At 48.6% G+C, this 72,089-nt stretch overlaps 1 protein-coding gene, 1 long non-coding RNA gene and 1 pseudogene across 3 annotated transcripts; 1 reads left to right on the top strand and 2 right to left on the bottom strand.

The window, feature by feature from the left end:
- Positions 1–2,616: 2,616 nt before the first annotated feature.
- LOC138797209 (uncharacterized) lies at positions 2,617–8,190 on the bottom strand. Its single transcript, XR_011363900.1, has 2 exons — positions 7,218–8,190; positions 2,617–4,999 (listed from the first exon to the last, which is right to left on the bottom strand). It is a non-coding gene; the product is annotated as an uncharacterized lncRNA (long non-coding RNA).
- A 14,025-nt stretch (positions 8,191–22,215) lies between these two features.
- LOC138797197 (zinc finger protein 665-like) lies at positions 22,216–61,576 on the bottom strand (annotated as a pseudogene).
- On the top strand, positions 32,256–40,394 carry LOC138797146 (zinc finger protein 271-like). Of its 2 annotated transcripts, none has more exons than XM_069976950.1 (5): positions 32,256–32,387; positions 34,230–34,408; positions 34,492–34,564; positions 36,620–36,799; positions 38,722–40,394. In XM_069976950.1, the coding sequence occupies exons 1-5, from the start codon at positions 32,291–32,293 to the stop codon at positions 40,371–40,373; spliced, it is 2,181 nt and encodes a 726-aa protein (XP_069833051.1). In that variant the 5' UTR covers positions 32,256–32,290; the 3' UTR covers positions 40,374–40,394. The 2 variants fall into 2 exon arrangements, with proteins under 2 accessions (XP_069833051.1, XP_069833050.1); XM_069976949.1 differs by having other exon boundaries at positions 32,256–32,399.
- Positions 61,577–72,089: the final 10,513 nt, after the last annotated feature.

The raw sequence follows: 72,089 nt of genomic DNA, 5'->3' as shown, positions 1-72,089 counted from the left end.
AAATTAAGGGAAATAGAAGTATATGTTATTAATGTACATTAGAAATTTGTCTAACTTTCTATAAGTAATAACATATTAAAAAAATACTTTTGGCCAAACTTCTCCTTTAAGTATGTAATGCTAATTATGATCAGCCTCTTTTGGTGTAACTTGCCGAAAATTATGTTTGTGTATTCTTGGTAAAAGATGTTAGATACATTGTTTATATATATAAATAAAGATATGAATTTTTTTTAAAAAAAGAATGGAAGTTTTTTTTTTTTCAAGTAAATCAGATTTGATTAAACATGAAAGAATTCACACTAGCAAGAAACCACATTCATGTTTAGAATGTGGAAAATGTTTTACAACTAAATCTAATCATGTTACACACGAGATAAGCCATATTCATGTCAGAATGTGGGAAATGGTTTATAAATCATGCTGATTTTGTTAGACATTAAAAAAGTCACACACGAGAAAAACAATTTCCATGTTTCACAGAAAAAAAGTGAAGTTAAACAGGAGAGAAGCCATATTCATGTTCACAATGTGGGAAATGTTTTATAAATTCAAACTAAGGAATCATGAGAGAAGTCACACAGGGGAGAAACCATATTTGTGATCAGAATGTGGGAAGTCTTTTACAAATGAACCAACTCTTGTTACACATCTAAGAATCCACACTGGAGAGAAGCCATATCCTTGTCCAGAATGTGGGAAATGTTTCAATGCTAAATTCAAATTAAGGAATCATCAGAGAATTCACACAGGAGAGAAGCCGTATTCATGTTCATAATGTGGAAAATGTTTTGATACTAAAGTCAGATTAAGGTATAATCAGAGAAGTCACACAGGGGGAAAGCTTTTTTGATGTTCTGTAAGTACATCTGTTTTAGAAGGTAATTCACTTAGAGAAGAAACAATGTTTTTAGCTGGACAGTGAGAAATCCTATAGGAGGAACAATCCGTGGAGGATGTAAGAAGCAGAAGAGTAGTCTTGTTTACTCCCCGAGCTGTCACCATGATTGTTCACCCCCTTCCCTGTAGTGATGAGGTCCCCCGCTCCACAGGAGAATCTGGGGGACATAGCGGAGATTTGAGGATACCGCATGGGGATATATCAGTATTTGATATTGATAAAGTAGAATTAAAAATACATTTTTTTTTGCTTCAGTTCCTGGTAGTACAGCTTTGGGTCGGGCCCGGCAGGCAGTACTATAAGGCCTCATTCACACTTATATATTACATATCAGTATGAGGGGGTCCTAAACGTAGAAGATGCCAATATGTCCCACCCGGTTTTGTCTTACACTTAGTGATACAAGATGGAGGGTGTTATGGGACTGGTCGTCATCGAATGTTCGCAACATCACCTCATGGGAGACCATCACCACAGAGCAAAGCTGCTGAGGGAACAACATCACCTCATGAGAGACCATCACCACAGAGAGAAGCTGCTGAGGGAACAACATCACCTCATGAGAGACCATCACCACAGAGAGAAGCTGCTGAGGGAACAACATCACCTCATGAAAGACCATCACCACAGAGAGAAGCTGCTGAGGGAACATCACCTCATTAGAGACCATCACCACAGAGAGAAGCTGCTGAGGGAACATCATCACCTCATGAGAGGCCATCACCACAGAGAGAAGCTGCTGAGGGAACAACATCACCCCATGAGAGGCCATCACCACAGAGAGAAGCTGCTGAGGGAACATCACCTCATGAGAGACCATCACCACAGAAAGAAGCTGCTGAGGGAACATCACCTCATGAGAGACCATCACCACAGAGCAAAGCTGCTGAGGGAACAACATCACCTCATGAGAGACCATCACCACAGAGAGAAGCTGCTGAGGGAACAACATCACCTCATGAGAGACCATCACCACAGAGCAAAGCTGCTGAGGGAACAACATCACCTCATGAGAGACTATTACCACAGAGAGAAGCTGCTGAGGGAACAACATCACCTCATGAGAGACCATCACCACATAGAGAAGCTGACCACAGAGAAGCTGCTGAGGGAACAACATCACCTCATGAGAGACCATCACCACAGAGAGAAGCTGCTGAGTGGAACATCACCTCATGAGAGACCATCACCACAGAGCAAAGCTGCTGAGGGAACAATATCACCTCAGGAGAGACAATCACCACAGAGAGAAGCTGCTGAGGGAACATCACCTCATTAGAGACCATCACCACAGAGAGAAGCTGCTGAGGAAACAACATCACCTCATGAGAGACCATCACCACAGAGCAAAGCTGCTGAGGGAACAACATCACCTCATGAGAGACCATCACCACAGAGCAAAGCTGCTGAGGGAACATCACCTCATGAGAGACCATCACCACAGAGAGAAGCTGCTGAGGAAACAACATCACCTCATGAGAGACCATCACCACAGAGCAAAGCTGCTGAGGGGAACAACATCACCTTAGGAGAGACCATCACCACAGAGCAAAGCTGCTGAGGGAACAACATCACCTCATGAGAGACCATCACCACAGAGAGAAGCTGCTGAGTGGAACATCACCTCATGAGAGACCATCACCACAGAGCAAAGCTGCTGAGGGAACACGGAAATGCAGCCCCCAATACCCCCCCTGAAATAAGACTAACAAGCATTTGGAATATAAAGGCCGTGGCACTTTAATAAGGGTAAGCAAATACACTGTTAAGCACCAATATCATAAATAATCAAATAATTTAATCAATAAATAAATCAATAAATAAATAACCGAGCCATAGCTTAACAGAAGGACATGCCCGCCCTGAGAGCAGGGCGACAATACCCCCTCTATCAAAGTGCCACGACAAAGTCCTTGAACATAAGGGAGGGCGGGTGGGAGCAGCTTCTTCTGTACAGCTACTCTGACTGACACAGCTGAGAGCCGGCTCCCCTATAAATACCATTCCAAATCTCCCGCTCTCAGCCAGCTGACCAATCCAAACAGAGGGCACCTTTCTATTTTTAGCTCACTGTATTCCCACACAGCTGTAATCACCAATCACAACGCTGGCTGTTGCTAAGCAGAATCTCCAAGACTTGTGGTACCTGTAGGAATAGAAAGAAGGGGGGGGGGGAGAGAACAACTACCACATACATGTAAAACCAAACTTGTACTAAAAAGGGGGGTGGGGGCGCAATCCCGTGTGTCCCCCTTTTATAAAGGGGGGCCCTTTACACGGAAATGCAGCCCCCAATACCCCCCCTGAAATAAGACTAACAAGCATTTGGAATATAAAGGCCGTGGCACTTTAATAAGGGTAAGCAAATACACTGTTAAGCACCAATATCATAAATAATCAAATAATTTAATCAATAAATAAATCAATAAATAAATAACCGAGCCATAGCTTAACAGAAGGACATGCCCGCCCTGAGAGCAGGGCGACAATACCCCACCTGCCTGGTCAGAGAAGCTGACCAGGCCCCACCTCCAACAGTGCCACGGCACCCAATTCTATAATTGACTGAAAATTGGCATTTAGAATGTCTGACCCAATGTCGGATAGGTGCACGAGGTCAGACCAATAAAGGCCGGGTAAATATCCCTCAAGGTCCAGGTGCCTAAATGATAGGCCACCTAGAGAGGGGATAAATTTAGACACTGCAAAGTTAATACGCTTCCTAATTTTTTCGTAGAAGTACAGTCCTTTGCGCATCCAGGAGAGACGAGGAATGATCTCAGAAAAAACTAAAATACACTCAGGAAAAAATACATTTAAACAACGACAGATCCCTCTTGATCTCCACAATAAGTCCAGAGTTTTTAATTTTCCTATGTCATCGCCCCCGGCGTGTATAATTAAAATATCCGGGGGGGGCAGAGCTGAGGCTAGACTATGCAGGATGGCATATATTTCCCTCCACCGGAGACCACTATACCCGAACCACTGCACCTCAAACTGCTCCAAGTCAAAACTCAGGTTTACCCCATAATTATGCCGCTCAGCTCTCTTGGAAGCCCATACCACAAATGAGTGGCCTAGGATCCATACACGCCTACTCTTACCTGAAAGAAAAGAAGATAATTACTAGTGAACTAAACCAGGACTAAATGTATAATCTAAAGCGATCAGAGTCCCATCTGCCCAAACGCTTAATCAACTGCTCGTCCAACCCTGCTGCAGCGGCCTCAGTTGCCGCGCCAATCCTGAAAGAGTGACTGGTAAAACGCAATTCAGAGAGGCCTAGCTCCGCAAAGCAACTTAAGAACCCTGTTAAACTGGTACCTAGTAACAAAAGACAAATCCTGTTGTATAAATAGAATACCATCAATAGCAGGTCTAACAGCAAGAAAAGCCGCCATACACTGTACTGGACAAACTACAGAGCCACTAAATGTATTTAACTTTACAAGCGAACCCCTACCCAGCTGATCAGTTTTAGAATATCTTAACAAAACACATAAAACGCCAAAACTAATAGAAATGTCTGAAAACAACAAGCCCGAGGGAGAGGTTTTACTAAATGATACTAACTCACCCAGGCGAAAAGCGCCAAAGAAAGCTAATGAAAATAATGCTTTAAACAAAACATCCTCAAAACTAGAACAACAAACAATATGTAAAACTTCATGTAACTTTAATAACAGATCAATAGTAATAGGGCCACGCACATCTGGAGAGACACGTCCCTTTTTGTAACCTTTAAGAACCTGTTTAATAAGGAAAAAACTAGAAATACTATGCAGACCCAGAATTTTAAAAAAGAACGAAACACCATACAAAGATTTCACTATAGCAGAGTGAGAAAGCTGTTTAGCAATTAACATATTTACAAAAGCTAATGACAACCACACATCATGTTGTAGATGGTGCTCCTGTAAGGAAAAACAAAAGACTTCCACTGGGACCATGCAACTGCATAGGCAGTCCAAGTACGAGGTGCCACTGACTTCCTAATTAGCTGCGCTGTTAGTCCCAGATCAGCGACCACAAGTGATTTGGGCAAGCAGTGCCCACAGCCACCGCCTCCGGAGCCAGACGCCGGAAATCTGCAAACTGACCACGAGATAAAGAATCAGCTATAGTGTTCTTACTACCCTGTAAATGTACAGCCTTTAGCCAGATCTTATTAGACATACAGTACAATACTAAGTGGCGTAACAATTTTATAACCATGGCTGATTTTGAAGACAGGCAATTCACTGCATAAATGACTCCTTTATTATCAGACCTTAATAACACCGGGAATAATTCTAACAGAACAATATTCTTCCATACACCAGCCTGGACCCATGTATCAGGCCAAGGCTCAGCTGACCACTGTCCAGCAAAATAAGCCCCGTAACCGTGAGCACTCGCCGCATCAGTATATAAAGCAATAGCATCAGACTCTACAAACTCCGGTAAAAAGACAGAATGACCATTCAAAGTAGATACAAACTCCAACCACATGCTCAGATCCTCCTTAACCGGTTTGGTAAGGCGGATGTGAGCACGGGGAGATTTTAAACCAGCAGTAGCTGCATAGAGTCTCTTAGAAAATATACGACCCATAGGAATGACACGCATAATAAAAGCCAACAAACCTAAAACTGATTGCAATTCCTTTAAAGTCACCTTAACTTTCTGTAACATACACTTCAATGCGCATTTTAATCTGGATAACTTTTAAACTGAATTCCATTCTCACTGTATCCAATGTGATACCTAGAAACTCTAAACAGTGACACGGCAATAAACCAATAAACCGAAAATCGTCTAGGTAGTGAACGACGGCACCATCCGGTACCCCATAATTCACCATCCAGTGCAGAAACGTTGCAAAAAAAAAAAAAAAAAAAAACTCAAAGTAATAGCATGAAAGAGTAAAACCCATTGGTAAACAACGATAAAAGTAATAATTATTATCAAAACAAAAGCCAAGTGAACTAAAACCTTCAGGATTAACCGGTAACAAACGGAATGCAGACTTTATATCACATTTAGCTAACAGGGCCCGAACACCAAAAAACACGAATAACTCTTACAGCGTCATTTAATGAAGCATAAGAAACTGATGACAAAGATTTATCTGCATTATCATTCAAGGAAGAGTGCAACGGGTAAGATAAATGATGAATTAACCTGTACTCCCCTGGCTCCTTTTTAGGGACCAATCCTAAGGGGGAGATGCGAAAGTTAGGAAAGGGGGGTGCAGAAAAAGGTCCCGCAACCCTCCCTTCCCGAATTTCCTTCATTATTTTGTCCCTAACCACGGCCTCATGCAAGGACACAGATTTTAAATTGTCCACCACCACGCATCCTAAACCATCCTAAGGCGGAACATCAAAGCCAATTGAGAACCCATGAATAATCAATTCAGCTTTCTGCCTGTCTGGGAACCTGGCGAGATGAGCAACATTCTTTCCAGGTTCAAACATTTCATCATAGTTAAACCAGGCCATACCGCCAAAACTGCGGTATGCCTCTAATATATTATCCATGTGCTGAAATAAGGAGGAACACAGCTCAGGGCGCTTCTCTCCCACTACAGCACAATAGATGGTTTAATAAGCATGTAACCAGTTAAAAATAGAACGAGGTGGTGACTTTTTAACATCATCAGGTTTATCATCTGTACGCTTCACCAACACATCCTTACTAGCAGGTAGCAATGACATCACATCTACAAATTCACCCATCCAGATTTTTTCCTTCACACATAATTGTAAGTGGAAGCCAAGCGGTGACATCTCACAGGCTAGAGCCTCTTTAACACAAATCTCAGGCACATCAGCACCTTCTCAATCACTGGCGTATTACAAGAAGCAGAGCGCTCTGCTCCCAGGCTAGAGCCTCTTTAACACAAATCTCAAGAAGCAGAGCGCTCTGCTCCCAGGCTAGAGCCTCTTTAACACAAATCTCAAGAAGCAGAGCGCTCTGCTCCCAGGCTAGAGCCTCTTTAACACAAATCTCAGGCACACCAGCATACTTCTCAATCACTGGCGTATTACAAGAAGCAGAGCGCTCTGCTCACAGGCTAGAGCCTCTTTAACACAAATCTCAGGCACACCAGCATACTTCTCAATCACTGGCGTATTACAAGAAGCAGAGCGCTCTGAACCTGGAACTGACACATTAGGTACAGCAATCGTACTCTGAGACCACACATTAGCCAGCGATGGACTGCTATTAAACCCTTTAGCTACCAGGGCACAAAACTTTTTCACAGCATCATTGGCAAACAAATCACTCCTGCTCACATCAGGGACAGGACCCACATTGATGTTCTCACCCACAGCTGCTGACTCCTCTCCACGGATCTGCTGCGGTGTAAACTCCTCTGCGGCACTCTGCTGGGATGCGGACACCTGCGGGGCTGCGGTCACCTGCGGGGCTGCGGACACCGGTGGGGGCGCGGTCATCTGTGGGGAGGCTGCACCGCGGCTCCTATGGGAACCTCGGCTATGATGGCGATGTGCCGGGGGTACTGCCAGAAGGGGGCGGCGGGAGGGGAGCTGAATCAGCTCTCTTACTGCTCCTACTCCGCTTATATGGCCGCTCCCCCCGGCTGCTTCTTCCTCTATGCCTCCTGTCTTCCGCAGCACTCGCCTCTTGTAATACCTCCAGGTCTCTAGGGGGCAGTATACGGCACACAATTCTCCTCTTCCTCCATACGCTAGGGAGCAACTTCCTCGGACACCGGCTCTGCTAGACACCGCCTCAGCCATGCTTCACCTCCAGCTCCTTCTGCCCTCCGGATAAGCTCAGTGAGAAGGCTCTCTATACCGACTATGGCAGCTGCTGAAACCTGTTAGCTATGTGACAGGTACTGCTGAAGCTCTTTTACAGGGACACACTAACAGCCTTGCTATGCTTACAAGCACCGCTCTAGCCCAGTGTGCCCTTAGCTCTTTCACAGAAACCAGCAGTACACAGCACAGCAGCTTCTTCTGTACAGCTACTCTGACTGACACAGCTGAGAGCCGGCTCCCCTATAAATACCATTCCAAATCTCCCGCTCTCAGCCAGCTGACCAATCCAAACAGAGGGCACCTTTCTATTTTTAGCTCACTGTATTCCCACACAGCTGTAATCACCAATCACAACGCTGGCTGTTGCTAAGCAGAATCTCCAAGACTTGTGGTACCTGTAGGAATAGAAAGAAGGGGGGGGGGGAGAGAACAACTACCACATACATGTAAAACCAAACTTGTACTAAAAAGGGGGGTGGGGGCGCAATCCCGTGTGTCCCCCTTTTATAAAGGGGGGCCCTTTACAATATCACCTCAGGAGAGACAATCACCACAGAGCAAAGCTGCTGAGGGAACAACATCACCTCAGGAGAGACCATCACCACAGAGCAAAGCTGCTGAGGGAACATCACCTCAGGAGAGACTATTACCACAGAGAAGCTGCTGAGGGAACAATATCACCTCAGGAGAGACCATCACCACAGAGAGAAGCTGCTGAGGGAACATCATCACCTCAGGAGAGACCATCACCACAGAGCAAAGCTGCTGAGGGAACAACATCACCTCAGGAGAGACCATCACCACAGAGAGAAGCTGCTGAGGGAACATCACCTCATAAGAGACCATCACCACAGAGCAAAGCTGCTGAGGGAACAACATCACCTTAGGAGAGACCATCACCACAGAGCAAAGCTGCTGAGGGAACAATATCGCCTCAGGAGAGACCATCACCACAGAGAGAAGCTGCTGAGGGAACATCATCACCTGAGGAGAGACCATCACCACAGAGCAAAGCTGCTGAGGGAACAACATCACCTCATGAGAGACCATCACCACAGAGAGAAGCTGCTGAGGGAACATCACCTCATGAGAGACCATCACCACAGAGCAGGGGCGTAGCTAGGGGTTCAGCCTAGGGGGGGCGAGTGAGGCTGAGTGGGCCCCCAACCAACGTTACCCATAGGGAACCCCAGCAGGTGACAAGGATTTTTTTGAATAATAAAGGGAATATTCTTCTACATTTCTTATAGTGAATAAGGATACAGAGCCGTGTAAGAGGCTTCTACATCTGGAATATAGAACCACAAAAAAAGTAAAAGGGCTTAACATTAGAAAAATATAGCTGCCTTCTTCCACAGACAGCACCACTCTTGTCCTCAGTTTGATTCTCCTGGTGGCTGCAACCTGTGGGTGACAACCATCAGCCCTGAAGTTCCAGCAATACATCTGTCTACAGCGGCAGGTATCGGAGGATTGTACTACTGTACTACAACTCCCAGCATACCCTGAGGGCTGCAGACTGTCAACCTGGAGCCCCCCTTCCTCGACCAAGTGCATGCTACTGGTATATATATATGGTATTACCAATAATACCAGTATACAAGGGGGAAATATCGCCACAACCACTACCATCACCACCATATTGTTACTGACTAAATCCTCTATACTAAATCCAATAAAACACAGTACCAGATTACAAGTAACAAATAACACCACTACTTACTGACTAATACCAGCACATACCGACTAATACCAGCACATACCAACTAATACCACCACATACCGACTAATACCAGCACATACTGACTAACACCACTGCTGCAACTGAATAATCCACTGTACACAGAGCAATATCACCTCTTCAAGTCATTTAGCAGTAGCCCCAGCTCTACACAGGTTCTATACACCATATACATTACAGTGCAGATATATTTAGTGACTCACAGGGGACGTCTTCTCTGATCAGAGTTCTTCCCTTTTCATCTTCTTCTCCATCTGCCCTGGGCCGTTATGAGAACTTCTCCGAGCCACGAATCCACAGAATCTGCCAGACATACATATTAGGCTCCACACTCTGGCACCATCCTCATCTCTCTACACACTGCACATCTGTATTGGCCCCTTTACACCCTTGTTTAGTGGGTAGGCTGACTCTTATAGATGGCTCTCCCCTGTATTGCCCCCTTATAGATGCCCCCCCTGTATTACCCCCTTATAGATGGCTACCCCTGTATCCCCCCCCCTTATAGATGGCTCCCCTCCCCTGTATTCCCCCTTATAGATGGCTTCCCTCCCCTGTATCCCCCCTTATAGATGGCTCCTCCTGTATTCCCCCCTTATAGATGGCTCCTCCTGTATTCCCCCCTTATAGATGGCTCCCCCCCCCCTGTATCCCCCCCTTATAGATGGCTTCCCTCCCCTGTATCCCCCCCTTATAGATGGCTTCCCTCCCCTGTATTCCCCCTTATAGATGGCTCCCCCCTGTATCCCCCCCCTTATAGATGGCTCCTCCCCTGTATCCCCCCCCCTTATAGATGGCTCCCCTCCCCTGTATCCCTCCCTTATAGATGGCTCCCCCCCTGTATCCCCCCTTATAGATGGCTTCCCTCCCCTGTATTCCCCCTTATAGATGGCTCCCCCCCTGTATCCCCCCCTTATAGATGGCTTCCCTCCCCTGTATCCCCCCCCTTATAGATGGCTCCCCCCCTGTATCCCCCCCCTTATAGATGGCTCCTCCCCTGTATCCCCCCCCCCTTATAGATGGCTCCCCTCCCCTGTATCCCTCCCTTATAGATGGCTTCCCTCCCCTGTATCCCCCCTTATAGATGGCTTCCCTCCCCTGTATTCCCCCCTTATAGATGGCTCCCCTCCCCTGTATCCCTCCCTTATAGATGGCTCCCCCCCTGTATCCCCCCTTATAGATGGCTCCCCTCCCCTGTATCCCTCCCTTATAGATGGCTCCCCTTCTGTATCCCCCCTTATAGATGGCTTCCCTCCCCTGTATTCCCCCCTTGTAGATGGCTCCCCCCCTGTATCCCCCCTTATAGTTTGCCCCCTGCACAGCAGATTAAAAAAAACAAACACACAACTCACCTAACAAGCGCTCCCCCGTCGCTGCTGTCCTCTCTTCTGCCCCCAGCTGATGCGTCCCTCCCTGGGGGATTCCCGGGCAGCGCACACATCCGGAAGCTGAGTGTGCGCCCAGGCCGGGACTTCCGGTACAGGAAGTCCCAGCGACGCGCACTAAGGTTCCTGATACGTGCGCTCCCTGGGAATCCCCCAGGGAGCGACGCATCAGACAGGGGCAAGATTGCCTCTTGCGGCCGCAAGCAAGACCGTGCTTGCGGTCGCAAGAGAGGCATAAAGGAGGGGGTGGGCTCGGCGGTTCGGGGGGCGTGTGCGGATGCGGAGCGCAGCCTCTTGTGGCTGGAGGCATAACGCTGCCTCCGGCCACAAGAATGATTGACACAGCCAGGAGCCAATGGCTCCTGATGCTGTGTCAATCACATCCTGGCCCAGTCGGAACTGTATGCGCTCATTAGGAGTGCGAGCGCATACAGTTCCGGCCACTACTGATGTGTTAATGCTGTCTGCAAAAGCAATAGCTTTTGCAGACAGCATTAACTGTCTAAGACCTCAGTGGGCCCCTGTCTGAGTGGGCCCGGGGGCGACCGCCCCCCTTGCCCCCCACCAAATTTCGCTACTGCCACAGAGAGAAGCTGCTGAGTGGAACATCACCTCATGAGAGACCATCACCACGGGGAGAAGATGCTGAGGGAACAACATCACCTCATGAGAGACCATTACCACAGAGCAAAGCTGCTGAGGGGAACAAGAGAGATTACCAACAGAGCAGCCAAAGAAAACAGCTGGAGGTGAGAGGAAAAGAGAGACTTTGAGAGACAGTTTGTCAGGTGCCCCCTCAGGAAAGGGCTAGCACACTTACAGTCAATGGGAATCCTAAAGACAGACACCCTAAGTGGATGGACTTTGCTGTAAAAGGGAGCAGAGTTAACGTAGGCCTCGGCACCCATCTTCCTGAATTCGGGGGGTAAGATTTACTAGGACCCCTGGATACCTCTGGGAGCCGAAAGTTGTGGCCTACGGCCCGGCCCAGTAACCTAAGCAGGAAGCTCCCTGGCAGACTGGGAGGGAACACAGACTCAAGCGTCATTGGGGAAGAGGTCCACAGGATCACAGTGCCCACCAGCGTCCCACACGTACTGACAGAGCAGGATCTGAGGCAGATCATCTCTCCACACACCATCTCTCCACAAGCTCAGTAACCCAGTCAAAGCCGCCAGTATTCACCGCTGTATACCAAAAGACTTTATACCATCTGCACGTCTATCAGTAAAGGAGTTGTTGTTACACTGCCTCCCTCCTTGTCTCCCTGTTGTCCTGGTTATCTGCACCACACCACACCACCATTAAGGGCCATTGTACAGGACAGCAGTATTTGGGGTTGGCCCCGGGGGAACTACAGGTCCTCCCCACTGACCACCTTACACACAGGTGCAGCCCCCCTACAGGAACCGCTGCAGTAGCCACAGAAGAGAGAGAGAACTCAGGGAAGCGCCAGAGAGTCCCCCTGTACCTGCAGAAGCCCTCGTGCCCACCTGTGACCGTGACAAGACCCAGCTATCCTGCAGGTACAGCACACCCTCACTCTGCAGCCCTCAGTGCATCCCCTCACAGAGGAGCTCAGCGCCACACTCAGGAGAGACTACTACTACCATCATCCTCTCCTCACTCCCCTCACTCTCTTCCAATTACCCTGGCTCACTGCAGCTGCATGCAGGATAGACTGGAGAGGAAGATGAGCTTGGCTGATTCATGCAGAATAGACTGGAGAGGAAGAGGAGCCTGGCTGCTGCATGCAGGATAGACTGGAGAGGAAGATGAGCTTGGCTGATGCATACAGGATATACTGGAGAGGAAGAGGAACCTGGATGCTGCATGCTGCATGCAGGATAGACTGGAGAGGAAGAGGAGCCTGGCTGCTGCATGCAGGATAGACTGGAGAGGAAGAGGAGCCTGGCTGCTGCATGCAGGATATACTGGAGAGGAAGATGAGCTTGGCTGATGCATGCAGGATAGACTGGAGAGGAAGAGGGGCCTGGCTGCCACATGCAGGATAGACTGGAGAGGAAGATGAGCTTGGCTGCCACATGCAGGATAGACTGGAGAGGAAGATGAGCCTGGCTGATGCATGCAGGATAGACTGGAGAGGAAGATGAGCTTGGCTGATGCATGCAGGATAGACTGGAGAGGAAGATGAGCTTGGCTGATGCATGCAGAATAGACTGTAGAGGAAAAGGAGCCTGGCTGCTGCATGCAGGATAGACTGGAGAGGAAGATGAGCTTGGCTGATGCATACAGGATAGACTGGAGAGGAAGAGGAGCTTGGCTGATGCATACAGGATAGACTGGAGAGGAAGAGGAACCTGGATGCTGCATGCTGCATGCAGGATAGACTGGAGAGGAAGAGGAGCCTGGCTGCTGCATGCAGGATAGACTGGAGAGGAAGAGGAGCCTGGCTGCTGCATGCAGGATATACTGGAGAGGAAGATGAGCTTGGCTGATGCATGCAGGATAGACTGGAGAGGAAGAGGGGCCTGGCTGCCACATGCAGGATAGACTGGAGAGGAAGATGAGCTTGGCTGCCACATGCAGGATAGACTGGAGAGGAAGATGAGCCTGGCTGATGCATGCAGGATAGACTGGAGAGGAAGATGAGCTTGGCTGATGCATGCAGGATAGACTGGAGAGGAAGATGAGCTTGGCTGATGCATGCAGAATAGACTGTAGAGGAAAAGGAGCCTGGCTGCTGCATGCAGGATAGACTGGAGAGGAAGATGAGCTTGGCTGATGCATACAGGATAGACTGGAGAGGAAGAGGAGCTTGGCTGATGCATACAGGATATACTAGAGAGGAAAAGGAACCTGGATGCTGCATGCAGGATAGAGTGGAGAGAAAGAGGAGCCTGGCTGCTGCATGCAGGATAGACTGGAGAGGAAGAGGAGCCTGGCTGCCCCATGCAGGATAGACTGGAGAGGAAGAGGAGTCTGGCTGCTGCATGCAGGATAGACTGGAGAGGGATAAACAGAAAATAAAAAGAATGGTACTAATAATAATCAGCGCTGCCCAAAGGAACATCCACAAATGCCAACTTGAATAAAAGGTCGGGTTTCTTCATAAAAAGTACTGATATGATGCGTTTTGGAAACAGCTTCCCTTTCTGAAATATAGTGCATGACAATGGTAGTGAGAGTGCATGTGTAATCCTTAAGGACCCATGATGTACCTGTACGCTAGAGGGTCCGGCCACGCTATGAAGTGAGCTAGGAGCTGCTATATACAGCCAGGTCCTCACTGTTAATGACGGTCCTCACTGGTGGCCATTAGGTCCACATACGGGTAACCCCATCTCCATGTGATCTGGAGAAAGATGTTGTGGTTCAGGGACCATTCTCCCGGGACTGGCATGACCCGACTCAGCTGGTCTGCCAAAGTGTTGTGGCACCCTCTGATGTGGGCTGCCGACAACTGGAATAGATTCTGTTCCAACCGAAAGATCCTCCCTGTTTCCAAGAGAAGAGGTATGGACCGAGTGCCTCCCCGGCGATTGATGTAAGAGACTGTCGTCATATTGTCTGACATGATCTTGACCGATCTCCCTTGAATCTCAGGACTGAAGCTCAGTAGGGCATTGCAAACCGCCTTCAATTCCCTTAGGTTGGAGGACAGGATTCTCTCCAAAGGGGACCAATTCCTTTTTTCCCATAAACCTCCTATGTGAGCTCCCCGACCCGTGCTGGAAGCATCGGTAGTTATAACCATCCATTCCGGGGAGTCGAGTTATCTCCCGTTGTGCAGGGAGAGCCACCATGCTAGGGAGGATCTTGTCTCTTGGGAGACAAAAACTTGAAGGTTTAGACTGTCTGGGTCAACAGTATTTCATGCTGAAGGGGTCTCATATACCACTTTGCCCATTGCACGGCATCACTGGCAGAGGTCAATAGACCCAAGACTCTCATTAGCTGATGTAATGATACCAGGCGTGGGTATCTGATCTCGGATACCGCCTGTTTCAGCTTGGTGAGTCTCTCTGGAGGAAGAGACAACATCATGGTCTGAGTGTCTAGTATGTTGCCCAAGAAGTTCTGCTTGAGCTGGACATAAATGAGACTTCTCTTGGTTGATCATCCAACCCAATGACTGAATGAAGTCTGGGGTGGTGGATATGTGACCTGACAAGACCTCTTCTGAATTGGCGATCAACAGCCAATTGTCTCAATACAGCAGTATGACTAAGCCTAATTCTCTTACCTTGGCTGTGATCACAGACACAATCTTGGTGAAGACGACTGGCGCCGAAGTGATCCCGAATGGGAGGACTGCGAACTGAAGATGTCGCCATCTGTTCTGGATAAAAACTCTTGTCCTTAGATATTTGCGGCAATCTTTGCGCATAGGTACATGACGGTATCTTTTAAGTCCAATGTCGCAAAATAATTGCCTTTTCTTATTAGCAGGAAGACCGGATAGATTCCATTCTGCATTTGTTCTGACAGATAAATTTGTTCTAGAACCATCTATGGTCTATGATCATCCTCCATTTGCCTTTTTTTATTTGGGACGAGGAAAACCTGGGAATAAATTCCCAGTCCCTCTTCTTCCAAAGGAACATTTTCCAAGACCTTCATCTGAACACATTCTAGAACCATACTTTCTAGCAGGCGCTGCTTTTCTTTGCCAATAATAGGTGTAGACCGGAATCTGAACTGAGGTTTTTTTTCGCCATTCTATAGCATAACCATGACGGACAACACCATCGGTCTCAGAAGTATCTGCTCCACTGGGAATAGAAGTGAGTCAGTCTTCCCCCCACTGGCAGGGTTCTAGCGTCATAAGGTGGACTTTTGATTGCTGCTGGATTGTCCTCGACCTCACTGACGCTGAGAAGATCCTCTGCCTGATCCTTGACCTCTTCTGGAATAGGATCCTTCTGCTTTTGAGGAATTTGTGCATCTGTTGAAGGAAGGAATAATTCCTTTGCCTCTTATAGGCTTAGGGAACAGTCTTCCCCTTATTTTCAGCCGTATCCTCCATGAGGGAGTCTAATTCTGGCCCAAATAGCCTATCTGGACGGAATTCTATGGAACACAGGGAATTCTTTGAATGCATGTCCGTGTGGTGTCCCACCACGGGTGTTACTCATAGTTACACCCTTCACAAAAGCCTGTACTTATTGTAAGTAAGTGGTGATAAAGTAGTGTTAAAGTTTCGCCACAAGATGCCGCTATTGCAGGTTTATGTACTCAGTGGATGCACAGCTGCAGGACTGTAAGGGTTATTGTTTGTTAATGTGTCACATGGATCTGTAGACCAATGAGCGTGTTCTTTCCTTCTGTCCTATCACTTCTCCCTTTACTTCTTCTTTAAGCATTTTTTACCCATTCACAGCACACCTTACAGGGGGCTGTAGATAGGAAGTCACATGGGTAGAGGAAGTGTAGTGTCTTTTGTCACTGGGCTCTGTAGAGGAAGCACACAAGCCAGAACGCTCCCTGTAGCAGCCTAGTTGGGCCCTGTCCCTCTGCCAGGTCCCTTGTCAGGGGAAGAAGAATCAGTCCAGAAGAGGTCTTTTGTCACTAGACTCCGTAGAGACAAAATGCAGTTAACCTTTCCTCTTTAAGTAACGCTACTCGACACTATGCAGTGTTAGACCCTTTCTTAGGGTCCATTTACACAGAAAGATTATCTGCCAAAGATTTGAAGCCAAAGCCAGAAACAGACTATAAACAGAGATCAGGTCATAAAGGAAAGCCTGAGATTTCTCCTCTTTTCAAATCCATTCCTGGCTTTGGCTTCAAATCTTTGGCAGATAATCTGTCAGATAATCTTTCTGTGTAAATGGACCCTTAGAGAGGACAAGTCAGGAGCATCTCAACCCACGCCGTGGACTAAAGAAGGCACAGTGCAGGACAGTATCCACAAAGCAGAAGGCTAGAAATTGATCCAGATAGAGCAAAGTTGCTAGAAGCCTATGAACTCTATCCCGCAGCGCAGGTGTCAGCAGGGAACCGTCAGTATTCCGCTCATCTCAGGTAACAAGGTCTGGGGCTTGTGTCACCCTCTAGGATGGGTCCCCCGACACTGGTAGGGCAATAGGTGGTTCATTTTCACAAGAGTTGAGGCTTGGGCACAAGTATTCTATCTTAAGTATTCTTCTATTTCTACCTCATCCTCCAACATCCCGGCAGAGCACAGTACTAATTGGGTTGGGACTCTCACAACATCCTCCTCTCTGCTCCTCTGATTCTACACTCTCAGCACACAACTCAGTCCACACGACTGTACTACTTCTCCTCCGCTCACTACAGATCTGGATCCTAACTTATCAAGTGTGTTATCATACACAGTCTCCAAGTAAAGCAAACCCTATTTATGATGAAGAGACTTCTCACCCCGCACCAACACAGTACAGAACATTCCTTGGGTTATCTCCCCTGTCTATGGGTGGCAGTGCCAATAGTCCGGGTGGGTCATCACTCCACTCCGGACCACCGTGACTACAACCCAAGGGACCCCGCAACAACCCGGCAGGTCACTGACCACAGGGGAACAAGGTATAAGGGGGGAGGAAGATATCAGTGTGGTGTATTACAAAACACATATATGAAATGACATGCTATGGTGGGTGTAGGTACAACACCATCATCTGGTGGTCACAATTGTATGGCAACCTAAAAATACCAAAATCAAAAAGTGTGATTAGGTCAGTGCCAAATTTAATGAATAAATAGAGCTCCTGGCTCACAGGCTGTTCCAAACACCCAAGCGTCCACCTGGTGTCCTCGCAGGACAGCAGGTGGACGCTTGGAACAGCCTGTGAGCAAAGTTGTTGTACCCAGTACTAAGAAATAAATTCTATATGGACTAAGAATCAAGTTTGTGGATTCCTTTCTTTTTGGTGATACAGAGGACTACGGCCCTGAAGTACTCAGGTACAGGTGTATTTAACACGGTTTATTTTCAGTCTGACACACTGATCCCTGCTGACATCTCTGGCTGTCTCGGTTTTCTATGAGTCCCCTTTGAAAACCTCTCCTGCTCTGGACAGTTCCTGTCTCGGCCAGAGATGTCAGCAGAGAGCACTGTGTCAGACTGAAAATAAAACAACATTTCCTGTAGGACATACAGCAGCTGATAAGTATGGGAAGACTTGAGATTTTTTAATATAAGTAAATTACAAATCTATATAACTTTCTGAGATCTACATAATCATGCGGATGACATACAGCAGACTGTACTAAACCTGAACAGCTTGCCCCTTCTGTAACACACTGTTGTGCTGAAGTACCTGACATGGACCCACGTACAGTGGCGTAGCTACCATGAAGGCAGGGAAGGCAGTTGCTATGGGGCCCCGCACTGCAGGGGGCCTGCCTGGCCCATCTCCAAGGTAGCTACGGTAGCTGATAGTAAAGCACCTTGTCAGCGGCCGTTGCTCAGATTGACTCTGAATCCAGCGGCCGTTGCTCAGATTGACTCTGAATCCTGCGGCCGTTGCTCAGATTGACTCTGAAGCGGCTGTTGCTTAGAATGACTTTAAATCCTGCGGCTGTTGCTTAGAATGACTGAATCCTGCGGCTATTGCTTAGATTGACTCTGAATCCTGCGGCTGTTGCTTAGAATGACTTTGAATCCTGTGGCTGTTGCTTAAAATGACTCTGAATCCTGCGGCTGTTGCTTAGTATGACTCTGAATCCTGCGGCTGTTGCTTAGATTGACTCGAAATCCTGCGGCTGTTGCTTAGAATGACTGTGAATCCTGTGGCCGTTGCTTAGATAGACTCTGAATCCTGCGGCTGTTGCTCAGATTGACTCTGAATCCTGCGGCTGTTGCTTAGAATGACTCTGAATCCTGCGGCTGTTGCTTAGAATGACTCTGAATCCTGCGGCTGTTGCTTAGAATGACTCTGAATCCTGCGGCTGTTGCTCAGATTGACTCTGAATCCTGCGGCTGTTGCTTAGATTGACTCTGAATCCTGCGGCTGTTGCTCAGATTGACTCTGAATCCTGTGGCCGTTGCTTAGAATGACTCTGAATCCTGCGGCTGTTGCTTAGATTGACTCTGAATCCTGCGGCTGTTGCTTAGAATGACTCTGAATCCTGCGGCTATCACAACATGAATGTTCATAACCATCAGGTAAGGGAGTGTTGCAGTGATTACAAGATAAATGCCTGTGCTTTCTTCCATTCTTTCTACTCAGAGGATCTATCTCCAGAGCCTTGGGACATGAGTAACAATAGGAAAAGAAAAACCATGATAGAAACCAGGGAATAGACAATACACAAAAACTACAGATAAGTCCCTAGCAATAGGAATGGTCTCTGAACAGTAGGGCAAAGCTGCCCCCTGGTGGCTAAAAACGACACAGCCCGGATACCTAGGAGAATCCAGCCATAGGTAGAAGAAAAAACAGAGCAGCAAAGTAACATTCATACTTACTATTCCAGAAGAGGGAGGAAGACAGCGGTGCTGCGGCTCCCCGCCATGGCTGCTAAATGACGAAGCAGCTGGGAGAACAGTTGCCGCCCCCATGCCGCGAAGACATCACAGCGTACACACCCGACACATGTACTGACGCCATCGGCCAATGAAGCAGCAGAGATCGCCCCACAGCCATGACGTCACCATGCATGCGCCCGCAGCCCATGGACGCACGCATAGATGCCATCCATGCCAATGAGGCAGCCGAGACCGCCTCCAGCACGTTCCACAGCCATGACATCACCGCGCATGCGCCCCGTAACCAGTGGTGGTCTTTTGCACCAAGCACCCCAAGCGATCGCTTGGGGCCCCCAACATCCAGGGGGGCCCCCACGCCCTGCTCTTGTGCTCAAGACTGCTGGACAGGGCCGCTGCCCGCTTGCTGCTGACATCTGAACTGTAACTATGAGCACTCGTAATGAGCGCTCATAGTTACATGCAGCAGCACTGACAGGGCGGGAGACATTGGCTCCCTTCCTGTCAGTCACTCTTGTGGCCGCAGGAAGGGTTTTCCCTGCGGTCACAAGCGGCAGCTTTGTCCTTGTGGTGCCGGCGCTCCAGTGACATCACTGGAGCATCTGCGCCAGGACAAGGGGAGCGCGGCCTCTTGTGATCGCGGGGAAAACCCTTCCTCCGGCCACAAGAGTGAAGAGAAGAGGAGACGCCTGGACCCAGGTGAGTATAAGTGTTTGTTTTATTGTGTTATATACTATATGGGAGGGGGAGCACACAGGGGTCTGTTTAACTGGGGGACCGCACATCGGGGGTCTATATAAATGGGGGGAGCACACAGGGGGGCTATATAACAGGGGGAGCACACAGGGGGGCTATAGACTACTGGGGTCTCACAGAGGGGTTTATATACTACTGGGGGCAGCACACAGGGGGTTTATATACTACTTGGGGCAGCAGAATGGGGTCTAAATACAACTTGGAGAGCACACAGGGGGGCTATATCCAAGTGAGGGAGCACACAGGGGGGCTATATACTTCTGGGGGAGCACACAGGGGGTCTATATACTACTGGGGGAACATACAGGGGGTCTATATACTACTTGTGAGGCACACAGGTGGTCTATATCCAAGTGAGGGAGCACACAGGGGGGCTATATACTTCTGGGGGAGCACACAGGGGGTCTATATACTACTGGGGGAACATACAGGGGGTCTATATACTACTTGTGAGGCACACAGGTGGTCTATATATATAACTGGGGGAGCACACAGGGATCTGTATACTACTGGGGCAGCACACAAAGGGTCTATATAATACTGGTGGGGCACACAGGGGGTCTATATACTACTGGGGGAACCACACAGGGGGTTTATATACTACTGGAGGAGATCACAGGGGTCTATATCCAAGTGGGGGAGCACACAGGAGGTCTATATCCAAGTGGGGGAGCACACAGGGGGGCTAAATACCCCTGAGGGAGCACACAGGGGGCCTATATACTAGTGGGGGAGCACACAAGGGGTATATACAACTGGGGGCAGCACACAAGGGGTCTAAATACAACTGGGGCAGCACACAGGAGGTCTATATACTTCTGGGGGAGTACACGGGGGGGGGCTAAATATAACTGGGGGAACACACAGGGGTCTATATACTACTGGGGGAAGCAAACAAGGGGTATATACTACTGGGGGCAGGACACAAGGGGTATATACTATTGGGGGCAGCACACAAGGAGTATATATTACTGGCGGTAGCGCACAAGGGGTATATACTACTCAGGGCAACACACAGCGGTTTATTGTTTTGAAACGTGTGTCGAGGGGGGGCCCCAGACATATCCTCGCTTGGAGCCCCAGAAATGCCAAGACTGCCCCTGCCCGTAACACAGAGCCAGGCGTGCCCGGACTGACGTCATATCGCATGTGTGGTGACCCCTGGTGTGTGGGTACGGCCGGTCACTTGCTAGATAGTAAAGCGTGACGCCAGCTCGATGGTGGTTGGCCGATATATAGCCGGGCCCAGTGATGTTATATAGTGACGCCAGTGCTGGTTGGGCACACAGGAATGGTGGCACACCTGCTTTTATTTTAATGGGCCAGCTATACCTTGTTCCCCTGAGGTCAGTGACCTGCCGGGCTGTTGCGGGGTCCCTTGGGTACTTATCACGGTGGTCCGGAGTGGAGTAGTGACCCTCCCGGACTATCAGCACAGAAAGGGGAGATGACATAAATATAATCTTACTCTGAAGATACTTGAGGTAGGCAGCAAGTCATACAGCTTTGCCTTGATACAATACACTTTACACTTGATAAGATACTTAATACTTTAGGATCCAGATCTGTATTGAGAGTAAAAGGAGTGGTACAGTCGTGCTGACTGAGCTGCGTTATAGGAAGTAGAGAAGAGGATCAAAGGAGTAGAGAGGAGGATGTCGAGAGAGTCCTAACCCAAGTAGTACTGTGCTCTGCCGGAACTTCGGAGGTAGAAATAGAAGAATACTTGAGAAGAGAGAGAATACTTGTGCCTGTGTTTTGATTCTTTGGTCTTTGCACCACCTATTGCCCACCAGTGTCGAGTGACCCGTCCTAGAGGGTGCCACAAGCCCCAGACCTTGTTACCTGGAATGAGCGGAATGCTGATGGTTCCCTGCTTACACCCACACTGCGAAATAGAGTTCGTAGGCTTCTAGCAACTTTGCTCTATTCGGATCAGTTCCTTTACTTTCTTTTATAGATACTGTCCTGCACTGTGTCTCCCCTTGTCCACTGTGTGGGTTAGGATGATCACCTGCTGTGTCCCTGCTCCAGCAGCCAACATGACCTCTGCATAGCATGATCTCGTATATCCTTTCCTGCATGCTTATTGGCTGATTAAAATAGCCAAACATGCAGGGAGGAGACTATCACTTTTTCTTGAGCACCATGCGGTACGCGTTTGAGGATCCTAAAATGACTACTCTACTCGAATAAGCTTGTTCGCTCATCTCTAGTAGTGAAGCATTTCCTAAATGCGACTATCATTTCTTTTCTTTGTGACTTTTCTTATATAAAACAAGACTTTATTTATCTGTATAACATTTCCCACATTGTGAACATGAATGCGGCTTCTGTCCTTTGTGAATTCTCTGATGTGAAACAAGATTTGATTTATCTGTAAAGCATTTCCCACAGTCTGAACATGAATATGGTTTCTCTCCTGTGTGAATTCTCTCATGCATAACACGATTTGATAAATTTGTAAAACAAATCCCACATTCTGAACAAGAATATGGCCTTTCTCCCGTGTGAATTCTCTTATGGATAACAAGACCTGATTTCCTTGTAAAACACTTTCCACATTCTGAACATGAATATGGCTTTTCCCCTGTGTGAATTCGCTCATGTGTTACAAGATTTGATTGATGTGTGAAACAAAGTCCACAGTCTGAACACGAATAGGGCTTTTCTCCTGTGTGTATTCTCTCATGTGTAACAAGATGTGACTTATGTGTAAAACATTTCCCACATTCTGAACATGTATATGGCTTCTCTCCTGTGTGAATTCTTTCATGTGTAACAAGATGTGATTTATATGTAAAACATTTTCCACATTCTGAACATGTAAACAATTTTTCCCCTGTGTGAATTCTTTTGTGTATGGATAGATTTGATTTACTTATAAAACATTTTCCACATTCTGAACATAAATATGGCTTCTCCCCGGTGTGAATTCTTTTGTGCGTAAAAAGATCTGATCTTCTTGTAAACTCTTTACCGCATTCGTCACACCGAATCCTTTTTTTCCATTTCTTATGTGTCCTAGCAGCAGTGTGTGAGCGGTCAGGAGAAGGTCCCTCATGGTCAGGAGGATTATATGATAGATCTGTAGTGTGACGTCCTGGATGTACAGTAAGGGGGAGGAGGGCTTCTCCTGAGGAGTGCTGCTCCGCACCGACAGCTTCTTCCTTATAATTCAGCAGTAACACGATGTTCTCCTCAGAGATATCACCGCCATTTTCTGTTAAAGAGTAAAAATAGATTTTATTAATTTTTTGCTCCAAAGCACAAAGTGCTGAAAGTTCTAATGCTGAGAATGTGAAGGTTGTGCATAAAGCTTTGTCACATGTCAGTCACATGGAACGTGTTACACAGTTTACACATTTTTATCGCATTCGCCTATAAGGTGACGTCTCGCCATTCCGCCTGGGTTATAATTGCATTGGAGAACATGTCAGTACACTCCCGCAAAGATAGAAACCCTTCTGGGGCTCTCCAAATCATAATGATGCGGTACACGGACGCCCAAGGTGGGTTTTTTGGTCTACTGCCGGGTCAGCTGGTACGGTGGTGAGGTAGCTGAGTGGGTCTAGGGTCACTTGGGCACTTGTCACGGTATCCTGGAGTGGTATAGGACCCACCCCGGACAGTCTGGGGCCCCGCCTGCAGAGGAAGGTTTAACCAAATGTAGTTGTGTATAGGTGCAGGTGCGCCAGAGTCCAGCACATTAAAAGTAGAACAGTTTACTGGTAGAAATACAGTACTTAGAAAAACTGCAGTTTAGTGTGACACAACAATGCTTGAGGTTACCCAGGTGCTTGTGGGTGAGGTAGAGATAAGGTGCTTGTGAGAGAAGGTTTTGTAGAGGAGAGAGGGTGCATGAAGGGGCTTGTCCAATTAGAAATGTACACTGCCTGGAACGGTTTGAACTAAAGAAGAAGATATAGAGAGAACACTCGTACTCACGTATAGATTGTGTTTGACCGCCTTTTGCCCTACAGTAGCGGGCTACCCGTCCTGTCAGGGTAGTACGAGCCCCAGGCCTAGTTATCTGGGCTCAGCAGACTTCCAAGACTTTCCGGTCGTCCTGCACTGCACAGTGGAATACCAAGGCTTACAGTAACTTTGTTCCACTGGGGTCAGTTCCTGTGACTGCTGAGGTAACTTCCCTGCACTCTTAGAGAGGTTCCTGATGTGGAGAAGGTGATCCTTCTGTGGCTGCTCCTCCTTGGTACTTTCTAGCACTGCATAGTTGCTGTGGTTTGCATACAGAGAATCTATAACTTGCTTGCTTGTGTCCCCGACAGGGGACCTGGCCAAACCCAGGCCCTGGCGTAACTTCAGCAGAGACTTGGTTCTAGTTGCCTCCTCACACATTAACTTGAACCAACTACACAGACTCCTCCCACCAGGAACCAACTCCTTCCTTCAGGGGTCTAACCAAACCCTCATGGGATTGGTGTTTTTGTCACATGTGACAAAAAGTTAACCCATAAGTCTCCTTCAACTGTCCTTCACATAGAAGATACAATACAAAGCAGACCTACAGCTATGTAGATCTGGTTGTAGTGCAAATGGGCAGCTGTGTAGGTCTGGTAGTACCAGCAGCAGTACAGTATGGAACACAATAGACAGGCAGACAGCAGCATTATTATCATCAGGCCAGTGTCCCTTTGAGGCAGTATAGTCAGGTAGGTGGGTTGAAATCATTACAGATCCACAGCTGATTCATCCCCTAGATGTTGATGGACTAAAAGGATGGTAAAGCAGTAATCAGCCTTCTGCTTGTCTGTAACAATACACTGTCAGCACATAAACCAGGATGATGTGCACCATGCTTACTTCTCCCCATGTTTGTGAGCAGGCCTTTAGGACCCGGCTGATTCTGGCTGCGACCCTTGGTGCTAACCTCTCTTGTAAATGGCAGGAGGATAAACACTGAGCGATTTGCTGTCTGATGCAGAACAGCAGCTGCTATGTCATATGGTGGCATGGCGTCACTTCACCTTGTTAGAACAAAGGATGTAAAGTGTCCATGGAGGAGAGAGTACAAAAGGTGGAATCAGAGCTGCACAACCATGGATGGGGCTTTTGTCATTTCTGTGTGTCACCTTGACCCAGTGAACTGTAAAGAACATGTACTTTCCCTACTCATAAGGGCTTCTCCGGGGGTCGGTGGTGATGTGCACCTTGCTGCCATGAGGGGATGGTACGGTATAGGGTTGTGCTGTGGCGGTGTATGTAGCTGTAAGGTGGAGCCCCCCTTATATCCTTGTGACCCCCCTCACTATACTGCACTATACATATATACACAGGGGGGGGGGGGGGGTGTTACTGTAATGTAGCTGTAAGGTGGAGCCCCCCCTTATATCCCTGCCCCCCCCCCCCCTCACTATACTGCACTATACATATATACACAGGGGGGGTGTTACTGTAATGTAGCTGTAAGGTGGAGCCCCCCCTTATATCCCTGTGCCCCCCCCTCACTATACTGCACTATACATATATACACAGGGGGGGGGGTGTTACTGTAATGTAGCCGTAAGGTGGAGCCCCCCCTTATATCCCTGTGCCCCCCTCACTATACTGCACTATACATATATACACAGGGGGGGGGTGTTACTGTAATGTAGCTGTAAGGTGGAGCCCCCCCTTATATCCCTGTGCCCCCCCTCACTATACATATATACATATATACACAGGGGGGGGGGGTGTTACTGTAATGTAGCTGTAAGGTGGAGCCCCCCCTTATATCCCTGCCCCCCCTCACTATACTGCACTATACATATATACACAGGGGGGGGGGGGGGGTTTACTGTAATGTAGCTGTAAGGTGGAGCCCCCCCTTATATCCCTGTGCCCCCCCTCACTATACATATATACACAGGGGGGGGGGTTACTGTAATGTAGCTGTAAGGTGGAGCCCCCCCTTATATCCCTGCCCCCCCTCACTATACTGCACTATACATATATACACAGGGGGGGGGGGGAGTGTTACTGTAATGTAGCTGTAAGGTGGAGCCCCCCCTTATATCCCCCCCCTCACTATACTGCACTATACATATATACACAGGGGGGGGGTTACTGTAATGTAGCTGTAAGGTGGAGCCCCCCCTTATATCCCTGTGCCCCCCCCCTCACTATACTGCACTATACATATATACACAGCGGGGGGGGGGGGTGTTACTGTAATGTAGCTGTAAGGTGGAGCCCCCCCTTATATCCCCCCCCTCACTATACTGCACTATACATATATACACAGGGGGGGGGGTTACTGTAATGTAGCTGTAAGGTGGAGCCCCCCCTTATATCCCTGTGCCCCCCCTCACTATACTGCACTATACATATATACAGAGGGGGGGTGTTACTGTAATGTAGCTGTAAGGTGGAGCCCCCCCTTATATCCCTGCCCCCCCCCCCCTCACTATACTGCACTATACATATATACACAGGGGGGGGTGTTACTGTAATGTAGCTGTAAGGTGGAGCCCCCCCTTATATCCCTGCCCCCCCCTCACTATACTGCACTATACATATATACACAGGGGGGGGGGGTTACTGTAATGTAGCTGTAAGGTGGAGCCCCCCATTATATCCCTGTGACCCCCCCTCACTATACTGCACTATACATATATACACAGGGGGGAGGGGGGTTACTGTAATGTAGCTGTAAGGTGGAGCCCCCCCTTATATCCCTGTGCCCCCCCCCTCACTATACTGCACTATACATATATACACAGGGGGGGGGGTGTTACTGTAATGTAGCTGTAAGGTGGAGCCCCCCCTTATATCCCTGTGCCCCCCCTCACTATACATATATACACAGGGGGGGTGTTACTGTAATGTAGCTGTAAGGTGGAGCCCCCCTTTATATCCCTGTGCCCCTCCCTCACTATACTGCACTATACATATATACACAGGGGGGGGGGGGGGTTACTGTAATGTAGCTGTAAGGTGGAGCCCCCCCCTTATATCCCTGTGCCCCCTCACTATACTGCACTATACATATATACACAGGGGGGGTTACTGTAATGTAGCTGTAAGGTGGAGCTCCCCTTATATCCCTGTGCCCCTCCCTCACTATACTGCACTATACATATATACACAGGGGGGGGGGGGTTACTGTAATGTAGCTGTAAGGTGGAGCCCCCCCCTTATATCCCTGTGCCCCCTCACTATACTGCACTATACATATATACACAGAGGGGGGGGTGTTACTGTAATGTAGCTGTAAGGTGGAGCCCCCCCTTATATCCCTGCCCCCCCTCACTATACTGCACTATACATATATACACAGGGGGGGGGTGTTACTGTAATGTAGCTGTAAGGTGGAGCCCCCCCTTATATCCCTGCCCCCCCCCTCACTATACTGCACTATACATATACACACAGGGGGGGGGGGTTACTGTAATGTAGCTGTAAGGTGGAGCCCCCCCTTATATCCCTGCCCCCCCCCTCACTATACTGCACTATACATATATACACAGGGGGGGGGTGTTACTGTAATGTAGCTGTAAGGTGGAGCCCCCCCTTATATCCCTGTGCCCCCCCCTCACTATACTGCACTATACATATATACACAGGGGGGGGGGTTACTGTAATGTAGCTGTAAGGTGGAGCCCCCCCTTATATCCCTGCCCCCCCCCCTCACTATACTGCACTATACATATATACACAGGGGGGGGTGTTACTGTAATGTAGCTGTAAGGTGGAGCCCCCCCTTATATCCCTGCCCCCCCCTCACTATACTGCACTATACATATATACACAGGGGGGGAGGGGGGGTTACTGTAATGTAGCTGTAAGGTGGAGCCCCCCTTATATCCCTTCCCCCCCCTCACTATACTGCACTATACATATATACACGGGGGGGGGGGGTTACTGTAATGTAGCTGTAAGGTGGAGCCCCCCCTTATATCCCTGTGACCCCCCCTCACTATACTGCACTATACATATATACACAGGGGGGGGGTGTTACTGTAATGTAGCTGTAAGGTGGAGCCCCCCTTATATCCCTGCCCCCCCCTCACTATACTGCACTATACATATATACACAGGGGGGGGGGGTGTTACTGTAATGTAGCTGTAAGGTGGAGCCCCCCCTTATATCCCTGTGCCCCCCCCCCTCACTATACTGCACTATACATATATACACAGGGGGGGGGGGTGTTACTGTAATGTAGCTGTAAGGTGGAGCCCCCCCTTATATCCCTGCCCCCCCTCACTATACTGCACTATACATATATACACAGGGGGGGGGGGGGGGTTACTGTAATGTAGCTGTAAGGTGGAGCCCCCCCTTATATCCCTGCCCCCCCCTCACTATACTGCACTATACATATATACACAGGGGGGGAGGGGGGGTTACTGTAATGTAGCTGTAAGGTGGAGCCCCCCCTTATATCCCTTCCCCCCCCTCACTATACTGCACTATACATATATACACGGGGGGGGGGGGTTACTGTAATGTAGCTGTAAGGTGGAGCCCCCCCTTATATCCCTGTGACCCCCCCTCACTATACTGCACTATACATATATACACAGGGGGGGGGTGTTACTGTAATGTAGCTGTAAGGTGGAGCCCCCCTTATATCCCTGCCCCCCCTCACTATACTGCACTATACATATATACACAGGGGGGGGGGGGGGTGTTACTGTAATGTAGCTGTAAGGTGGAGCCCCCCCTTATATCCCTGTGCCCCCCCCCTCACTATACTGCACTATACATATATACACAGGGGGGGGGTGTTACTGTAATGTAGCTGTAAGGTGGAGCCCCCCCTTATATCCCTGCCCCCCCTCACTATACTGCACTATACATATATACACAGGGGGGGGGGTTACTGTAATGTAGCTGTAAGGTGGAGCCCCCCCTTATATCCCTGCCCCCCCTCACTATACTGCACTATACATATATACACAGGGGGGGGGGTGTTACTGTAATGTAGCTGTAAGGTGGAGCCCCCCCTTATATCCCTGCCCCCCTCACTATACTGCACTATACATATATACACAGGGGGGGTGTTACTGTAATGTAGCTGTAAGGTGGAGCCCCCCCTTATATCCCTGTATAACTCCATCCTCCCATACCTGGTATAGCATCTCCCGGCGCCTCCTCCTCCTTCACCTCACTCATACACGGGGGATCGCCCCTCATCCTCTCTTCTTCTGCTTCATCCTCCACTTTAATATTAGTCACCTGATCTCCCCCCTGATGGGACATATAGAACAATTCAGTACAATCCAGCAGACAGGAGGGAAAATCTAACACATCAACATAAGAAACCAGCAACATGTATCTATCAGCCTCATCACATCTATGAGTGCAGGAGCAACAACCACCAGCACCGGGGGGCGCTATAGAGATATAGTGCTATAGCATCAGCCTCATCTACCTGCTGATTGTCTGCTGGGACATTTCCCTCTGGACAGTCCTGGGAATACAGAGGACGGGGACACCTCTCTGGTGGATTCCTGTCACTGCCTCCATCTGTAGGGAACACACAGGGAGCCAATCCATTATACACTGCTACATGTCATCAGGAGGAGGAGGATGGGAGGGGGAGGAGGATGGGAAGAGGAGGAGGAGGATGGGAGGAGGAGGAGGAGGATGGGAGGAGGAGGAGGATGGGAGGAGGAGGAGGATGATCTAGGGGCCCCTCCCCCCTGCTCTCTAGCATCAGGAAGGTCTCCTCTTACCTTGTGCTGTGAGGCCGGGCGGCTGATCCTCCACCATGAGCGGCTGCTCCCCCCGGTACAGATCCTTGTGTCCTTCTACATACTCCCACTCCTCCATGGAGAAATAGACGGCCACATCCTGACACCTTATAGGAACCTGACACACACAATGATCACACAGTCATCCCCCCCAGCCTGCTGCCTCCTGGATTACTCTATCATCTCCCAGCATTCCCCAGTGTCACCTCTCCAGTCAGCAGCTCAGTCATCCTGTGGGTGAGTTCTAGGATCTTCTGCTCATGTATCAGTGATGGAGGCTCCGTGATGGGGCCCCGGGCCCTGCTCCGCCCTCCTGACTCCTGGGGGAAGGCCACACCCTCCCCCCATGTCTTCTTCACTATGGTGTAATCCTGGGGATGGAGAGAGACAATGAGGGGACTGAGCCCAGTATTCCTGCCTCCTCCTCACTACAAAGAGGAGATTGTCCCCCTGTATAGAGCTCTAGTGAGGAGGAGGAGACACATCTGGACTACTGGGGTCAGTGCTGGAGACCACCGCACCTACAAAGAGGAGACCAGATCCAGAACATAGAGCGGGGGAGGGAGGGAGGGAGGGGCCAAAGAGCCCAGACAACAATGGTGGAAATCTAGAGAAGTTACCTCTCCGGTCAGCAGGCGGATGATCTCCAAGGTGACGTGTAATATTCTCTTACTGATCTCATTCCTGTCCTTCTCCATCATATAGAAGGGTATAAGGTCCTGGCAGTGCAGTGTGTGGGGAGCCCCGCCCACTCCTGTCACATGATCACAGGTCCTTCACCACAATCTCTTCTCTCCTGCACTGCTGAGCTCCGCCCCCAATGTACTGATCACATGATTGTGACATCATCACAGGTCCTACCCCTCCAGCATCTACCAGATACAGAGCAGCTCCTGGTCGGGCAGTCACTGCTGTTGTGTTGTGTGTGGAGATCTCTGCTCCTCAGTGTGTGACCCCAGCAGTAAGGTAAGCTTACAGGAGGAGGGATGTTACATTGTGTTACTATCAGTGTGTGACCCCAGCAGTAAGGTAAGCTTACAGGAGGAGGGATGTTACATTGTGTTACTATCAGTGTGTGACCCCAGCAGTAAGGTAAGCTTACAGGAGGAGGGGTGTTACATTGTGTTACTATCAGTGTGTGACCCCAGCAGTAAGGTAAGCTTACAGGAGGAGGGATGTTACATTGTGTTACTATCAGTGTGACCCCAGCAGTAAGGTAAGCTTACAGGAGGAGGGATGTTACATTGTGTTACTATCAGTGTGTGACCCCAGCAGTAAGGTAAGCTTACAGGAGGAGGGGTGTTACATTGTGTTACTATCAGTGTGTGACCCCCCAGCAGTAAGGTAAGCTTACAGGAGGAGGGATGTTACATTGTGTTACTATCAGTGTGTGACCCCAGCAGTAAGGTAAGCTTACAGGAGGAGGGGTGTTACATTGTGTTACTATCAGTGTGACCCCAGCAGTAAGGTAAGCTTACAGGAGGAGGGGTGTTACATTGTGTTACTATCAGTGTGACCCCCCAGCAGTAAGGTAAGCTTACAGGAGGAGGGATGTTACATTGTGTTACTATCAGTGTGTGACCCCAGCAGTAAGGTAAGCTTACAGGAGGAGGGGTGTTACATTGTGTTACTATCAGTGTGACCCCCACAGCAGTAAGGTAAGCTTACAGGAGGAGGGATGTTACATTGTGTTACTATCAGTGTGACCCCAGCAGTAAGGTAAGCTTACAGGAGGAGGGATGTTACATTGTGTTACTATCACTGTGTGACCCCAGCAGTAAGGTAAGCTTACAGGAGGAGGGATGTTACATTGTGTTACTATCAGTGTGTGACCCCAGCAGTAAGGTAAGCTTACAGGAGGAGGGATGTTACATTGTGTTACTATCAGTGTGTGACCCCAGCAGTAAAGTAAGCTTACAGGAGGAGGGATGTTACATTGTGTTACTATCAGTGTGTGACCCCCCCCCCCCCCAGCAGTAAGGTAAGCTTACAGGAGGAGGGATGTTACATTGTGTTACTATCAGTGTGACCCCAGCAGTAAGGTAAGCTTACAGGAGGAGGGATGTTACATTGTGTTACTATCAGTGTGTGACCCCAGCAGTAAGGTAAGCTTACAGGAGGAGGGATGTTACATTGTGTTACTATCAGTGTGACCCCAGCAGTAAGGTAAGCTTACAGGAGGAGGGATGTTACATTGTGTTACTATCAGTGTGACCCCCCAGCAGTAAGGTAAGCTTACAGGAGGAGGGGTGTTACATTGTGTTACTATCAGTGTGACCCCAGCAGTAAGGTAAGCTTACAGGTGGAGGGATGTTACATTGTGTTACTATCAGTGTGTGACCCCAGCAGTAAGGTAAGCTTACAGGAGGAGGGATGTTACATTGTGTTACTATCAGTGTGACCCCAGCAGTAAGGTAAGCTTACAGGAGGAGGGATGTTACATTGTGTTACTATCAGTGTGTGACCCCAGCAGTAAGGTAAGCTTACAGGAGGAGGGGTGTTACTCTCTCTGTATTGTGATACTTTTCTGTTTCTCTGACATTCGTGAATACTCTTTGTCTGTATCATTGTGTGTGTCAGGTTCCTATAAGGTGTCAGGATGTGGCCGTCTATTTCTCCATGGAGGAGTGGGAGTATGTAGAAGGACACAAGGATCTGTACCGGGGGGAGCAGCCGCTCATGATGGAGGATCAGCCGCCCCGGCTCACATCACAAGGTAAGAGGAGAGGTGTGTATAGATCTTACTGCTAATACCTCACCACATGGGGGCGCAGTCTTTCCCATATATTACTGACCTGTACTATGGGCCATGTGGAGCATCTGGTGTATAGCTCATGTATCTTGCATCAGGGTGGAGATCTGAAGAACTCCACCTCCATGTGTAGCCTGAGGCAGGTTCTGCAGTTTAGCGGGGCCACAAATGCCTGTTACTGATTATCTCCAGCCATTATTCCATCTATTGATCTGTGGATTATGGAGGAGAGATCCAGAGACAAGTATCCAGACTCTGAGCTCACTATATCCTGGGATGTAATAGAAAACCTCCGATTCCTCATCAGCCCATTTGAGGGTAAAAAGATCACTTACTCCATATGGGGGATAGACAACTGGCATCTAATCCCCCTCCAAGCCTGTCTGTAAACAAGGCACAAGGGCAGAGGATGAACTCAACTCATTTATTCATCCGGCGACGCGTTTCAGTGCTAAGCGACCGCCTCTCTGAAGCCAGCTACATGATTAGCCGTGGGCAGGCAGTCTGACTATATGGATAGGTTATCTACTTCCCATGTATGATGTATTGTATGCTCTAATTCTCTTCTCCCTGTGTGGGTCTCTGAGTTCATGTGGCTGCGGAGCATGTGATATGCGTTCCACATAGCTGCTTCTTACTGCGGTGCATTTTGAATCTGATATGTTACAAGGTGGGATGCAGATGATGTAGATGACTCCTATGCACTCCAGGGTGGAGCATGTGGTGCGTGACACCTTTGTGGAGTGGCAGTGGACCTCATGCGATGCACAATTCCAGAAGCATGGAGGGACGAGCCCCAGTTCCACCGCGTTTCAGGGTACGGGGTGGGGGTGAGCCCCAGTCCTGTTGCAGTTGATGCATGGCACACAGGAGGGGACACTTCATGTTTTTATATAAATACCTGTATGGATGTGGACTTCATGTATCTGGCTTCAGAGAGGTGGTCGCTCACCAGTGAAACGCGTTGGGGAATGAATAAATGAATTGAGTTCATCCTCTACCTCGGACCTGGTGCGTTGTTTACAGGCAGGCTTGGAGGAGGATTAGATGCCTGCTGTCTATCCCCCACATGGAGTTTTTACCCTTATTCTTGCTACAGGGGTCATTTGAGCACTGGATAAATTTTTCTTGGTGTTTTATGCTTCCTCCGTGTAGAGGATAAGATGTGTTATTACATGTTCTTCAGGCCTCTCACCCTCCATATTACATCACTATTAGAGACACATGATACAGTGGAGTAAATGTAAATTGTCAGCCACCCAGTGTGAGGAGGAGAAGAGAAAAGTAATTCTTAGGGTCTTCAGAGAATGAGGGTATGGCCTCCTAGATGGGGCAGGGGCGGCCTCCTGGATGGGGCAGGTGCAGCCTCCTGGATGGGGCAGGTGCGGCCTCCTGGATGGGGCAGGTGCGGCCTCCTGGATATGGGGCAGGTGCGGCCTCCTGGATATGGGGCAGGTGCGGCCTCCTGGATATGGGGCAGGTGCGGCCTCCTGGATATGGGGCAGGTGCGGCCTCCTGGATATGGGGCAGGTGCGGCCTCCTGGATATGGGGCAGGTGCGGCCTCCTGGATATGGGGCAGGTGCGGCCTCCTGGATATGGGGCAGGTGCGGCCTCCTGGATATGGGGCAGGTGCGGCCTCCTGGATATGGGGCAGGTGCGGCCTCCTGGATGGGGCAGGTGCGGGGTTGGAGGTCCCCGAATCTGCAACAGTATCGAAAGTGAAACCATTGGCCAATTTATCAGATTTCCTCATTTCTAGTGAATTGTTAATCTAAATGTATTCAGACCCTGTGTGTTCCCTACAGATGGAGGCAGTGACAGGAATCCACCAGAGAGGTGTCCCCGTCCTCTGTATTCCCAGGACTGTCCAGAGGGAAATGTCCCAGCAGACAATCAGCAGGTAGATGAGGCTGAGGCTATAGCACTATATCTCTATAGCGCCCCCCGCTGGGGGGAGGGAAATGTCCCAGCAGACAGTCAGCAGGTAGGTGGCGCTACAGTCTCCACTATATAGAACCATAAAGTGATAAACAAAGTTGATTTCATGTTTATTCCTTCTCTGTTTAGGATGAAGAACTTATCAATATTAAGGTTGAGGTTAAAGAAGAGGAGGAGGCAGATTTCCTGACCGATCACCAGTGTAAGGATTGGGAGACTCTTATTGGTTGAAAAAGGTTCCACTAGATCAGGGGGGTCAAACTCAAATACACAGGGGGCCAAAATTAAAAAATTGGACAAAGTAACGGGCCAACCATGATAATTATTGAAGCGCTAATTAGGCGATGCTGGCACTGTCAGTGGTGTGCGTCTCCCAGCCCCGTGCACTATGGTAAATGACATGACATCAGTCTCTTATATAGTAGCCAGCCCTCCCCCATAGTCTTATATAGTATCCAGCCCTCCCCCATAGTCTTATATAGTATCCAGCCCTCCCCCATAGTCTCATATATAGTAGCCAGCCCTCCCCCATAGTCTCTTATATAGTAGCCAGCCCTCCCCCATAGTCTTATATAGTATCCAGCCCTCCCCCATAGTCTTATATAGTAGCCAGCCCTCCCCCATAGTCTCTTATATAGTAGCCAGCCCTCCCCCATAGTCTCTTATATAGTAGCCAGCCCTCCCCCATAGTCTCTTATATAGTAGCCAGCCCTCCCCCATAGTCTCTTATATAGTAGCCAGCCCTCCCCCATAGTCTTATATAGTATCCAGCCCTCCCCCATAGTCTTATATAGTAGCCAGCCCTCCCCCATAGTCTCTTATATAGTAGCCAGCCCTCCCCCATAGTCTCTTATATAGTAGCCAGCCCTCCCCCATAGTCTCTTATATAGTAGCCAGCCCTCCCCCATAGTCTCTTATATAGTAGCCAGCCCTCCCCCATAGTCTTATATAGTAGCCAGCCCTCCCCCATAGTCTTATATAGTAGCCAGCCCTCCCCCATAGTCTCTTATATAGTAGCCAGCCCTCCCCCATAGTCTCTTATATAGTAGCCAGCCCTCCCCCATAGTCTTATATAGTAGCCAGCCCTCCCCCATAGTCTCTTATATAGTAGCCAGCCCTCCCCCATAGTCTCTTATATAGTAGCCAGCCCTCCCCCATAGTCTCTTATATAGTAGCCAGCCCTCCCCCATAGTCTCTTATATAGTAGCCAGCCCTCCCCCATAGTCTTATATAGTAGTCAGCCTTCCCCATAGTCTCTTATATAGTAGCCAGCCCTCCCCCATAGTCTTATATAGTAGCCAGCCCTCCCCCATAGTCTCATATAGTAGCCAGCCCTCCCCCATAGTCTCATATAGTAGCCAGCCCTCCCCCATAGTCTTATATAGTAGCCAGCCCTCCCCCATAGTCTCTTATATAGTAGCCAGCCCTCCCCTATAGTCTCTTATATAGTAGCCAGCCCTCCCCCATAGTCTCTTATATAGTAGTCAGCCCTCCCCATAGTCTCTTATATAGTAGCCAGCCCTCCCCCATAGTCTTATATAGTAGCCAGCCCTCCCCCATAGTCTCATATAGTAGCCAGCCCTCCCCCATAGTCTCATATAGTAGCCAGCCCTCCCCCATAGTCTCTTATATAGTAGCCAGCCCTCCCCCATAGTCTCATATAGTAGTCAGCCCTCCCCCATAGTCTCTTATATAGTAGCCAGCCCTCCCCCATAGTCTCTTATATAGTAGCCAGCCCTCCCCCATAGTCTCTTACATAGTAGCCAGCCCTCCCCCATAGTCTCTTATATAGTAGTCAGCCCTCCCCCATAGTCTTATATAGTAGCCAGCCCTCCCCCATAGTCTCTTACATAGTAGCCAGCCTTCCCCATAGTCTTATATAGTAGCCAGCCCTCCCCCATAGTCTCTTACATAGTAGCCAGCCTTCCCCATAGTCTTATATAGTAGCCAGCCCTCCCCCATAGTCTTATATAGTAGCCATGGCCGGCCAGATGTAATTAAAACTCTAAATTGCCTGGCGGGCTAAAAATAATGGCACCACGGGCCAGAGTTTGACATGACTGCCCTAGATCCTCCTCCTCCCCATCCTCATCCTCCTCCTCCTCCTCCCATCCTCCTCCTCCTCCCATCCTCCTCCTCCTCCCATCCTCCTCCTCCTCCCATCCTCCTCCTCCTCCCATCCTCCTCCTCCTCCCATCCTCCTCCTGATGACATGTAGCAGTGTATAATGGATTGGCTCCCTGTGTGTTCCCTACAGATGGAGGCAGTGACAGGAATCCACCAGAGAGATGTCCCTGTCCTCTGTATTCCCAGGACTGTCCAGAGGGAAACCACAATATTAAAGTGAAGGATGAAGCAGAAGAAGAGAGGATGAGGGGCGATCCCCCGTGTATGAGTGAGGTGAAGGAGGAGGAGATGCCGGCAGCTGCTATACCAGGTATGGGGGAGAGAATGGATGGAGCGGGGGTATATTACACACTCCTCATCCCCCTATATCCTCTAGGATCTCAGATTAAACCTTTATTGCTATGTAAGCCCTCAGAAGCCGCCTCCTGGTGCCCCATGGTGTGAGATATAGGGCAGCAGGATCTCCTCTGAGGGTATGCTATAGGGGAGCAGGATCTCCTCTCTTCTGAGGGTATGCTATAGAGCTATAGGGGAGCAGGATCTCCTCTCTTCTGAGGGTGTGCTATAGAGATATAGGGGAGCAGGATCTCCTCTCCTCTGAGGGTATGCTATAGAGATATAGGGGAGCAGGATCTCCTCTCTTCTGAGGGTGTGCTATAGAGATATAGGGGGGCAGGATCTCCTCTCCTGTAAGGGTGTGCTATAGAGATATAGGGGAGCAGGATCTCCTCTCCTGAGGGTGTGCTATAGAGATATAGGGGAGCAGGATCTCCTCTCCTCTGAGGGTGTGCTATAGAGATATAGGGGAGCAGGATCTCCTCTCCTCTGAGGGTATGCTATAGAGATATAGGGGAGCAGGATCTCCTCTCCTCTGAGGGTATGCTATAGAGATATAGGGGAGCAGGATCTCCTCTCCTCTGAGGGTGTGCTATAGAGATATAGGGGAGCAGGATCTCCTCTCTTCTGAGGGTGTGCTATAGAGATATAGGGGAGCAGGATCTCCTCTCCTCTGAGGGTATGCTATAGAGATATAGGGGAGCAGGATCTCCTCTCCTCTGAGGGTGTGCTATAGAGATATAGGGGAGCAGGATCTCCTCTCCTCTGAGGGTGTGCTATAGAGATATAGGGGAGCAGGATCTCCTCTCTTCTGAGGGTGTGCTATAGAGATATAGGGGGGCAGGATCTCCTCTCCTGTAAGGGTGTGCTATAGAGATATAGGGGAGCAGGATCTCCTCTCCTGAGGGTGTGCTATAGAGATATAGGGGAGCAGGATCTCCTCTCCTCTGAGGGTGTGCTATAGAGATATAGGGGGGCAGGATCTCCTCTCTTCCGAGGGTGTGCTATAGAGATATAGGGGAGCAGGATCTCCTCTCCTCTGAGGGTATGCTATAGAGATATAGGGGAGCAGGATCTCCTCTCCTCTGAGGGTGTGCTATAGAGATATAGGGGAGCAGGATCTCCTCTCCTCTGAGGGTATGCTATAGAGATATAGGGGAGCAGGATCTCCTCTCTTCTGAGGGTGTGCTATAGAGATATAGGGGAGCAGGATCTCCTCTCCTCTGAGGGTGTGCTATAGAGATATAGGGGAGCAGGATCTCCTCTCTTCTGAGGGTGTGCTATAGAGATATAGGGGAGCAGGATCTCCTCTCCTCTGAGGGTATGCTATAGAGATATAGGGGAGCAGGATCTCCTCTCCTCTGAGGGTGTGCTATAGAGATATAGGGGAGCAGGATCTCCTCTCCTCTGAGGGTATGCTATAGAGATATAGGGGAGCAGGATCTCCTCTCTTCTGAGGGTGTGCTATAGAGATATAGGGGAGCAGGATCTCCTCTCCTCTGAGGGTGTGCTATAGAGATATAGGGGAGCAGGCTCTCCTCTCCTCTGAGGGTGTGCTATAGAGATATAGGGGAGCAGGATCTCCTCTCCTCTGAGGGTGTGCTATAGAGATATAGGGGAGCAGGATCTCCTCTCCTCTGAGGGTGTGCTATAGAGATATAGGGGAGCAGGATCTCCTCTTCTGCTTTTTACTAATGGAGAAGTAAATATACAGGAAGAAATATTGTGCTCTAATTTGCTCCCAGAAACAGCCTCATGATGACAGAGGAATCCACCTGCTCCGCCCCATTCTCCCCTATAATATACCCCCGTTTCCAGCTAAATATTCATGTTATAATTTTTCTACTTGAGCGGCTTGATGAAAAGTACAAACTATCATTTTTTTTGTCCAAACAGAAAATTCTGGTAATATCTCTGAGGAGAACATTGTGTTACTGCTGAATTATAAGGAAGAAGCTGGCGGTGCGGAGCAGCGCTCCTCAGGAGAAGCCCTCCTCCCCCTTACTGTACATCCAGGACGTCACACTACAGATCTATCATATAATCCTCCTGACCATGAGGAACCTTCTCCTGACCGCTCACACACTGCGACCACAGGGACAGAGCAGGAAGCGGGAACTAGATATCACTGTGGTGAATGTGGAAAACAGTTTTCCGAAAGATCAGATCTTTTAAAACACAAAAATAGACACACAGGAGAGAAACTATATTCATTTTCAGAAAGTAGAAAATGTTTTACAGATGAATCTTATGTTCTTAGACATGAGATGACTCGCACAGGGGAGAAGCTGCATTCTTGTTCAGATTGTGGGAAATGTTTCTCAAATAAATCGGGGCTTATTAGACATAAAAGAATTCATACAGTGGAGAAGCCATATTCATGTTCAGAATGTGGGAAATGTTTTACAACTAAAGCACATCTTGTTTTACATGAGAGAATTCACACAGGAGAGAAACCATATTCATGTTCACAATGTGGGAAATGTTTTATAGATAAATCATATCTTGTTATACATGCACGAATTCACACAGGGGAGAAGCCTTATTCATGTTCAGAATGTGGGAAATCCTTTACAACTAAACCAAGTCTTGTTAGACATGAGAGAATTCACACTGGAGAAAAGCCATACAGATGTTCAGAATGTGGGAAATGTTTTACAAATAAATCTCATCTTGTTATACATGAGAGAATTCACACTGGAGAAAAGCCATACAGATGTTCAGAATGTGGGAAATGCTTTAAAGACAATTCATATCTTGTAACTCATATGAGAAATCACAAAGCAGGCAAGCCTTACTCTTGTTCAGAATGTGGAAAATGTTTTTCAAGCAAATCCCACCTTGTTATACATAAAAGAAGTCACACAGGAGAAAAGCCGTACTCTTGTCCAGAGTGTGATAAATGTTTCTCAGTCAAATCGCATCTTGTTATACATGCAAGAAGTCACACTGGAGAGAATCCTTATTCATGTTTAGAGTGTGGAAAAAGTTTTACAAGTAAAGCACATCTTATTATACATGAAAGGATTCACACAGGAGAGAAGCCATATCCATGTTCGGAATGTGGGAAACGCTTTACAAGTAAAGCAACTCTTGTTCAACATGAAAGGATTCACACAGGAGAGAAACCATATTCATGTTCAGAATGTGGAAAATGTTTTTCATATAAATCAGATCTAGTTAAACATGAGAGACATCACACAGGAAAGAAGCCGTATTCATGCTCAGAATGTGGAAAATGTTTTACGAGAAATTCAATTCTTGTTATACATAAGAGAATTCACACAGGACAAAAACCATATCCATGCTCAGAATGTGGGAAAGGTTTTACAGAAAAATCCAATCTTGTTAGAGATGAAAAAAGCCACACAGAAGAAAAGCATTATTCGTGTTCAGAATGTGGGGAATCTTTTACAAGTCAATCCAGTCTCGCTATGCATGAAAGAAGTCACACAACAGAAAAGCCATATGCATGTTCAGAATGTGGGATATGTTTTATGAACCTATCAAATCTTGTAATACATGAGAAAATTCACACAAGGAATTAGACTTTGTGTTCAGAATGTGGGAAGAAGACTTATTTTTTTTGTAAAGTTCTAAATCTGCAGAACACCCACGGAGTTCTGTGAGCGGGATCCATGGAGAGGTATTGAGGATTGACGGAAAAACCAAAGAATCTTGGTTCCTCTTACAGCCGTGACACTAAAAAAGTCGCCATGAAGATATGGGGAGAATGCAGTGAGGAGAAAGTATTTGTAGTCTGATGGCCTCCTTCTCTGTGACTGGGGACAATGCTCCTTTGTGGCAACTAGAAAAGATGCTTGTTATTTCATTGTATTGCCCCCTCCCCCCATTGTAATAGTTCTTTGACTTATCTGTAATTTCCACTGAAGAATCAGCTGGGCGGGAACTTTGTATAATCAGAAATGAATGTCCAGGGGTGATCAGGAGCCTTATAACAAAACATAAGCTGACAGATTCTGTGTAACATGTAAAAGTGTGACTGTAATCATCATCCATGTAACATAAATGTATAATGCTGCCCGCAGCTCTTACAGTAATACAGCTGACAGATTCCATGTAACATATATGTATAATGCTGCCCGCAGCTCTTACAGTAATACAGCTGACAGATTCCATGTAACATATATGTATAATGCTGCCCGCAGCTCTTACAGTAATACAGCTGACAGATTCCATGTAACATATATGTATAATGCTGCCCGCAGCTCTTACAGTAATACAGCTGACAGATTCCATGTAACATATATGTATAATGCTGCCCGCAGCTCTTACAGTAACACAGCTGACAGATTCCATGTAACATATATGTATAATGCTGCCCGCAGCTCTTACAGTAACACAGCTGACAGATTCCATGTAACATATATGTATAATGCTGCCCGCTGCTCTTACAGTAATACAGCTGACTGATTCCATGTAACATATATGTATAATGCTGCCCGCAGCTCTTACAGTAACACAGCTGACAGATTCCATGTAACATATATGTATAATGCTGCCCGCAGCTCTTACAGTAATACAGCTGACTGATTCCATGTAACATATATGTATAATGCTGCCCGCTGCTCTTACAGTAATACAGCTGACAGATTCCATGTAACATATATGTATAATGCTGCCCGCAGCTCTTACAGTAACACAGCTGACAGATTCCATGTAACATATATGTATAATGCTGCCCGCAGCTCTTACAGTAACACAGCTGACAGATTCCATGTAACATATATGTATAATGCTGCCCGCTGCTCTTACAGTAATACAGCTGACTGATTCCATGTAACATATATGTATAATGCTGCCCGCTGCTCTTACAGTAATACAGCTGACAGATTCCATGTAACATATATGTATAATGCTGCCCGCAGCTCTTACAGTAACACAGCTGACAGATTCCATGTAACATATATGTATAATGCTGCCCGCAGCTCTTACAGTAACACAGCTGACAGATTCCATGTAACATATATGTATAATGCTGCCCGCAGCTCTTACAGTAATACAGCTGACAGATTCCATGTAACATATATGTATAATGCTGCCCGCAGCTCTTACAGTAACACAGCTGACTGATTCCATGTAACATATATGTATAATGCTGCCCGCTGCTCTTACAGTAATACAGCTGACTGATTCCATGTAACATATAAGGATAAGAGTGATGGAAATAAAATCCCTAGAATTGGTGCTTTCCGTCTTTATTTCTATAGCGCCAATAGATTCGGCAGTGCTGTACAATCCTGGGGGGACATAGACACATATCATCCATCCATGAGGAGTGAGGGCCCTGCTCACATACATCAGCTTACACACTATTAGGTCATCTGATTAAGGCGAGGAATCCCCTGTGATCATGCTGCAAAGGGTTAACCCCAATATGAGTTATGGCGGTCACTACTGGGCTGTATTCTAATCCCATTGTCTTTTTATGGCCGGATCAGAATTAGGGCCCTATTAAACGAAGCAATAATTGGCTGATCGTGTCTTTTGGTCCTGACCTAAAATCATCGGCCACTGACCGCACATGGCTATGTGTATCGTGATACATAGTGTAGTAGTGACACATGGCTACGTGTAATAGTGATACTACGTGTAATAGTGATACATGGCTACGTGTAATAGTGATACATGGCTCCGTGTAATAGTGATACATGGCTACGTGTAATAGTGATACATGGCTGCGTGTAATAGTGATACATGGCTACGTGTAATAGTGATACTACGTGTAATAGTGATACATGGCTACGTGTAATAGTGATACATGGCTACGTGTAATAGTGACACACGGCTACGTGTAATAGTGACACACGGCTACGTGTAATAGTGATACATGGCTACGTGTAATAGTGATACATGGCTACGTGTAATAGTGATACATGGCTACGTGTAATAGTGATACATGGCTACGTGTAATAGTGATACATGGCTACGTGTAATAGTGACACATGGCTACGTGTAATAGTGACACACGGCTACGTGTAATAGTGATACTACGTGTAATAGTGATACATGGCTACGTGTAATAGTGATACTACGTGTAACAGTGACACGCGGCTCAGTGTAATAGTGACACACGGCTACGTGTAATAATGATACATGGCTACGTGTAATAGTGACACATGGCTACGTGTAATAGTGATACATGGCTACGTGTAATAGTGATACATGGCTCCGTGTAATAGTGACACACGGCTACGTGTAATAGTGACACATGGCTACGTGTAATAGTGACACACGGCTACGTGTAATAGTGACACATGGCTACGTGTAATAGTGACACACGGCTACGTGTAATAGTGATACTACGTGTAATAGTGATACATGGCTACGTGTAATAGTGATACATGGCTATGTGTAATAGTGATGCTCCGTGTAACAGTGACACGCGGCTCGGTGTACCAGTGACTGACTGATGATTGTGTAAACTGTACACATTAACTTTCCACGCTCCTGGTCTTCTTGTGCCCTTTGCTCGCATCTCAGGGCCACCGTGCTGTAGCTCCTCTGAGCTGACAAGCCGCAGCGGTTCTGGTCAGTGATTGGATGAGATATCACTTGTAAATACAGCAGTGTCCTGAGTGGATAGCCCCTCTAAATTTGGAAAGGTGTGGGACATGTGGTGTAAGTCCCCTCTGACAGTGATCTATGACACAGACTGGCCCAACTCTCGTGTTGGAGAAGCTCCGCGCATTACTTCCCTAAACAATTGGAATCTTTTCTGAACTGTCTTGGAATAATGAATCCCTATTAGATAGAAGTGGAATTGTTTAGTGAAAGCTTCTTGACATTATTATTGTATATGGTATATTGTAATATCTCCTAAAAAACTGAGTTTAAAATTTTTTTTTTTTTTTAAAAAGTCCTTAATTATAGAGTGTGGGCCAAAAAGCAGAGAGCCCTTGTTGTGGTTCAAAAGGAGTGAGCAGACAGGAAACTGTTAGCCAGAGAAGCTTCTATCTTTGAATTCGGGGATAAAAATGGCAGGCTTCTGGTCTATCTAGCCAGGAATGAGCGGCCTCTTACATCTATTCCATTAGTGCTGGACGCCAGTGGCGATGAGATTGCTAACCCTGTAGACGTGAACAATGTTTTCTTCAACTTCTATAAAGACCTATATTCTTCTAAATATACACTAACGCCTCAGGACATTGAAGGGTTTCTTGCAGACCTCCCCTTAACACCCCTCACGGATTCCCAAGCAGGGCTCCTAGATTCCCCCATTACAGTGGAGGAGGTAGTGGAAGCTATTAAGGCAATGCCACAGGGTAAGACCCCTGGGTTGGACGGGCTTGTAGGAGAATGGTACCAGCTCAACGGTGAGCTGCTGGCTCCTCGGCTGCTCTCCCTATTTCAGGGTGCCCTGGACTCTGGTAAACTTTCGGATTCCCTCAGGGAGGCTCTTATTATTTTATTATTGAAAGCGGGTAAGGACGCCAGGTTGCCTGAGGCCATTCCACCCGCTTTGCCACTGAAGCTGTTCTTAGCATATTGATGAAGACCTGGTTGATTTTCTCACAGAGACCATTGCCTTTCGGGTGATAGGCCGTGGTACGAAGCTTTTTGCACTCGTGGTAAGTGCATAGCTCATGGAAGAGTTGAGATTCGAAAGCCGGGCCTCGGTCTGTGAGCAGGGACTCAGGACAGCCGTAGTGTTTCACATATTCTTTGTAGAAAGTGATGGCTGTGGTCCTTGCAGTCAGGTCTCGAACGGGTACCACGACTACCCACTTGGAGTAGTGATCGACCATGGTCAGGGCATAGGTGTATCCACATCTCGTTGGGGCCAACTTCACATGGTCTAAGGTAACAAGCTGATTTGGCCGGTGAGACACAATGGAATGCAAGGGAGCTCGAACCTCTCTTCCTCCTGCCTTGGAGATGTTACAGGCGGGGCATTCAGCACACCAGTTCTCAATGTCAGCCCGCATCCCGATCCAGTAGAACCGTTGACAGATGGTCGCCTCAGTCTTATGGACCCCGAAATGGCCGGAACGGTCGTGGTAGGCATCCAACACCAATTTGGCGTCTCGCCGGGGAAGATCTGATGGCATCGTTCTCCAGAGACGGGGTCCAATGAATTCCTCAGAAGTAGGCCCTTATGGAGGAAGAGCCGATTCTTCTGTCTCCAGAGACATCTCAATTCAACGTCTGGATAGGGCCTCTTGATCCTCATGGGGACTCTCCCAGTAGACAAGTAGTCATAGATTTCCCCCAAGACTCTGGACTCATTCTGGATGGTCTGCCATCGGGACAAATCTTGATAGGGCCCCGGGTCAGGGGACGTCTCGCCCGCTTTGACCGCCGTGGTAGTACTTTGGGTAGCGAATCTCTGATTGAAAGGGGGCATCTCTACATCTTCCCAGTCGTCATCTTCCGGGGCTTCCTCACCTCTAGGCAATCGAGACAGCAGGTCAGCATTCACATTGGCCTTGCCGCTTCGATATTTGATTTCGAAGTTGAAGTTGGCCAACCTAGAGGCCCAACGCTGTTCCAGAGCGCCCAGTCGTGCGGTATTGAGGTGAGCTAGCGGGTTGTTATCTGTATAGACAGTGAACGGTGTAGCCACGAGGTAATCTTTAAATTTTTCCGTAACGGCCCACACCAGCGCAAGCAACTCCAATTTGAACGAGCTGTAGTTACTTGTCAGGATGGTATCTTTGCGGAGCGTTATGCGTCCCTCTGCTCATGCTGTGCGGCCGAGAAGGTGCTGATTTTCTTGCATTCTGTTTGTGTTTTGTTTTGTAGTGTGTGAACACTGGTTATTTGCTCACCTTGAGAGACACACCCGACTTTACCTGCTGAGTTCTGTCTGGCCATGTCAGGGTTAATCTGTGTTTTGGTTCTGCTGTGACTGACAGGTCTTCCTGCCAGTGGATCTGTTTTGTTCTCAGTTGTCTGTGCTTGGAGATCAGGGGGATGGTCCAATGATGTTCTGGATCAGAACCCTGGCCTCCTATATAACTTCCTCAGTCTGGGATATCTTGGCCGGATATTGAGCTTGTCTCTGCCTGGTTCTGTGTTTGCTATTCTTGCTCTGTTTATTCTGACTCTGCTTTGTATTTCTGACCTTTCCTGCTTGCTGCCTGCCCCTGACCATATTGCCTGTTTTCTGATTACGCCTTTGGATTGTGATTTTGTACTTTTGCTGCCCGATTGTTGTGACCCGGACTGTCGACCATTCTTTATTGTGTTTTGTCTGTCTGTCTTGTCTTTGTGTCCCACCAAGCCAGTGCAGGGACTGACGCCCAGTTGCTCGCCGCCATCTTAGGGCGGATTGTGGCAAATAGGTAGAGGACAGTGGGCGGGGCTGAGCTTAGGGCTCACTGTGTTGTCTTGTCCTGCTGTCCGGTTCCTGACAGAATATCCGGCCTAAAAATTTTTTACTCCTTACCTGAGGCTAGTATGGACTCAGCACAGGAGTTGTCTGCCCACTTTGAGGGTTTTGCGGCCCTCGTTTCTGAGCTGGCCAAGCAAGTTCAGTTATTAGCCCAGCAGCTACCAGCTACCACTCCTGCCACCCCAGTGGTCACGCTCAAGGAGCCTGACAAGTGTGCAGGGGACCTGAAAACATATCTGACATTTAAAGAAGCTTGGGTTAGTCACCCCACCCCTAGCTCCTTTGAAGAGGCCATTTCCCTGGCGATTTTTATCAATCGCACGCTAAGGGATCATAATGAAAATAGACCATGCCATGACCACCCCTGTGTCATTGATGTTCCTTCCTCTGTCCCCTCTAAACCTTTGCCTTCTATAACTTGTCCTCTGGTCACCCTGGAGGAACCTCCGGAACTGGGCAAAATTAATAGATCCCTGGCCCGCAAAGAACACAGAAGAAGGAATGGACTCTGTTTTTATTGTGGCGAAAGTGGACACTACATCAGCTTTTGTGCCAAGCGTCCCTCGAGGCCAGATCATCAGCGTCCAGGTGACTACCAGGAGGGTCATCTGGGCGCCCAGGTGGGTGTAGTTAGTGTGTGTCCCGCCGAGGATACCAAGTCTGCTGATTTGTGTAAGGTGGAAATTGGCTCTGTATATCCTGGTGATTGTGCCATATCTGTGTCTTCATGTAATGCTGAAATTGGCTCTGTGTCTGGTACCGATTTGAGCGGTTATGGGAGATCTGTCAGGAGACCAGTTGTCCATCACTTGGAGTCTGATTCTGATGAATGGGAGACGGACGATGAGATCTCTAGCGATGTTGAGACATGTATTGTAAGAGGTCCGTTTCCTCCCAGGTCTGGTTCGTCTGGTGAGGGTCCTGAGGCCCCTCATAAAAGGGGGGGTACTGTCAGGATGGTATCTTTGCGGAGCGTCATGCGTCCCTCTGCTCATGCTGTGCTGCCGAGAAGGTGCTGATTTTCTTGCATTCTGTTTGTGTTTTGTTTTGTAGTGTGTGAACACTGGTTTATTTGCTCACCTTGAGAGACACACCCGACTTTACCTGCTGAGTTCTGTCTGGCCATGTCAGGGTTAATCTGTGTTTTGGTTCTGCTGTGACTGACAGGTCTTCCTGCCAGTGGATCTGTTTTGTTCTCAGTTGTCTGTGCTTGGAGATCAGGGGGATGGTCCAATTATGTTCTGGATCAGAACCCTGGTCTCCTATATAACTACCTCAGTCTGGGATATCTTGGCCGGATATTGAGCGCGTCTCTGCCTGGTTCTGTGTTTGCTATTCTTGCTCTGTTTATTCTGACTCTGCTTTGTATTTCTGACCTTTCCTGCTTGCTGCCTGCCCCTGACCATATTGCCTGTTTTCTGATTACGCCTTTGGATTGTGATTTTGTACTTTTGCTGCCAGATTGTTGTGACCCGGACTGTCGACCATTCTTTATTGTGTTTTGTCTGTCTGTCTTGTCTTTGTGTCCCACCAAGCCAGTGCAGGGACTGATGCCCAGTTGCTCGCCGCCATCTTAGGGCAGATTGTGGCAAATAGGTAGAGGACAGTGGGCGGGGCTTAGCTTAGGGCTCACTGTGTTGTCTTGTCCTGCTGTCCGGTTCCTGACATTACTATAATTCTTTTCAGCACCTCTTAAACTTCGGCTGGCATAGGCAATAACTCTTTCTTGATTACCCTGGACTTGAGACAGGACAGCCCCTAGGCCTTGAAAGCTGGCGTCTGTGTAGAAATGGAAAGGCTGACTATAGTCAGGGTAAGCCAGGATGGGAGGCGAGATCAACAGGGCCTTCAGGGTTTGAAACGCCGTCTCCTGACGTTCAGACCACTCTATGGGTAGCCGTCGATTGTAGTTCTCTCGAGGGCAGCCGCGGAGTAGCTCGTTGAGTGGTTCAGCCACCTGGGTGAAGTGGGGTATGAAGCGGCGGTAATAGCCCGCAAATCCAAGGAAGCTTCTCACCTCTTTCACCATCTTGGGAATGCCCCAGCTTTCCACAGCCGAAATCTTCTCGGGTCAGGTTGTATTCCCCCGGCACTTACAACATGCCCCAAATAGTTCACCTGCGGTTTGAGGAGATGGCACTTCGACGGTTTGATCTTGAGGCCATGGTCAATAAGGACTTGAAACACTTCGGCTAAGTGATGAATATGGTCCTCATAAGTGCGAGAGTAGACAATGACGTCGTCCAGGTAGAGCAATACACTTTGGAAGTTGACATGACCGAGGCACCTCTCCATTAGCCGCTGAAAGGTGGCGGGGGCGTTGCAGAGCCCAAACGGCATACTGGTGAACTCATAGAGTCCCATGGGGGTAGTAAATGCCGTCTTCTCACGGTCTTCCAGAGTCATGGGCACCTGCCAATACCCACTGGTGAGATCCAACGTGGAGAAGTAGGCGGCTGAACCCAGAGCAGCAATAGATTCCTCTATCCGAGGCAGCGGATAGGCATCCTTGTGAGTAATGGTGTTCAGCTTCCGGTAGTCAACACAGAATCTGATGTTGCCGTCCTTCTTTTTAACGAGGACAATAGGGGCAGCCCACAGACTTTGGCTCTCCTGGATGACGTTGGTGTCCTTCATTTCCTGGAGCAGTTTCTTCACCTGCTGATAGCTGGCAGGCGGAATAGGCCGGTGCTTCTCCTTGATAGGAGGGTGATCTTTGGTATTAATTCGATGCTGGACCAGACCAGTTTTACCAAAGTCAAGTTAATGCTTGCTAAAGGCCTCGTGATGGCGCTTGGCAACTTTGAGTACCCCCTGAATATGCTCGATTGGGGTGTTGGCATCTCCGATGTTGAGGGCATCCCACCAAGGGGCACGGGACTGTTTGGATTCCCCTGGTGATGTCCTAATCGACCTCTGGTTGGCAATAGTCTCTTCACATATGAGATCCTCAGGGTCGAGTTGGTGGAGCATGGCGACCGTAGTAAATTTAGGTAGGTCGACTGGAGATGCACTGAGGTTGAACAGCCGTACTGGAACCTGACCATTGGAGACGGTCACTAGACTTCGGGCAGCCATGACAAGGGGTTGCCCCTCAATCTCGATGGAATCTAGTAGAGCCTCGTAGTCGGCATTGTCTAGGCCCGGTCGAGCCCTGCACCAGATAAGGGTTTCACTGTTAGCTGGGATAGTGATTGGGCGAGCATCTTTAGTACGGACATGACAAATCTCCCCACGGTGATTGACAAACCTCTGCTGAGCGGTGAGCGCCTTGATAGTCTTCTGGATGGCTTGTCTGTAGGAAGAAGAAGCTTGAGACAGAGAGTTATGCAGGGCAGCTACTAATTCAGAGAATACATGGCGAATGACATTCATGCCCAAGACTGTAACACCACTGTCCCCTTGAGCCTCAGTGACTATAACACCCTGCTGGGCTAACCTCCGGTTACCAATGCATATAGTGGGTTCCCAGTACCCTAGTTGTGAGATAGGCCGACCATTACTAGCAATCAGTTTCAACCTGGCCGCCTCCACTGGAAACAACACCCTGCGGTCCCAATGTGCTTCAAAAACATGTTTGGGGATGGTAGTAACTTGGGACCCAGTGTCCACCAAGGCCTCGAGAGGCACACCATCTATCCATAGAGTCACATGCGGGCATTGCGATAGGAATTTTGAGAGCCATTGTGACTCCTGCGGGCCTGAGATTCTACCTCCCGGGTGTTGGCCCTCGGACCCGGGGGTGGCCCGTTTAACTGAAAGCACTGGGATTGGTAGTGTCCATGTCGCCGACAGTAGTCACAGTAGGGCCGCTCTCGAGGTGGGGCCCTGTGGGGTATGGATAGGGCAGAGCGTGGGCGCCTGGGAGATGACTCTAGAGACAGGGCCTGGCTGGAGGTAGAGTGAGAGGAGGAGATGGATGAGGCCCCCTTTAGCTCCTGAATGGCTTGACATAGAGAGCTGACTACGTGAGTAAGGAGGTCAGGAGTAACCAGGGGGCTGGTGAGAGAAGCTTGCACGGCCTGAACGGCTGGAACAGGTGAAATAGCAGGCGTGGTGACGGGCCCAGGGGTCACACCTGTCAGTACTGGCTGACTCGAGGTCGGGGGGCAGTCATGGCAGGGGGAGTCAGTTCCGATTACCCTCAGAGCCAGGGTTTTGAAATCCAGGAAGGACATATTAGGGTTCTGCGCAGCCAGCATGCGCAGCTGGCTTTGAATGAGCCTAGAGTCTATGCCCTCTATGAAGCGGTCTGTGATTATGTTTTCCGCTGCAGAGGGGTCAATGACATCCACCTGTTGTAGGGCCTGATAGGCAGATTGGAGGGCAAGGGCATAGTCTCTCAGGGTCTCACCTGGCTTCTGGCGCCGATCATAGAACTGGAGGCGAATTTCTGTGGGGGACTGTACCTCAAATTCCCTCCGGAGGCGATCAAGAATCTGCTGTACCCCGGCTTTCTCCGTAGCGGGCCATGACCGGACCTCCGCAGCAGCAGGACCTTCTAATTGTCCGAGTAGGAGCTGTACCTGCTGGGTAGGGGAGAGAGAAACCAGTTCAAGAGTACGAGAAATTTTCTCCTTAAAAGCAGCCAAGGTATGGGGCTCCCCCTTATAGCTGGGCAGGTGATTGGGCCCAATGAAAAATGGCACTCCAGCAGCACTAGCAGATGCAGGGGGGGCAGCTGGAGGAACGGGTGCGCCAGCGGGTGAGGAGGGTGGACTATTTGACCCGCCGACGGCATCATCATCCGGGCTGGACATGATGGGGAACTTTCACTTATCTGGCTGTCCCAGTGCAGCAGACGGGATCCCTGGATGAGCTGCAACGAGTGGTCCGGACGATTGGCGGTGAGCTGAGATGACTGTGGCAGGAGCAGCAGGCTTGCAGGAGACAGCGGTGGAGCGGGCGGAAGCTGGGCCCGGCGACTTCCGGCAGGCGCAGCAGGAATCTTCTTTCCCCCGGCAACAGAGGTAATAGCTGAAGGGGCCGGGGCGGAGCTTGAGCGGCGCACGCGGGAAAGGCGGCCTTAACCCCTTCCTGGGCCACCGTGACAGTTGCAAAGTCTCTTTGGGGTTGCGGCACAGTCTTGGGGGCACACAATGCGATCGTAATCCTGTTCGTGACGCCATATGCGATGCCCTGGCCCCTAGGGGCCACTCCGCAGTATAGATGGTGCTAACAGGCAGGAACCGGGGTAGCTGTAGGATATAGGGTTGTCACGGTGTAGGCACGAGGGTGATACAGCTGGAAACCGGGCTCCTGACCCTGCGGGAATACTGGGCATGCGATTCTTCGTTGTCCTTAGTCAGGGCACCAATTATCACACCAATGCCAAGGTTCAGAAACAACGGTAGTTGTATATTTATTGTAACGGTGGTAACTAGTAGCAACAGTCTCTCCGGATGCAACCGGGAATAAGGCAATCTTGAATAAAGCAGAGTAATGGGTGATGCTGCAATAGGCTGTGAGCGTAGCGTGCTGAATGATGGGAGTAGTAGTGAAATTGAAGTTGAGATGCTGGGTGGAATGAGACTTGAATGAAATACTTGCTGTTGATGATTTGAGAAGATGATGAGGAGATGAACTGAGGAATGACTGAAGAATCGACACCCAGATGAGAATCTTGAGGCTTGAGACAGGAACACAGCCAGTGGACTGGAGCAGCAGAGCACACGCAGGCCTCTCTCTTAGCAGGGAGAGAGGACAGACACAGAACTGGTCTCCTGTGGGGCAGGAGATAGACTACACCACAACTTGTCTCCTGAAGGTGGAGGACAAGACTGAGGTAGCACAGGAAGTCACATGGTAACCCCAGCCAAAAGCTCGATGACCATTGGTGTTACCATGGAAGCAGGGCACAGTCACGTGACATCCAGCCATTGCATCATCACACCACTAGGCATATACAGAGAAATATACATGAGAAGTACCATACTTGAACACTAGGAGGCGACATAATACCATTAGACACTGATACTTGAATACACATGCAATAAATGACTGAAATAGCAGACCTGAATACTGAGAAGGGTAACGCAATACACGCAGTTTGCAGTGGACCATAGCTTTCCAGAACAGAACTAGTTATAATAAAAATACTGGGACTGCATGACACTGCATGTACTCTCTCCTCCCCCCTTACCTTGCCCTGTGCACTCTCTACTGTCCCCTTACCTTGCCCTGTGTACTCTCTGCCTCCCTTGCCCTGTATACTCTCTCTTCCCCCCCCTCACCTTGCCTTGTGCACTCTCTACTGCCCCCTTACCTTGCCCTGTGTACTCTCCCCCCCCTTACCTTGCCCTGTGTACTCTCTCCTCCCCCCTTACCTTGCCCTGTGTACTCTCTGCCTCCCTTGCCCTGTGTACTCTCTCCTCCCCTCCTTACCTTGCCTCGTGTACTCTCTCCTCTCCTCCTTACCTTGCCCCATGCACTCTCTCCTTCCCCCTTACCTTGCCCTGTGTACTCTCTGCCTCTCTTGCCCTGTGTACTCTCTCCTCCCCTCCTTACCTTGCCCCGTGCACTCTCTCCTTCCCCCTTACCTTGCCCTGTGTACTCTCTGCCTCTCTTGCCCTGTGTACTCTCTTCTCCCCTCCCCCCCTTACCTTGCCCTGTGTACTCTCTCCTCCCCCCCTTACCCTGTGTACTCTCTCCTCCCCCGCCTTACCTTGTCCCGTGTACTCTCTGCCTCCCTTGCCCTGTGTACTCTCTCCTCCCCCCCTTACCTTGCCCTGTGTACTCTCTCCCCCCCTTACCTTGCCCTGTGTACTCTGCCTCCCTTGCCCTGTGTACTCTCTTCTCCCCTCCCCCCTTACCCTGTGTACTCTCTCCTCCCCCCCCTTACCTTGTGTACTCTCTCCCCCCCTTACCTTGCCCTGTGTACTCTCTTTTTCCCCCTTACCTTGCCCTGTGTACTCTGCCTCCCTTGCCCTGTGCACTCTCTTCTCCCCTCCCCCCCTTACCTTGCCCTGTGCACTCTTTACTGCCCACTTACCTTGCCCTGTGTACTCTCTCCCCCCCCTTACCTTGCCCTGTGTACTCTCTCCCCCCCCTTACCTTGCCCTGTGTACTCTCTCCCCCCCCTTACCTTGCCCCGTGTACTCTGTCCTCCCCCCCCCTTACCTTGCCCCGTGTACTCTTCCCCCCCCTTACCTTGCCCCGTGTACTCTCTGCCTCCCTTGCCCCGTGTACTCTCCCCGTGTTCTCTCCCCCCCTTACCTTGCCCTGCGTACTCTGCCTCCCTTGCCCTGTGTACTCTCTTCTCCCCTCCCCCCCTTACCTTGCCCTGTGCACTCTTTACTGCCCCCTTACCTTGCCCTGTGTACTCTCTCCCCCCCCCTTACCTTGCCCTGTGTACTCTCTCCCCCCCCCTTACCTTGCCCTGTGTACTCTCTCCCCCCCCCCCTTACCTTGCCCTGTGTACTCTCTCCCCCCCCCCCTTACCTTGCCCTGTGTACTCTCTCCCCCCCCCCTTACCTTGCCCTGTGTACTCTCTCCCCCCCCCCTTACCTTGTGTACTCTCTCCTCCCCCCCCTTACCTTGCCCCGTGTACTCTCTGCCTCCCTTGCCCCGTGTACTCTCCCCGTGTTCTCTCCCCCCCTTACCTTGCCCTGTGTACTCTCTCCTCCCCCCCCTTGCCTCGTGCACCATCAAGATTAGTGAGACTCTTATTTCTGTTTTGTTGTATTCAGTTACTTTTAACTTTAATAAATAAAAAAATTAATAAATATTCAATAGGTTTTAATTGAAAAATTGTTTCTGTCTTGTGTGAACTCTCTCATGTGTAACAAGATATGATTTCTCTGCAAAACATTTCTCACATTGTATACATGAATATAGCTTCTCTCCTGTGTGACTTTTCTCATGTCTAGCAAGACTTGACTGAGTTGTAAAACATTTCCCACATTCTGAACAGGAATATGGTTTCTCACCTGTGTGACTTCTCTCATGTGCAAAAAGATTTGACTGATCTGTAAAACATTTTCCACATTCTGAACATGAATATGGTTTTTCTCCTGTGTGAATTCTCTGATGATTCTTCAGTCTCTCTTTAGTAATAAAACATTTCTCACATTCTGCACAAGAATATGGCTTCTCTCCTGTGTGACTTCTATCATGTCTATTAAGACTTAATTTATCTGTGAAACGTTTCCCACATTCTGGACATGAATATGGCTTCTCTCCAGTGTGACTTCTTTCGTGTCTAACAAGAGTAGATTTATCAGTAAAGCACTTTCCACAATGTGCACATGGATAAGGCTTTTCTCCTGTGTGACTTCTCTCATGTTTAACAAGATCTGATTTATTTGTAAAACATTTCCCACATTCTGAACATGGAAATGGCTTCTCTCCTGTGTGACTTCTCTCATGTATGACAAGATGGAATTTTTGTATAAACCGCTTTCCACATTCTGAACATGAATAGGGCTTCTCTCCTGTGTGAATTCTCTCATGTATAACAAGCTGTGATTTATACATAAAACATTTCTCACATTCTGAACATGAATATGGCTTCTCTCCTGTGTGACTTTTTCTGTGCGTAAAAAGACCTGAACTTGTCGTGAACCTTTTCCCACATTCATCACACTGAAGCTGTTTCCTCCCTCTGTGCCCCGTCCCTGTGGTCGCCGTGTGTGAGTAGTCAGGAGAAGGTTCCTCATGGTCAGGAGGATTATATGATAGATCTGTAGTGTGACGTCCTGGATGTACAGTAAGGGGGAGGAAGGCTTCTCCTGAGGAGTGCTGCTCTGCAGCTTCAGCTTTATAATTCAGCGATAGCACAATGTTCTCCTCAGACATATTACCGCCATTTCCTGTAGGAGTAAAAAGGGAGAAGAGAAGTAGAAAAGAGTATATACCGTATGTATATGTATGTCTTTTCTTATTATAATAACCCTCCAGCTCAGTGTGTGGGCTCCGTGGTTAGCACTATACAGGGCGTTACGGTGACACGTGGTAAGCAGTGTATAGAGTAGTAGGGTGGCTCAGTGGTTAGCAGTATATAGAGTAGTAGGGTGGCTCAGTGGTTAGCAGTATATAGAGTAGTAGGGTGGCTCAGTGGTTAGCAGTATATAGAGTAGTAGGGTGGCTCAGTGGTTAGCAGTGTATAGAGTAGTAGGGTGGCTCAGTGGTTAGCAGTGTATAGAGTAGTAGGGTGGCTCAGTGGTTAGCAGTATATAGAGTAGTAGGGTGGCTCAGTGGTTAGCAGTATATAGAGTAGTAGGGTGGCTCAGTGGTTAGCAGTATATAGAGTAGTAGGGTGGCTCAGTGGTTAGTGTCGTTGACATCGCAGTTCCCATCCCACCACTCACTGCATGTAAGAAGAAAGAAGGTGATATGAGACCTGTACTGTACAGTGCTGTGGAATAAACTGGTACTATATTAAGAGATGACTACAGATCAATACTGTACAACATATATACTATACCCCTCCCCCACTATACATATATACTACACCCCTCCCCCATTATACATATATACTATACCCCTCCCCCACTATACATATATACTATACCCCTCCCCCATTATACATATATACTATACCCCTCCCCCATTATACATATATACTATACCCCTCCCCCATTATACATATATACTATACCCCTCCCCCATTATACATATACACTATACCCCTCTATACGGCACTATACATATATACACACAGGGGGTCACCGGGGGGAGCCTAAAGTGTTACTGTAATGTAGCTGTAAGGTGGAGCCCCCCTTATACCCCCGCTCCATCCATCCTCCCATACCTGGTATAGCAGCTCCCGGCGCCTCCTCCTCCTTCACCTCACTCATACACAGGGGATCACCCCTCATCCTCTCTTCTTCTGCTTCATCCTCCACTTTAATATTAGTCACCTGATCTCCCCCCTGATGGGACATATAGAACAATTCAGTACAATCCAGCAGACAGGAGGGAAAATCTAACACATCAACATAAGAAACCAGCAACATGTATCTATCAGCCTCATCACATCTATGAGTGCAGGAGCAACAACCACCAGCACCGGGGGGCGCTATAGAGATATAGTGCTATAGCATCAGCCTCATCTACCTGCTGATTGTCTGCTGGGACATTTCCCTCTGGACAGTCCTGGGAATACAGAGGACGGGGACACCTCTCTGGTGGATTCCTGTCACTGCCTCCATCTGTAGGGAACACACAGGGAGACAATCCATTATACACTGCTACATGGCATCAGGAGGAGGAGGAGGATGGGAGGAGGAGGATGGGGGGAGGGGGAGGAGGGAGGAGGAGGAGGGAGATGGGAGGAGGAGGAGGATGGGGGGAGGGGGAGGAGGGAGGAGGAGGAGGGAGATGGGAGGAGGAGGAGGATGGGGGGGAGGAGGAGGAGGATGGGAGGAGGAGGATGGGGGGAGGAGGAGGATGGGGGGGGAGGAGGAGGATGGGGGGGGGAGGAGGAGGATGGGGGGGGGAGGAGGAGGATGGGGGGGGGAGGAGGATGGGGGGGGGAGGAGGATGGGGGGGGGAGTAGGGGGAGGATGGGGAGGATGGGAGGAGGAAGATGGGAGGAGGAAGATGGGAGGAGGAGGAGGATGATAAAATAGGGGCCCCTCCCCCCTGCTCTCTAGAATCAGGAAGGTCTCCTCTTACCTTGTGCTGTGAGGCCGGGCGGCTGATCCTCCATCATGAGCGGCTGCTCCCCCCGGTACAGATCCTTGTGTCCTTCTACATACTCCCACTCCTCCATGGAGAAATAGACGGCCACATCCTGACACCTTATAGGAACCTGACACACACAATGATCACACAGTCATCCCCCCCAGCCTGCTGCCTCCTGGATTACTCTATCATCTCCCAGCATTCCCCAGTGTCACCTCTCCAGTCAGCAGCTCAGTCATCCTGTGGGTGAGTTCTAGGATCTTCTGCTCATGTATCAGTGATGGAGGCTCCGTGATGGGGCCCCGGGCCCTGCTCCGCCCTCCTGACTCCTGGGGGAAGGCCACACCCTCCCCCCATGTCTTCTTCACTATGGTGTAATCCTGGGGATGGAGAGAGACAATGAGGGGACTGAGCCCAGTATTCCTGCCTCCTCCTCACTACAAAGAGGAGATTGTCCCCCTGTATAGAGCTCTAGTGAGGAGGAGGAGGAGGAGACACATCTGGACTACTGGGGTCAGTGCTGGAGACCACCGCACCTACAAAGAGGAGACCAGATCCAGAACATAGAGCGGGGGAGGGAGGGAGGGGCCAAAGAGCCCAGACAACAATGGTGGAAATCTAGAGAAGTTACCTCTCCGGTCAGCAGGCGGATGATCTCCAAGGTGACGTGTAATATTCTCTTACTGATCTCATTCCTGTCCTTCTCCATCCTTGGGGGGTCATTCAGGAGGAGGAGCGTCTGGGGGAGAAGAGGAGACAACTGGAGCACAAGGAGGGGCTAGTCCTGCCGGGGCCTTTATGTCACAGCCAGGGGCCCCAAACCATACAGGGGCCACAGCATATGTAAAATCCCTCCTACTGTAAGCTTACCTTACTGCTGGGGGGTCACACTGATAGTAACACAATGTAACATACCTCCTCCTCAGTAGTGGTCTTTGGCACCAAGCACCCCAAGCAATCGCTTGGGGCCCCACACCCCCTCTTCTCTTGTGCTCAAGAGCGCTAGACAGGGCCGCTGCCCCGCTCGCTGCTGTGATCTGAACTGTAACTATGAGCACTCGTAATGAGCGCTCACAGTTACATGCAGCAGCAGCACTGACAGGGCGGGAACCATTGGCTCCCTTCCTGTCAGTCACTCGTGGCCGCAGGAAGTGTTTTTCCTGTGGTCACAAGTGGCCGCTCTGTCCTTGTGGTGCCGGTGCTCCAGTGACATAACTGGAGCATCGGCGCCAAGACAAGGGGAGCGCGGCCTTTTGTGACCGCAGGGGAAACCCTTGCGGCCACAATAGTGAAAAGAAGAGGAGACGCCCGAACCCAGGTGAGTATAAGTGTTTGTTTTATTGTGTTATATACTATATGGGAGGGGGAGCACACAGAAGCCTGTGTAACTGGGGGAGCGCACAGCGGGGGTCTATATATAACTGGGGGAGCACACAGGGGGGCTATAGACTACTGGGGCTTCACAGAGGGGTCTATATACTACTTGGGTCAGCACACAGGGGGTCTATATACTACTTGGGGCAGCAGAATGGGGTCTATATACTACTGGAGGAGCACACAGAGGTCTATATACTACTGGCGGGGCACACAGGGGGTCTATATACTACTGGGGGAACACAGAGAGGGTCTATATACTACTGGTGGGGCACACAGGGGGTCTATATACTACTGGGGGCAGCACACAGGGGGTCTATGTATAATGGGGAGCACACAGGGGGTCTATATATAACTGGGAGAGCACACAGGGGGTCTATATATAACTGGGGGCAGCACACAAGGGGTCTATATACTGCTGGTGGAGCACACAGTGGTCTATATACTACTGGGGGAGCACACAGGGATCTATATACTAATGGCGGAGCACACAGGGGGTCTATATACTACTGGCGGAACCACACGGGGGGTTTATATACTACTGGAGGAGCACACAGGGGTCTATATCCAAGTGGGGGAGCACACAGGGGGGCTATATACCACTGAGGGCGCACACAGGGGATCTATATACTAGTGGGGGAGAACACAGGGGGTATATGCAACTGGGGGCAGCACACGGGGTATATACGACTGGGGGCAGCACACAGGGGGTCTATATACTTTTGAGGGAGCACACGGGGGGCTATATATAACTAGGGGAACACAGGCGTCTATACACTACTGGGGGAAGCACACAAGGGGTATATACTACTGAGGGGAAGCACACAAGGTGTATATACTACTGAGGGGAAGCACACAAGGGGTATATACTACTGAGGGGAAGCACACAAGGGGTATATACTACTGGGGGCAGCACACAGCGGTCTATTGTTGTGGAGTGCGTGTCGAGGGGGGGAGCAGACATAACTTTACTTGGGGCCCCAGAAATACCAAGACCGCCCCTGCTCCTCCTGTAAGCTTACCTTACTGCTGGGGGGTCACACACTGAAAGTAACACAATGTAACATCCCTCCTCCTGTAAGCTTACCTTACTGCTGGGGTCACACACTGATAGTAACACAATGTAACATCCCTCCTCCTGTAAGCTTACCTTACTGCTGGGGGGGGGGGGGGGTCACACTGATAGTAACACAATGTAACATCCCTCCTCCTGTAAGCTTACCTTACTGCTGGGGTCACACTGATAGTAACACAATGTAACATCCCTCCTCCTGTAAGCTTACCTTACTGCTGGGGTCACACACTGATAGTAACACAATGTAACATCCCTCCTCCTGTAAGCTTACCTTACTGCTGGGGTCACACTGATAGTAACACAATGTAACACCCCTCCTCCTGTAAGCTTACCTTACTGCTGGGGTCACACTGATAGTAACACAATGTAACATCCCTCCTCCTGTAAGCTTACCTTACTGCTGGGGGGGTCACACTGATAGTAACACAATGTAACATCCCTCCTCCTGTAAGCTTCCTTACTGCTGGGGTCACACTGATAGTAACACAATGTAACATCCCTCCTCCTGTAAGCTTACCTTACTGCTGGGGGGTCACACACTGATAGTAACACAATGTAACATCCCTCCTCCTGTAAGCTTACCTTACTGCTGGGGTCACACTGATAGTAACACAATGTAACACCCCTCCTCCTGTAAGCTTACCTTACTGCTGGGGTCACACTGATAGTAACACAATGTAACATCCCTCCTCCTGTAAGCTTACCTTACTGCTGGGGGGATCACACTGATAGTAACACAATGTAACATCCCTCCTCCTGTAAGCTTCCTTACTGCTGGGGTCACACTGATAGTAACACAATGTAACATCCCTCCTCCTGTAAGCTTACCTTACTGCTGGGGGGTCACACACTGATAGTAACACAATGTAACATCCCTCCTCCTGTAAGCTTACCTTACTGCTGGGGTCACACACTGATAGTAACACAATGTAACATCCCTCCTCCTGTAAGCTTACCTTACTGCTGGGGGGGGGGGGGGGGGGGGTCACACTGATAGTAACACAATGTAACATCCCTCCTCCTGTAAGCTTACCTTACTGCTGGGGTCACACTGATAGTAACACAATGTAACATCCCTCCTCCTGTAAGCTTACCTTACTGCTGGGGTCACACACTGATAGTAACACAATGTAACACCCCTCCTCCTGTAAGCTTACCTTACTGCTGGGGTCACACTGATAGTAACACAATGTAACATCCCTCCTCCTGTAAGCTTACCTTACTGCTGGGGTCACACTGATAGTAACACAATGTAACACCCCTCCTCCTGTAAGCTTACCTTACTGCTGGGGTCACACACTGATAGTAACACAATGTAACATCCCTTCTCCTGTAAGCTTACCTTACTGCTGGGGTCACACACTGATAGTAACACAATGTAACACCCCTCCTCCTGTAAGCTTACCTTACTGCTGGGGTCACACTGATAGTAACACAATGTAACATCCCTCCTCCTGTAAGCTTACCTTACTGCTGGGGTCACACTGATAGTAACACAATGTAACATCCCTCCTCCTGTAAGCTTACCTTACTGCTGGGGTCACACACTGATAGTAACACAATGTAACATCCCTTCTCCTGTAAGCTTACCTTACTGCTGGGGTCACATTGATAGTAACACAATGTAACACCCCTCCTCCTGTAAGCTTACCTTACTGCTGGGGTCACACTGATAGTAACACAATGTAACATCCCTTCTCCTGTAAGCTTACCTTACTGCTGGGGTCACACACTGATAGTAACACAATGTAACACCCCTCCTCCTGTAAGCTTACCTTACTGCTGGGGGGTCACACTGATAGTAACACAATGTAACATCCCTCCTCCTGTAAGCTTACCTTACTGCTGGGGGGGGGGGGGTCACACTGATACTAACACAATGTAACACCCCTCCCCCTGTAAGCTTACCTTACTGCTGGGGTCACACACTGATAGTAACACAATGTAACATCCCTCCTCCTGTAAGCTTACCTTACTGCTGGGGTCACACTGATAGTAACACAATGTAACATCCCTCCTCCTGTAAGCTTACCTTACTGCTGGGGGGTCACACACTGATAGTAACACAATGTAACATCCCTTCTCCTGTAAGCTTACCTTACTGCTGGGGGGTCACACACTGATAGTAACACAATGTAACATCCCTCCTCCTGTAAGCTTACCTTACTGCTGGGGGGTCACACTGATAGTAACACAATGTAACACCCCTCCTCCTGTAAGCTTACCTTACTGCTGGGGTCACACACTGAGGAGCAGAGATCTCCACACACAACACAACAGCAGTGACTGCCCAACCAGGAGCTGCTCTGTATCTAGTAGATGCTGGAGGTGGAGGACCTGTGATGATGTCACAATCATGTGACCAGTACATGTGGGGGCGGAGTGCAGCAGAGAAGAGATTCTGGAGAAAAACACTACAGGGTTACTATGTATGAGGAAGAGGAGGAGACCACAGGGTTACTAGGTATGAGGAGGAGACCACAGTGTTACTATGTATGAGGAGGAGGAGGAGACCACAGGGTTACTATGTATGAGGAGGAGACCACAGGGTTACTATGTATGAGGAGGAGGAGACCACAGGGTTACTATGTATGAGGAGGAGGAGACCACAGGGTTACTATGTATGAGGAGGAGACCACAGGGTTACTATGTATGAGGAGGAGGAGACCACAGGGTTACTATATATGAGGAAGAGGAGGAGACCACAGGGTTACTATGTATGAGGAAGAGGAGGAGACCACAGGGTTACTATGTATGAGGAGGAGGAGGAGACCACAGGGTTACTACGTATGAGGAGGAGACCACAGGGTTACTATGTATGAGGAGGAGGAGGAGACCACAGGGTTACTATGTATGAGGAGGAGACCACAGGGGTACTATGTATGAGGAGGAGGAGACCACAGGGTTACTATGTATGAGGAGGAGGAGGAGACCACAGGGTTACTATGTATGAGGAGGAGGAGACCACAGGGTTACTATGTATGAGGAGAAGGAGGAGACCACAGGGTTACTATGTATGAGGAGGAGGAGGAGACCACAGGGTTACTATGTATGAGGAGGAGGAGGAGACCACAGGGTTACTATGTATGAGGAGGAGGAGGAGACCACAGGGTTACTATGTATGAGGAGGAGGAGGAGACCACAGGGTTACTATGTATCAGGAGGAGGAGGAGGAGGAGGAGACCACAGGGTTACTATGTATGAGGAGGAGGAGGAGGAGACCACAGGGTTACTATGTATGAGGAGGAGGAGGAGACCACAGGGTTACTATGTAGGAGGAGGAGACTACAGGGTTACTATGTATGAGGAGGAGGAGACCACATGGTTACTATGTATGAGGAGGAGGAGACCACAGAGTTACTATGTATGAGGAGGAGGAGGAGACCACAGAGTTACTATGTATGAGGAGGAGGAGACCACAGGGTTACTATGTATGAGGAGGAGGAGGAGGAGACCACAGGGTTACTATGTATGAGGAGGAGACCACAGGGTTACTATGTATGAGGAGGAGGAGGCCACAGGGTTACTATGTATGAGGAGGAGACCACAGAGTTACTATGTATGAGGAGGAGACCACAGGGTTACTATGTATGAGGAGGAGGAGGAGACCACAGGGTTACTATGTATGAGGAGGAGGAGGCCACAGGGTTACTATGTATGAGGAGGAGGAGACCACAGGGTTACTATGTATGAGGAGGAGAAGGAGGAGACCACAGGGTTACTATGTATGAGGAGGAGGAGGCCACAGGGTTACTATGTATGAGGAGGAGGAGGCCACAGGGTTACTATGTATGAGGAGGAGGAGACCACAGGGTTACTATGTATGAGGAGGAGAAGGAGACCACAGAGTTACTATGTATGAGGAGGAGGAGGAGACCACAGGGTTACTATGTATGAGGAGGAGGAGGAGACCACAGGGTTACTATGTATGAGGAGGAGGAGGAGACCACAGGGTTACTATGTATGAGGAGGAGGAGGCCACAGGGTTACTATGTATGAGGAGGAGGAGGCCACAGGGTTACTATGTATGAGGAGGAGGAGGAGACCACAGGGTTACTATGTATGAGGAGGAGGAGACCACAGGGTTACTATGTATGAGGAGGAGGAGACCACAGGGTTACTATGTATGAGGAGGAGGAGGAGACCACAGGGTTACTATGTATGAGGAGGAGGAGGAGACCACAGGGTTACTATGTATGAGGAGGAGAAGGAGACCACAGAGTTACTATGTATGAGGAGGAGGAGGAGGAGACCACAGGGTTACTATGTATGAGGAGGAGGAGGAGACCACAGGGTTACTATGTATGAGGAGACCACAGAGTTACTATGTATGAGGAGGAGACCACAGGGTTACTATGTATGAGGAGGAGGAGGAGACCACAGGGTTACTATGTATGAGGAGGAGGCCACAGGGTTACTATGTATGAGGAGGAGGAGGAGACCACAGGGTTACTATGTATGAGGAGGAGGAGGAGGAGACCACAGGGTTACTATGTATGAGGAGGAGGAGGAGACCACAGGGTTACTATGTATGAGGAGACCACAGAGTTACTATGTATGAGGAGGAGACCACAGGGTTACTATGTATGAGGAGGAGGAGGAGACCACAGGGTTACTATGTATGAGGAGGAGGAGGAGGCCACAGGGTTACTATGTATGAGGAGGAGGAGACCACAGGGTTACTATGTATGAGGAGGAGAAGGAGACCACAGAGTTACTATGTATGAGGAGGAGGAGGAGACCACAGGGTTACTATGTATGAGGAGGAGGAGGAGACCACAGGGTTACTATGTATGAGGAGACCACAGAGTTACTATGTATGAGGAGGAGACCACAGGGTTACTATGTATGAGGAGGAGGAGACCACAGGGTTACTATGTATAAGGAGGAGGAGGAGACCACAGGGTTACTATGTATGAGGAGGAGGAGGAGACCACAGGGTTACTATGTATGAGGAGGAGGAGGAGACCACAGGGTTACTATGTATGAGGAGGAGGAGGCCACAGGGTTACTATGTATGAGGAGGAGGAGGAGACCACAGGGTTACTATGTATGAGGAGGAGGAGACCACAGGGTTACTATGTATGAGGAGGAGGAGGAGACCACAGGGTTACTATGTATGAGGAGGAGACCACAGGGTTACTATGTATGAGGAGGAGACCACAGGGTTACTATGTATGAGGAGGAGAAGGAGACCACAGAGTTACTATGTATGAGGAGGAGGAGGAGACCACAGGGTTACTATGTATGAGGAGGAGGAGGAGACCACAGGGTTACTATGTATGAGGAGGAGGAGGAGACCACAGGGTTACTATGTATGAGGAGGAGGAGGCCACAGGGTTACTATGTATGAGGAGGAGAAGGAGACCACAGAGTTACTATGTATGAGGAGGAGGAGGAGACCACAGGGTTACTATGTATGAGGAGGAGGAGGAGACCACAGGGTTACTATGTATGAGGAGGAGGAGGCCACAGGGTTACTATGTATGAGGAGGAGGAGACCACAGGGTTACTATGTATGAGGAGGAGAAGGAGACCACAGAGTTACTATGTATGAGGAGGAGGAGGAGACCACAGGGTTACTATGTATGAGGAGGAGGAGGAGACCACAGGGTTACTATGTATGAGGAGACCACAGAGTTACTATGTATGAGGAGGAGACCACAGGGTTACTATGTATGAGGAGGAGGAGACCACAGGGTTACTATGTATGAGGAGGAGGAGGAGACCACAGGGTTACTATGTATGAGGAGGAGGAGGAGACCACAGGGTTACTATGTATGAGGAGGAGGAGGAGACCACAGGGTTACTATGTATGAGGAGGAGGAGGCCACAGGGTTACTATGTATGAGGAGGAGAAGGAGACCACAGAGTTACTATGTATGAGGAGGAGGAGGAGACCACAGGGTTACTATGTATGAGGAGACCACAGAGTTAGGTTATGTTCACACAACGTAAGTTCAGTAGTAATCACGGCCGTTGTTGCCGATTTTCAATAACGGCTGTAATTAGTACTAAGCTTACATTGTGCTGCAGCTGAAGGAATCCTGGCTGGAGTGTATACACATAGTATACACTCCGTCCGGGATCGCTAGCGGCGCCACAACAAAATTGACATGTCAGCTTTCTGCGGTTACTATTCATTTAATAGCGGCCGTGGGTTACTGTTTTTTGTACCACATGGTCTGTACCAGCCAATGAGAGATGCTTTTCTTCACAACACACAACCCCTAGGTAGTAGTCTAGTCTAGAGTGTGGTAGTGAACAGACACACCTGTAAGGAGAATGCAGAGACTTTCTTTTTCCAAGCTATACCAACAGACACTATGCAGTGCTAAGTCACTAAAGAAGGACAAGTCGGAGATCACCCCAACCCACGCTGAGAACCTCTTTTAACAGAGCAGGGCGGTATTCTAGACAGAGGAACTGATCCGAATAGAGCAAAGCAACCATAACCAAGGTCTACGTACTCTATCTTGCAGAGCAGGAGACACCGGATAATTTCAGACACTTAGTGGCTCTCAGGTAACCAAGACCGGGGCATGTGTCACCCTGGTAGGATGGGCAACCCGACGGTGGTTTTTAGCGACAGTAAGGTCAAAACACGGGCACAAGTATTCACAAGTATTCTTCTTCAAGTATTTCTTCTCACAAGTTCCAGCAGAGCACATTACTACACTGGGTTGGGGCTCTCCCGACAAACTTCTCTCAACTCCTCCAAGCTCTTATCACCACTTAACTAAACCAGCACTGTTATTGTACCCCAGCACTTAAAGGACAACTCCGGCGAAAAATTTTTTTGGCTTATTTAACACACATTACAAAGTTATATAACTTTGTAATGTGGTTAAATACCCGGTCTGGCCCCCTTCCCCCACTTTCCGACCCCCGACCCCCCACCCCGGAAGTTAAAGAATATATACATTACCTATTACGGTCGTCACGGTCCTCTTCTCTGGTGTCGGGTGATGTCAGAGCCAGGGGCGGTCCGGGTCTTCTTCCTCCTCGGCGTCTTCATTGAGAGTGAATGGGAGAGAAAAGGCTGCTGGTGCACATGCGCACCAGCAGCCTTTTCATTGGCTGGAGCGCATCACATGGCTTCCAGCTTGCTCAGCCCTGATTGGCTGAGCTTGCTGGAAGCCATGTGATGCGCTCCAGCCAATGAAAAGGCTGCCGGCGCGCAAGCGCACTGGCAGCCTTTTCTCTCCCATGGACCCGGAAGCAAGAGACATCACTGGACGGCGGAGGCAGGTGACGGTGAGGCAGGTGACGGTGAGGCAGACGGCGGGCGAATGGAGTGGCGATCGTCACCGGAGGGATGGTGAGTATGGTGTCTGTGTGTGTCTGTGTTTTTTTGGGGGGGGGTCCCGCCGGAGTTGTCCTTTAAGCCTCTGTCAGCTCAGAGTCAGTGAGCTCAAGTCTGTATTACAGAAGTCACCTACTAAACAGCTATCCTGTATTGTAAGAGACTTTCATTAAAGATTACTTCATTTATTCTACACACCAGCTACACAGTCCTTGGGTCACTCTCCCTTTTCTATGGGTGGCAGTAACGACAGTCCGGGTGGGTCATCTCTCCACTCTGGACCAGCGTGATAAGAGCCTAAGGGACCTATCACAACCCAGCAGGACACCGACCATTGGGGATCAATATAGCCAGCCACAAAACAAAGCAGGTACACTGTACACAATCACAACTATGTGCTGAGTTAGCACTGGCGTCACAACTATATCACTGGCTGAGCTATATTCCAACCACTGAAATAACATTATCCCGGCGGTTGGGCACTAAAAAAAGGTGCGACCACCACACTACCACATCACATGTAAGCCAATGATAGCCAGGTGGTATGTGGGAAGACAATCCCCCTACACAGGGCCGGCTCCAGGTTTTTGTGGGCCCTTGGGCAACAGAGCCTCGGTGGGCCCCTTTGAGGAACAAATCATGGAGATAGAGGCGAGGAAAGATTTGCGGCTGCTGCATATCTTTCTCCTCCTGTATCTCCCGATCTCTGCGGGTGTCACATTGCAGAAGCTATATACAGGAGACAACTAGAAACACCAGCATGTCCATATTGTATATATCATAGACAGGAGCTGTATACAGGAGAACTAGAAGACCCAGCATGTCCATGTTACATACACATAGCAGGAGCTGTATACAGGAGAACTAGAGGCTTTAGTTCTCCTGTATACAGCTCCTGCAGTGATATATACAATACATGGACATGCTGAGACCTATACTGTAGTTCTCCTGTATACAGCTCCTGTCTGTGATATATATATATATATATATATATATATATATATAACACATAGACATGCTGAAACCTATAGTTCTCCTATATACAGCTCCTGCAGTGATTTATAGAAATATCTATCAATCACTGCAGGAGCTGTATATAGGAAAACTAGAAGCACCAGCATGTCTATGTGTCATATATATATCACTGCAGGAGCTGTATACAGAGCTGTATATAGAGCCTCTAGTTCTCCTATATACAGCTCCTGCAGTGATGTATATAACACATGGACATGCTGGTGCTTCTAGTTCTTCTATATACAGCTCCTGCAGTGATGTATATAACACATGGACATGCTGGTGCTTCTAGTTCTTCTATATACAGCTCCTGCAGTGATGTATATAACACATGGACATGCTGAGCCCTAGATGTCCATGTGTTATATACATCACTGCAGGAGCTGTACACAGAAAACAATTAGAAGCCCATACAGGACACTATTAGTTTCCAGAGCCTACCTGCCCTCCATCCACAGTCCGATCACATGACCAGTGACATCATGAAAGGTCCTTCATCCCCCATAGCTGCAGGGAAGTCTTGTGCAGAGAAACAAGTGCCCGGGACTCCAAGTATGTATCGGCGCCCCCTAGCTGTGCTATGCCTTTCTGACAGAAAAAAAAGTGTAGCATCAGATGGGACTGGGCCCCTAGGGGCGCTGTGGGCCCCAGCACTTGACCTAGTCGGCCGGGTGCTGACGCCGGCCCTGCCCCTACATCACATGTAAGCCAATGATAGTCAGGTGGTATGTGGGAATACAGTCCTACCACATCACATGTAAGCCAATGATAGTCAGGCGGTATGTGGGAATACAGTCCGAGCACATCACATGTAAGCCAATGATAGTCAGGCGGTATATGGGAATACAGTCCTACCACATCACATGTAAGCCAATGATAGTCAGGCGGTATATGGGAATACAGTCCTACTACATCACATGTAAGCCAATGATAGTCAGGCGGTATATGGGAATACAGTCCGAGCACATCACATGTAAGCCAATGATAGTCAGGCGGTATATGGGAATACAGTCCGAGCACATCACATGTAAGCCAATGATAGTCAGGCGGTATATGGGAATACAGTCCTACTACATCACATGTAAGCCAATGATAGTCAGGCGGTATGTGGGAATACAGTCCTACCACATCACATGTAAGCCAATGATAGTCAGGCGGTATATGGGAATACAGTCCTACTCCATCACATGTAAGCCAATGATAGTCAGGCGGTATATGGGAATACAGTCCTACTACATCACATGTAAGCCAATGATAGTCAGGCGGTATATGGGAATACAGTCCTACTACATCACATGTAAGCCAATGATAGTCAGGCAGTATGTGGGACAGTCCTACTACATCACATGTAAGCCAATGATAGTCAGGCGGTATATGGGAATACAGTCCTACTACATCACATGTAAGCCAATGATAGTCAGGCAGTATGTGGGACAGTCCTACTACATCACATGTAAGCCAATGATAGTCAGGCGGTATGTGGGAATACAGTCCTACTACATCACATGTAAGCCAATGATAGTCAGGCGGTATGTGGGACAGTCCTACTACATCACATGTAAGCCAATGATAGTCAGGTGGTATGTGGGAATACAGTCCTACTACATCACATGTAAGCCAATGATAGTCAGGTGGTATATGGGAATACAGTCCTACTACATCACATGTAAGCCAATGATAGTCAGGTGGTATATGGGAATACAGTCCTACTACATCACATGTAAGCCAATGATAGTCAGGCGGTATGTGGGACAGTCCTACTACATCACATGTAAGCCAATGATAGTCAGGCGGTATGTGGGACAGTCCTACTACATCACATGTAAGCCAATGATAGTCAGGTGGTATGTGGGAATACAGTCCTACTACATCACATGTAAGCCAATGATAGTCAGGCAGTATATGGGAATACAGTCCTACTACATCACATGTAAGCCAATGATAGTCAGGCAGTATACGGGAATACAGTCCTACTACATCACATGTAAGCCAATAATAGTCAGGCAGTATATGGGAATACAGTCCTACTACATCACATGTAAGCCAATGATAGTCAGGAGGTATATGGAAATACAGTCCTACTACATCACATGTAAGCCAATGATAGTCAGGTGGTATGTGGGAATACAGTCCTACCACATCACATGTAAGCCAATGATAGTCAGGCGGTATGTGGGAATACAGTCCTACTACATCACATGTAAGCCAATGATAGTCAGGCGGTATATGGGAATACAGTCCTACTACATCACATGTAAGCCAATGATAGTCAGGCAGTATATGGGAATACAGTCCTACTACATCACATGTAAGCCAATGATAGTCAGGAGGTATATGGGAATACAGTCCTACCACATCACATGTAAGCCAATGATAGTCAGGCGGTATATGGGAATACAGTCCTACTACATCACATGTAAGCCAATGATAGTCAGGAGGTATATGGGAATACAGTCCTACCACATCACATGTAAGCCAATGATAGTCAGGTGGTATATGGGAATACAGTCCTACTACATCACATGTAAGCCAATGATAGTCAGGAGGTATATGGGAATACAGTCCTACTACATCACATGTAAGCCAATGATAGTCAGGCAGTATATGGGAATACAGTCCTACCACATCACATGTAAGCCAATGATAGTCAGGAGGTATATGGGAATATAGTCCTACCACATCACATGTAAGCCAATGATAGTCAGGCGGTATATGGGAATACAGTCCTACTACATCACATGTAAGCCAATGATAGTCAGGAGGTATATGGGAATATAGTCCTACCACATCACATGTAAGCCAATGATAGTCAGGCGGTATATGGGAATACAGTCCTACCACATCACATGTAAGCCAATGATAGTCAGGCGGTATGTGGGAATACAGTCCTACCACATCACATGTAAGCCAATGATAGTCAGGAGGTATATGGGAATACAGTCCTACCACATCACATGTAAGCCAATGATAGTCATATGGTATATGGGAATACAGTCCTACTACATCACATGTAAGCCAATGATAGTCAGGAGGTATATGGGAATACAGTCCCAGCACATCACATGTAAGCCAATGATAGTCAGGCAGTATATGGGAATACAGTCCTACTACATCACATGTAAGCCAATGATAGTCAGGCGGTATATGGGAATACAGTCCTACTACATCACATGTAAGCCAATGATAGTCAGGCGGTATATGGGAATACAGTCCTACTACATCACATGTAAGCCAATGATAGTCAGGCGGTATATGGGAATACAGTCCTACTACATCACATGTAAGCCAATGATAGTCAGGTGGTATATGGGAATACAGTCCTACCACATCACATGTAAGCCAATGATAGTCATATGGTATATGGGAATACAGTCCTACTACATCACATGTAAGCCAATGATAGTCAGGAGGTATATGGGAATACAGTCCCAGCACATCACATGTAAGCCAATGATAGTCAGGTGGTATATGGGAATACAGTCCTACTACATCACATGTAAGCCAATGATAGTCAGGTGGTATATGGGAATACAGTCCTACTACATCACATGTAAGCCAATGATAGTCAGGAGGTATATGGGAATACAGTCCTACTACATCACATGTAAGCCAATGATAGTCAGGCGGTATATGGGAATACAGTCCGAGCACATCACATGTAAGCCAATGATAGTCAGGAGGTATATGGGAATACAGTCCTACTACATCACATGTAAGCCAATGATAGTCAGGCGGTATATGGGAATACAGTCCTACTACATCACATGTAAGCCAATGATAGTCAGGCGGTATATGGGAATACAGTCCTACCACATCACATGTAAGCCAATGATAGTCAGGTGGTATATGGGAATACAGTCCTACTACATCACATGTAAGCCAATGATAGTCAGGCGGTATATGGGAATACAGTCCTACTACATCACATGTAAGCCAATGATAGTCAGGCGGTATATGGGAATACAGTCCTACCACATCACATGTAAGCCAATGATAGTCAGGCGGTATATGGGAATACAGTCCTACCACATCACATGTAAGCCAATGATAGTCAGGTGGTATATGGGAATACAGTCCTACTACATCACATGTAAGCCAATGATAGTCAGGCGGTATATGGGAATACAGTCCTACTACATCACATGTAAGCCAATGATAGTCAGGCGGTATATGGGAATACAGTCCTACTACATCACATGTAAGCCAATGATAGTCAGGCGGTATATGGGAATACAGTCCGAGCACATCACATGTAAGCCAATGATAGTCAGGCAGTATATGGGAATACAGTCCTACTACATCACATGTAAGCCAATGATAGTCAGGTGGTATGTGGGAATACAGTCCTACTACATCACATGTAAGCCAATGATAGTCAGGCGGTATGTGGGAATACAGTCCTACTACATCACATGTAAGCCAATGATAGTCAGGCGGTATGTGGGAATACAGTCCTACTACATCACATGTAAGCCAATGATAGTCAGGAGGTATGTGGGAATACAATCCCC

This window comes from Dendropsophus ebraccatus, chromosome 7 (assembly GCF_027789765.1).
Source record: "Dendropsophus ebraccatus isolate aDenEbr1 chromosome 7, aDenEbr1.pat, whole genome shotgun sequence".
Taxonomy (NCBI): domain Eukaryota; kingdom Metazoa; phylum Chordata; class Amphibia; order Anura; family Hylidae; genus Dendropsophus; species Dendropsophus ebraccatus.
This window is presented reverse-complemented; position numbering and strand designations above follow the sequence as displayed.

Excerpts from the sequence above, each read along its gene's own strand:
- LOC138797146 (XM_069976949.1), top strand. The coding sequence starts at position 32,291 with ATGGAGGAGTGGGAGTATGTAGAAGGACACAAGGATCTGTACCGGGGG. Across the intron at positions 34,565-36,619 it reads TTTCCTGACCGATCACCAGT|ATGGAGGCAGTGACAGGAAT; the intron begins GTAAGGATTGGG and ends TGTTCCCTACAG. Across the intron at positions 36,800-38,721 it reads GCCGGCAGCTGCTATACCAG|AAAATTCTGGTAATATCTCT; the intron begins GTATGGGGGAGA and ends TTGTCCAAACAG.